The 65,781-nt window shown below is 32.3% G+C and overlaps 1 protein-coding gene across 1 annotated transcript; it reads left to right on the top strand.

Moving 5' to 3' along the window:
* Window positions 1–28,673: 28,673 nt before the first annotated feature.
* Window positions 28,674–64,715, top strand: LOC127861716 (glutamate receptor ionotropic, NMDA 3A-like). Its single transcript, XM_052400402.1, has 9 exons — window positions 28,674–29,000; window positions 48,675–48,924; window positions 49,637–50,643; window positions 55,012–55,145; window positions 56,256–56,406; window positions 59,764–60,054; window positions 61,434–61,553; window positions 61,982–62,058; window positions 63,700–64,715. Exons 1-9 carry the CDS (start codon window positions 28,674–28,676, stop codon window positions 64,637–64,639), a joined length of 3,297 nt encoding a protein of 1,098 aa, XP_052256362.1. The 3' UTR covers window positions 64,640–64,715.
* The last annotated feature ends 1,066 nt before the right edge of the window (window positions 64,716–65,781 follow it).

Raw genomic sequence — 65,781 nt, 5'->3', positions numbered from 1 at the left:
TTGGCTTTTGTAACAAATATTTTAATTAAAGAATATAGTTATGTTTATAAGATTGATAAATGACAAATGCTATTAAAAATGCGATAGAAACCAGAATATGCTTTACCGTATCATTAATTATTGATGTATTGTGATAAAATGCATATCAAGAAGGAAATTCAGAAAATGAAACAATGGCACAGAAATGATGAACAGCATGTGTCAATACTATTTGGCATAAAAAATACGTTTATATTGCGTACAACAACTGCTTTAAATTCATAGCCATCTGTGAATGAATTCCTAAATAGGTTATATACAAGACACCGTATTTTGCTTTTACTGACGGTAGCAAGCGCTAATTGGATTTACTATCATCATGCGTCTAACAGATAAACAACTCCACTCCATCACGAGTTTTTCGAATGTGTTTTTTATGATGGATTACGAGAGCCTTTACATGCGCACGTTATGTTTTGAGCTTACATTTCTAGGAATCTATGATTTGGCTCTCATGGCGAACTTTAATTTGTCCATCATTCCAACAGTATGGATGATGTTGCTCTTGCCTTCCATTATACAGTACTACACAACCTTGATAGATTTGTGTTAATGATAAAAAGCAATATTTAAAAAAATACAAATGTTAAGACGATTCATGTTCACTTAACTATTAAATCGGGTTCACTTTGAATCAAGTAAACTTTGTTTTCCTATAAATACCTTTGAGATCAGGAACACATGATGTTACTTACATAAGGATATGATATGTATACATCATAACATAAGTTTATACCTCCCATTTTACATGATATGATTTATAAAAAAAAGTTCACTTCAAAAAGAGATATTTGAAATAATTCAGCAATGACATACGGGTCAGACGTTTCTTACGGTATTGAAACTAAAATCCATTCGCTGTCAACAACATTATGCAGTACAATCAATATTCTATGTAGGCTTCATTTCTTTATGATGTGTCAAGCAATCAATGTATATTTGAAATAAAAACAAATATTGGTAAAAATTAATCGTTGTTAAACGTACATAACCGATAAGTGCGTTTGAAACTAAATGCAAATCGAATAAGGAACTGGTATTTTCTAACTTAACAAATAGAATAATATGAATTAACAGACGCACAAATCAAGGAAAATCACTGTATATGTAGATTGGGCATAAAAAATCTGTATTTATTACAGTACATTTCATATTAGTATTCTTGTATTATGATAACCTAGTTTTGTTTTCGCGGCTGAATAAGGAAAGCGTAACCAGATGCAATATCTAAAGATATCAATTATAACCACCGAGAACAGTGCCAATTTGTCGGTTCTCGCGACTTTTAATCGTGCGCCAATGTTGAAGGTGGCCGGATGTAATGTAGACATCCTAGAACAAGAAAACGCATACACATGATTTAGACATTCTTTATGTTTCACAATAAGACGGGTCAAATACACTCCCTTGCTATTTTTGCGTGTTTCAACAAATAAGGCGGTCTTTAAACAGTTGCAAAAAAACCCAACATTATTAACATCCTGATAAACCCAGACATAACTCAACCAATAATTAAATAACGGAATTCTTAACAGAAGTAGCCCAATTTGATTTTTCAATTTCACCCTGGCGTTTAACACATTATACCAGTTTGTAGGGTACTATGCACTTGCATTTGATTAAGTTTACACCAGCATATTTCACACTTCATTATTTAAAAATAATGTGATAATCAACTGAACTAGCTCCATTTTGTGCAATACTTCTTGTAAGGTATGTCCGAATGAATTATAAATTGTATCCTTATTATTTCTAGGCTGCTCAAAAATGTTGATATCACAGTCTACCTCTGAGTAAAAAAAAGTCATTGTTATCTGCGGGCATGTAATCAAGCGTAGTTTTAGTTCTAGCATTTAGATCACCTGAAAGATACAAGAGACAATCAGGGTACATTTTTTATTACAATATAATCTTTTCGTCGATAAAGGTAATTCAGTTTGTGTCATCTGTGTGTTCATATATCGGTGTTCCTTCTGGTCAGACATACGCAATATACAAATAATGTCAGGTGGACAATTCAAACAGGTTACTTTAAAATGAAATACAACACAATCAATACAATCCAAACACATTCGTATAACCAAGCAGCTTTTGTTAAGTGACTGTTTACAAAAACTGAAATGCATACGCTATTTCGTAAAGCACTTCTTTGCTGAACTCTTACGTTTATCCAAGCAACAATATTCTTCTAATAAATCACTAAACTGTCCGTTGACATCTCCCCACGTCTCTAGTAAACATAGAATATCAAAATTTTATAAAACATTTAAAAAGAAGAATTATTTACAAACTTCTTTAACCCGCACACAACCACGTGCGCATATTTATGTTTAATTTTGGATCTTGACCCACTTTCTTGTCAATATCAATTTCCGCCCCGCAATGCGAATGCTTGTCCGTCTCCGATTGGCTATCCTCCTCTGCTCCATAGTCACGTGATATATTGCTAGCATCACGCCCTAACGATTTTGACACAGGCAAGGCTTTCATAAAACTTAGCAAAACATTGCCTTAACTTTCCACATCAAATCAAAACAACGCACCGGTATATTTAAGCAAATTACATCTGGTGGCACAGGTTACAATGATATGGTCTCAATGTTCAGCAACTGTCTGTTTTTTTAAATACTGAAGAACAGTTGTAAAAGTTTTGTATTTTTCTTTGTGCATCCCTTTGTTATTTAGTTTATAAAATTAATTTATTATTATTATTATTATTATTATTATTATTATTATTATTATTATTATTATTATTATTATTATTATTATAATTATTATTATTATTATTATTATAGCAATATAATATTATGTATAACTGTCCCTGGGAAATGTAAATGTACAAGTTTTAGTTGTAATGCAATTTTAAGGAACAACAACAAAATATGCAACAAATATAGATACACAAACAAAGAAAAAACAAAAACAAAAATAGATAACAATACAAATGAAAAAGTGTAAATGTTGTGTACAGTGAATTATTATGGCTGTATTTTATGCTTATTGTCATCATAATTTTAATTTATAGCTATGTCTGGTCATAATACTGAATAGATTGCTTTTCCTCATATTTAATGTACATGTATTTAATGAGATTTTATATTTAAATTAGCACCTTGCCCTTTTTTAATCCTAGCTGCTGCGGAGTGTAGGATCAGATAAAAAGTTTAAAATAACCATTGATTCGAAATTACAGTGTTTGAAATAGTTCAATTGTAGTTGTACTAAATATCAATTTGCATTTCAGATTGTCAAAGGATTGGTGAGGAAGAATGCTGGTGGAGTCACATTTCTGATCGATGACGTAAAAAATGCAGTAACACAAGAAAAATTCTAAAGATAAGATAAGATAGTTTGTTAAAGTCTCATCATCATGTACCTAGTAAAACATATATAAAATAGCTTTAAAACATAGTACAAAAATGCCACTCACAATTGAGTTATAAGAGACTATACATATTATAAAAATACAGTTCAGCATCAATAGCCAATACTTTATGAACATATTTCACTTAAACAAATGAGAATGTTGATCAAGTTTTCAACTTCAAATATCGGTTTTAGTTAATACAAAATATATAAGAGTAAGATATATATTAGATCTAATTGCTATGGGTGTTATAAAGATCATTTTGCAAATCTAGTGCTAATATAACTTCTAATTGGAGCAGAAAATGGAATAAAATTTAAATTGTCAAGATACAAATTATTAAGAAGTGTAATGTCTACAAACAAAATTAAGATGATTAAAGGATGGTTTAGTAAGTATGGTAGTATTATGCAACAAGAAAGGAGACTATTATACCCCAGAAATGTCCTGTTATACTAGCGTGGAATGTATACCGTCTTGAAAATTGAAACCATTTAACACACTTATGATACAGCTGTTATAATACAATGTATTATATAATGATACCAGAAGCAGCTACTAGATACTCATATTTATATATCCAGGTCAAACACTCAAAATCATGCAAGAGAAGGGGAATCCCTTCAGTATTTATAAATAGGAGATGCTACAAAAAATTTACCTAAACATATAGTGTACTATCCTACAAAATTTTAAATACATATCCACCTTTTAGTGGCTGCCTCTTGTATGCTACTAGAATAACCATGAATACCTAAAAATACATAAAATATAAAAAACTTTTTTTAGTAAACATAATTTACACATTTATAAAATTTAAGCATTAACATTTAAAGATCAAACTCTACTATACAATTTTCGTTTTCTTTCTACTAAAATATGATGGAAGGCTTTGGCAGATAAATACACAAGGTTTTCGTCATTAAACATGCTAACCAATTTGTCGTCATTTAACATATTATCATTATTTGCAAACATATTATCGAGTGCAGAGACTAGGTCTTTTCTAATATCACAATATAACGGACAATCAAACAACACATGCTTTTCAACTTCAACATAATCAGGACAATTAAAACATTTTCTATTTGACACATCAACATTTTCATATCGCCCTGTTTCTATTCTTAGTGGCGCAACATCACACCTAAACTTTGTAAAAGCTGATCTATATTGAAATGGCATATTACACATAAGATAGTTTTCTGTGCAATACTGTGATTTAAACTTTCTGTAAGTTCTTAATTTATTACCACCGTTTCCTCTTATAGCATTGTGCCTCTCCAACAATAGCTTCCACTTATTCTTTTCGATATCTAACAATTTCTCTTCCAACATAGATATAGTAGGTTTAGCATTTCCAATATTATTATCTAATATATGAGCACTATTAATTTCTGGTAAAAGTTTCTAAAATCTATAAAAACCATTTTTAAAATTGCAAGCTTTGGGCCACATATGTATAGATTTCTATTATCATTCATACTCATTGCTCTAAAATTCTGTCTAAATACTGAAACCCATTGTCTAACAATTGGTGGTTTCCAACCCATCTCTCCACTTACAGCAACATTCGGAGTATACTTTCTAACACCCAAGAAATATCACATAGCTCTGTTATGCACTGCATTTATGCATGAATATGATCTATCACCCCATATTGGTGCACTGTAATTGATTATGGGCCATACCAATGAATCATATAGTTTTGTAAATGTAGAGTAGTGAAAACCACCAAATGCCTTGCTTTTGGATATAACAAAACCGAGGGCCCTTGAAGCAGACATTGCAACAGATTTAGCAATTTCATTATAATCTAAATATTCATTCAATACAACAACAAGATACTTGTAGCTATGAACAATATCCAGCTTCTCCGAATTAAATTTAAATATATGGTCAGTTTTAGAGATACTGCTGGTTCTGAAGTGAACAATATTAGATGTTTCACAATTGACAGTCATTTTATGACTTTATAGCTAAAGCATCTAACATGGTTTGAAGGTCCTGGGCGTTTTCCGCTATCAGAAATATATCGTCAGCATAAAGTAAAATGCATATTTTTCTTTCTCCAGAACAAGAACTAGATCATTAATGTACAAGTTAAACAGCATAGGAGATAATGGAATTGGTAGCCTTGTTTTGATCCGCATTTTACATCAAATCACGATGTATCAAACCCGTTCAAGCCAAAACCCTAACATCATTATATAATGATTTTATTGCCTGGAACATTCGGCCCCTTATCCCCACCTGCTGATGCAACTTATTCCACAGAGATTGACGGTCTATGAGATCATACGCTTTTCTCAAATCTATAAAAGCAGTAAATGTTTGCAACTTCCTAAGCTTTCGTGTTTGAATAATACTTGTAAGGGACTGTACTTGATCAATTGTACTTCTACCCTTCATAAAACCATTTTGTTCGTCACATAAGGTATTATTACTCTCGGTCCACTTTATCAATATATTATTTAAAACAGAGCAGTATATTTTATACATTGATGGGGCCAATGATATGCCTATGTAGGATAAAGGGTCTCGTGGATCCGATGTGGATGATTTTGGGACCGGAGTAATAATACTTTTGGACCATGCTGAATGTACAGTACCACTTAAGAAACATCGGTTAAAAAGACTATGTAGCAAAGCTAAAGCAGAATCATTTTTGAGTAGTTCACATGGTATGTCATCATATCCAGGTGCTTTACCAGATTTAGCATGTAAAATACATTTCAATATCTCATCAATAGATACCATACTATCAAGTTGTTCATTTTCTTGATAATCAATATTATAAGCACTAAAAAAGCCAGTATAACTATCAAAGCCATTTGTTGCAGTGTTCATAGGGTTAAGAAGACCTTCAAAATCAGCGCCCCACTTGTTAAGAACCGCCTCTGGATTAGAAATAATGGAACCATCAGGCATTTTTACTTCAAACGGAATGCGTTTTAACCGTTCGCTGCCAATACCAATATTTCCAATACTTTTCCAAAACATTCTTGAGTTAGAGGTTAATGCCGCCTCATGTTCAGACTGGGCTTGATAGACATATTGCCTCTTTGCTCTTTGAACTCTGGTATCAAATAACGTTCTTTTCTGTACATAAACATGTATAAGGGTTTGCCTATTACCATCTTTACATTTAAGTCATGCTTTTTCTGATGTACATAAGTCATTCCATAAACCTGTGAGGTGTTCAGACCACCATGGTTTGTTAACCATCTAGGCATATATTCCATCTTAGCAATGCATGGCCTGGCTTTGTAATACTACTAAGCTCAGTATACATATAAGTGGAGCGTAAAATATCAGACACCTTCAACACTTCAAAGTCAGTAAATTCTGATAAATGTTCATATGGAATTAAACAATAATCCACCACAGATGCAACTTGAGGTCATATAAATGTAAAATTGTTATTTTTGGTATTCCTGCCATTTAAAATACAAAAATTTACATTAATTAAAAACTCAATTAAAATGTCCCCACATTGGTTTGAAGAAAAATCTACTACATCTCTATCGGGTAACTGGTCGATTCCTGGACTGAAATCTGCATTATCCGAGCATCTACTGTTAAAGTCACCACATAAATACATGAAAGCATTTTCTTTCTGATAATTTTCAATTTGACAAAGAAGTGTATCATATAATTCATTTACATCAATTTGCCTACTTGAATTTTGTGGGGGCAAATCACAAACATAAGCATGTATATCCTCAAATGTGTCATTTTTACATGACAATGAAATCCACAAAATACCTTCAAATTCACAATCAATAATATTACAATTAAAATCTTTTAAAAGCTCATTTTTAATTAAAAATGCAACACTACCTGAACCTGCTTTTGCTCTTTTATGCAAATTACCCCTATTAAAACCATAAAATGTATAGCCATCAATATCTAAATCCTGATTATCGTGAATCTCTGCAATGCCTTATATGTCATAATTACAAAATTTTAAACAATGTTCTCTCAATTTATGATTATCAGTTAAAATGTTTGTGTTTCAGTTTTGAACGTTCCAAAACCCGCAGACTGCCTATCTGCGCCTGTGGAACTGTCCGTGATTTCCCCCTCTGTTGTAGCGCCTGTTATTGCCCTGACGACCATCTCCAGAACTCATAGATCTACTACTCGACCTGCGTTAAGACGTTGGCCCAGTGTTTTGTTGTTGAGAACGGTCTTGAACGACATTATATGTACCATTTGACGCATTTGGTCGAGTACTGTCTCGAACGTCATTTTGAGAACTTCCGGCATTGTGGTTTGCATTAACTTGATTGGCACGATCGTTTTTTGAGACTACATGAGTCCCACGCATTTCTAGATTTGAGACCTGACCAGATTTCAGGCTTTCGAGACTCTTCCTGAAGTTATTTGCCTGCACTCTATCCTCTCTCGATCTATCACTGGATATAAAAACATCACTATTTTGCGTATTTCGTTTTAAACAAGATTTTTTTAAGCACAGCACTTTTGTCATCCTGGCTCTTCACCCTCCGCACCCTTGCGTTCAGCGCGCACAGCTCGAACTGGCACCTGGATCACATCCTCAAGGAAATTGTTTACCTTTTCTAAAACGTTTTCATTATTCGTCTCCTTGATGTTTACTAACGCAATATTGTTCGAAATGTCTGACTTTTTGGAACTTTGAAGATCCAAACGTTGCATTAGTTCTTCAATGTTCCTTTGCGATTCTTCAATATTGGACCTGCATTCTTGCTGTACGTCCCTGATAATGTCATCGACCTTTCCATCTACATGCTTTTTCATTTTGTTAATTTCTGTTGTCATACGTTTGTCTAAAGAGTCTGACAGTTTCTTTGTAACAGTTTGTTCTATTGTTTGTTGGACACTATCAATGCGTTTGTGGACCCCGGCGATCATATAATGTACATCAATATTTAGTCTATGTATGCTATTCGACATAACTTTCATGTCACATGTCCTTGAATATATCGTTTTAGCCAAGTCTGACAGATTTAACTTATCAAAGTCAGGTTTCTCTATAATTGGCATATGAACATCTGTCACATGTAGTTCTCCAGACGGAACATCACCAAGAGATTCACTTACGGTAGTTTGCTTTCCATTATCAGCATCATACACTTGATCAAAATGCAATGTTTTTACCTTTTTGTTGAAACTTCCAATTATCTCCAATGACGGTGCAAAAAGCCCTCGTTGTCGTTTCCGGCTACTTCTTGGTGCAAGGAAATAATTGATAAAAATGTCTTGACAAAGAGTGAACTTGTTTATATTTTCCATGTGTGTAGGTTGTTTTATTATTTAAAAAAGTGCAAATCTATCAAAATAGAATAACTTGGTGTATATGTTATGATTATTTTCGTGATATATTTTTAAAAGCTTACATTAAATGTTTTTGTTTTTTTTTGTATATAAAAGCTTATCTTTAATGTTTATTATGTGTTTACAAGCTGATCCATCTTTTTTGAATTTATTATCTTAAAATAATTATAAAGATACTGTGTTAAATATATCTTGTCATAATTTTGATTACATTTTTGCTAAATTAATCAAAAAGTGCTCATGGTTAGCTTTTGTGATCGCCTTTTTTTCAAATGGCCTGTAATATGCCTGTAATTCGATTTACGCCCGTAATCTAAATAACACCCGTTATCTAAGTTACACCCGTAATTTTTAAATTCCGCCTGCAATCTGAATTCCTTCCGTAAACTGCTTTACGCCCGTAATTTAAAATTACGTCCTAACTCATTTATATATTTCGCCCCTGCTTTCCACCTGATAAGAACCGGAATCCGCCCCTCTACTTTAAATCATGTATAGAAAAATACGCCCGGAAATATTTTTTTACGCCCGGAATTTAGTTTGCGATTCCGTACCAATTCTGGGCCAGACATTGCGGTCAGGTTGTAAATTTCGTCAAGATATGTATTAACGAAAAGCAAATTATCCAGCCATCATTGCTAGTTATTCTAAAAACTGTTCTTTAATGTACGATGTAGTGCGATATAATTAAAAAAAAAGAACGGTAATAGGTTTCAATATTAGCACACAAACATAGTGGAGATTCAATGTGTTTTTTTTTGCGTAAAGGTGTTTGTTAAGCGCACTCGATTTTGTCGTTTACTGCGTTTGAAGTGTTTTTTGATAAACATTTTACTAGATATAAAAGAACAATGTGTTAATGAAGTTTGTTTTGAAATGTGATTTAAATATATTCAATGATTCAAAATACTTTAATTTTTCTGGTAATTTATTTTATTTTCGAATAACTGCACGTAGGAACAAGATGCGTTTGTGAAACACTATGTTCCCCCCCCCCATATATTTGACCTTTTACCTTGAAGGATGACCTTGACCTTTCATCAATCAAAATGTGCAGCTCCAAATATCAAGTTGCTATCTTCAATATTGGAAAAGTTATGGCCAATTTTAAAGTTTTACGCAAACAATCCAACAAACAGACAGGGCAAAAACAATACAACAACTCACCCAGTATAGACTGGGGGACATACAAAAAATTGTTGTAAATGGTTGATCTCGATTTCGATAAGCGGAAGTCATTCGCGTTAAGGATTTACATCTTATAGAGCTCCGACATCTTGGGGTACCAAGTTAGTCAAGTACTGAGGGGTGAGTACATTTAACATTTTGTAAAAAAATATTTGTTTGTGTAAGGCGCGTCGATCTTAAAGCTGTTCCCACTTAGTTTTTTTCTTTTGCAAATCGGTTATGATTACTTATTTGGGTTTTCCAGATGCTATGTGTGCTGGTTAGATTTTAATTGTATCAGTTTTATTTCCTCCTTGCGTCCAATTTTCCCATATTACATCTGGTTATTCTAAGAAAGTTAAGATCCTTTTTATATAAACTGTTTGCTTGAAAATTACACGGATGTGCACAATATTTGTTTAAAAAAGAACGGTTACCTGGACTTAATTTGCTCTGATATATGTTTATTTTATATTTAGTTAAATACATACTTTCAAGGAAGCGTAATTATGTATGCTTTCAGGGTTGAAGACTGAGGTTAATTTGTGTAACAATAATTATGAATTGAATCCTATCACATACGTACATATATATATGCCAAAATATGAAATAATGCTCAATATCGTGAGTTTGTTGCACTCATTGCAATTTGGAATGCGTACGAAGTATAAAGATGAGGAATAAACAATGATAATGTCAATGTGTATGTGAAATGTTGATACCATATGCATATTTACACCAAAACCCTCTTATATTTCGGACACTGCTACAGTGCAGTGATGTAAATGTTTCGGAAGACAACAGAAGAAGAATTGTCTTCTGATGGACATAGTATTTTCAATATCTGCCTGCTTTTTTATTCTGAAAAAGATGTCTTAAACATTTGTCTGCGTTTTAATACATGTTTTCTGGAAATAAACTCTGTTCTGGCAAGCATACAGAGAAGGATTCCTTTGGATCTTTTTAAGAACTTAATCATTTAATAAGTTTTATTTTTGTGTCGACTGATTATGCAATAAACAAATGTGTTAGTTTTGTCGTTCTCATCGTCCCTTTTCACTGATCAGGCGCATCGCTGTAAGGGCTAAAGCCATCAGCAAGACAGTAGGTGGATATATCTTATTAAGGAAAAGTAAGTGCGCAATAGCCGTTTGTATATCCTTATGCCTTTCAAGTTGTTATAATTTCATGTTTTCATGACAGCTATTTGTTATTTTCTTTGCTGAGATCATACTTAATTGTTGTCCCAAACACAAGTCAGAGATTTCTGAATGTGCACGGTATGCCTTACTATATAATCGCCCATATATTCAGTAAATTATTATGCGTAAGGGGATACATCTGGCGTGTGGTGTTATCGTTCAATTAAGTAGCGTTCATTCCAATAATTATATGTCATGTCTGAACTTTTCACCGCATAATTATTACTTGTTCTTATGGACAGGGGTTACCCTGGTCATTTTGATGAGAGTGGTAGTAATATTGGTATCAATAAAATGTACATGTTTGTTTTACATCAGATACGGGACATTTCGGATGACTTTCATAGGTTATTGTATTTTTACATTATTCAAACACATATATTGAGATGTTAACTGTGTGAAACAATATTTGGGAGTGATTTAATATTGATTGTTGGCTTGTTTATTTGAAGTTTACTTCTTAAAACAAGGTTGACAAATTAAAAATATGCTTACGCTATGTGTTTTTTGTGTGTTTCGTTAAAATGAAATTTTGTTGGCACTTTGAACATGTTTGGCACTTTTATTTGCAGTTTTCGTACAGGTGATTCTATTCTATTCCAAACATCATAATTTGATAATGAAGATTGCGCTTGGAAGTGTATAACGTCAGAACTCATTTCGCAAACATATAGCTACTGTGATACGTTGAAAAGTACAATTATGGCATCTTATAGATGTTCCTTTATTCTCGATATCTTTATCATAGAATACCATGCAGAGAGAACTTATTTCCTTTTTATATATTTTTTTTTCCAAACAGGATGTATGCAAACATAGCGTTTAATAAAATATGCATCATACGTTTCGATGTGTTGAGTTGGTATGAAAACATTAAAGATATGTCTTCATCTATTTCAATACTATATTCTAAAATATGTATACATTATAAACATAACCGCTATTTATTTATTTAGATGATACAAATGCTACGGTGACGTATTAGTTTTTGTTCATCATTGTGGAGGTGCCGGAATATTTACATCATTTAAATTTGTTATAAAGTTTACTTTGGGTTCATTGAGAGCGCTAACTCATTTCCTTCCTGACAACAATATCTCATCGTTCGCCAAACAAGCTGAAAACATCGCAGTTCATTTGCTCTTTTATTCTTCCCAATATGGAGCTCCTCGCGCATCATGCTTGGGTACATTTTTGTATTTCTATAGTTTCCTAAAAATTGTTTTGACAAAGCATTCGTCTTTAACTTTAACAAATATGTTCCGTTATCATCATTTTCCTTTTTATACCTCATAAAATGATAACTTCCATGTTAAACCTCTGGAAAGAATATTGCCAGTAACAAAAGCCTCCCGTGGGTAATTACCAACAAGAACAACACTGGCTATACATTAACCAATACATGTACGAAATCCTAAACCACTTGTAAGTATGTTTGCAACGTTAACATATGTTATTTGGTAACATTTATGTTTCTATCTTCAATTCAAGAATTCATTTGTTTTACAAAACATCTCAAATTGATTGTTAGATTTTCGTTTACGGCACACAATGACACAACATGTAACAATACAATTAAAATAGCTTTACAAATTAAATTAATCTTAATGTAAAAATGTACTTCATGCGTAATGCTTTATTCATGTATCGGTTAAATCATGTCTAAACCATTGATACATATTCATGATCATTGGATCATTGAGTATTATTTAAAAATGCAAAAATTACTAAATCGGTAACATGTATTCAAACAATCTTGTCATGCCTCCAAATATTCACTAAATTAATTATTCTTTACATCCGGATTTTCAGTTTCTGGTATATTTCGCAATTAAATTCATTACATCTTTAAACACAGGTGTAATATAAGAAAATTGCAGAAGCATATGTAAAACAATAATGGAACGGTTAACTTTATTAAGTTAGATTTCAATTCTATTTTATTCGACACAAAACAGTGTTTTAAATTGTTTTGGATTGTCAATCATAGAAAAACAGCATTGAAAGAAATGTCTCATCTTATCCTGTATTCGAATATCTGGTTCTGGAACACGATGTCATATATCTGGTGTTATATTTCTTCCGCACTCTCAGTTTCAACCTTTCATAGGTTTTGTAAACGTGGTTGTTTGTTATGTATATGGTTGTGAAAAGCGCTAAATTATTATTTATTGAAAGCACTCGTTAATTACTATTATTTGCCAATGTTTATTGTTGACTGTTAATGAACCGCTTCATGACAGTATTTCAGATCTGAATAGATGCAAGTGTCGGAAAGCGTCCGTGATTTATATAAAGGTTTTATTCGAATGATTCTCAATATAAATGTATATGTTGATTGCTCTTGATCATTAAAGAATGTCTAGTATATTGACAATGCGTCTGTTTGGCTACATGTTATACCAAAACCTGAACAAAAAAAAAGTCAAAATTATTGAAGACATTTGACCAAAAATGTAAAAATGTTGAACGTTTCAGAAGGTTGTTACATTGCAATTTTTTCTGACATGTAAAGACTAACGTTTGTTGTTTGAAATTATGCCGTTAACATATTACTTTACGTTATATCTACATGGGGGTAATATGTTGTTTACATGTAGATCCGTGTTATTTTAAGTTTTTAGGATTTGTTATAAGTTAAGTAGACGTTGGACGAATTATGTGTCGTATGTTATAAATTATTACTGTCTATTTTTTTAAACTATATAAATACGTTAAAAAGAACACGAAAATAATTAATTTGTAATTAAGCTTTTTTCTTATCAAATTAAGTTTACATAGTTTTCAAGAAATTTGTTATTTATAATATAAGTTTAAATTATTACAACTTTTTTCCTTACAATATAGTTTGCATAGTTTCTAATATTGCAAACTTAGATGTGTTTTTTTTTTCAATACTATACAATATTCTACTGCCCAACCAAACTCAGTTAACAAATTCGTTAAGGTTTTGCAAGATTTACAAAATAGGCTTTCATGTAGAATGCACGTTCCTTTCAAGTCATGTTTGTCACTTTGTACGAAAGATTCTACCAGTATTATGGTCACACATGTGGGTACGTTTTTGTATATGTTTTAATTCGAATATTTTCATACTTGTAGAACTTGGTCTATTCTATTCGTGTGCAATACAGCAAAACAACTTAGTTATGTAAAGTTTTATTCGTACACACCTGAATTACATCACAATACATGGGATCAGCTCTGAAATGAATACTTATGACTTATTTTACATACATAGTAGCTTCCACGATACAGATTTCTGCTGTATGCTTCTGTATGCTGTATTAATCATATCTGTATTCAGCTGTTTGTCATTTATGCTGTCGTAGCAATACTTTCGGTATTAGAAAATAAACCACCTGGTAATAGCATATGTTGACTCATAGTTGATTTTAACCTTATGATCATTTACCTACTTCTACACTTATCAATGATCAAATTTAAAATTAGCATATATATCTTATTTCATTGAAACTTCGGTGTAATTTTTAAAGACGGTTTGGTAAATCTTATATAATTTCTTCAGCCACAAATTGGTCTCTTTTACTAAGTGCATTCAATCGATATCCATATATAAATGGAAAACTATTTGAAAAAGTACTAAGTGTAGACAAGACAACATTCGAACGTTAATGGTAGCAATCGCTTAATGGATTCGCCATCATCATGGGTACATCAGATAAACAAATGGACGCTATCTCGAGTCATTCGTGAGATTCGTGAAAGTCTTGTTTGGTATCTCATGGTGTTTTATCATTGATCTTCTTACCATCGGTAATGGTGATTGGTTCATGTTTTTCTAATATACGATAAGACACTTATTTAAAATATTATTTGGAAAATGCTATAAAATATAAATTATTAAAAACATACATAATAAAAGATTCAAGACAACGCATGTATACTCAAAAACGCAAATAACATTTATATAATTTATATATATATATTTACAATAAATTATTGTTAATTTTGTCATCTTAAATGAATTCAAAATCAAGTGTAGTTAAAATTAAATAATGTTTTTAAATTTTCCAATTTAAATGTTCTATAGAATGTGTCAATCTGTATACTTATTCATAATTTATTATCATAAAAATATGAATATGAACATATGCACATGGCTTGCCTTAAAAAAGGTTTGAATTATTTAACCATGCATCGATTGCTTTTGACGAACACATTAAGAAATTAAACATCTCGATTGCTTTTCGCGAACAAATAAAGTAATCAAACAACTATATAAATGTCAAGATCTGTTATATAGTCGGATACATTAAATTGTGTGATCTTAATTCCGGAATGCCAAATTATTGATTTAAAGTGGCGTTTTGTATCGTTTCATTTGTTCATCATCATCATCAAGTCATCTCTAATTCGGGACTCTTTATTGTCGGAATTATGGGAAAACATGGGAACTGTTGAAGTATGTTCTTTGTTCTTCCGTGGAATGGAGAAGAACATTTAATGTGCTATGTTGTGTTGTCCGTAAAAGTGTTTGTTTTACTTATTATTTTGTGATGCTTTATGCATGGAAGTATTTTAATTGATATTTAAACTGGAAGTGACATTTTTGTTAATGAACCTTGTACCATTCTTTAACTTTTCAGAAATCATCACTTGTATGGGATACTACTGTATCTGTGTTTTTTAACAAATGAACAACGGTTAAATAATTGGTATGTACGCTATTTTTCTGTTCGCTGTCTTCATTTGTAATAAACACCCTTTAAAGGGATCTTTTCACGGTTTGGTAAATTGACAAAATTGAAAAAGTTGTTTCAGATTCGCAAATTTTCGGTTTAGTTATGATATTTGTGAGGAAACAGTATTACTGAACATTTGCCATGGTCTAATATAGCCATTATATGCATCTTTTGACAATATAAAAACCTAAACATTATAAAGCGTTGCAACGCGAAACGATTGAATAATTTGGAGAGTTCTGTTGCTGTCGTTTAAATTTGTGAAACTACGAAGATTGCTTATATAACGTATAAAATACGCATCTTCTGTATGCTTGGCAGGATAGCTCAGTTGGCTAATGCGTTTTTACTTCAGGATTCCGGGGGTCACTGGTTCGAGCCCTGATGCGGGCTACTTTTTTACCTTTTTTAAATTATATATATATTTTTTTAATGGAGCTTTTAAAATTTAATGTTCACATTTATCAATATAAAGCATTTAATGCCAAACTTCAAAACATGCCAAAATCTGTGAAAACGCCCCTTTAACATCGACATAATATATATTCAATCAATACGTGTTTTTATGACTTGATGTTTAAAAGCACTTGGTACGAAAGTAAATGCATTTAAAAACTAACGTTTATACATACATGTTGTTCGTTTTTTTTCCTGCATGTTGCACATCATATTCGTATTCATTTTCAACGCACACTTTATAGCTTTTTAGGACATAAACGTTTGTATTTTTTTGCGTAAAACAGTCGTATAACAAATATCCCATGCACTCCTTTTTATCCAATAAAGGATGTCTTAAGTTATGATTTAGTTTTCTCATTGAACAGAGTCATTATTTATTAGAGAAGACTTTCTTGCATTGAAGCTATTTAAGCAAATGATGTTCAACGTTTGTTCTCATGACATGACCTGAACAATAAAAAAGTCAACACGTCAAAAAATATGTCATAACACTATTCTATTGATATATTCGAACATTAAAATTACATATAAACTGCATCACACAACTTCATTCACATGTTTAATCCTAATGGTGTATTTTAAAAGCCTAAGCCTTCCACATGGTTTTAAGGTGATACCTGTTGTAATCTTTTGTAATTATTAGTTGGAACGGTATAAAGTAAATGATGTTTGATAAAAACAGTTGATAAATATTCAATTATTTATATTTTAATACTCGCTCACATAATTATTCAAATGAAAAATTCTTTCTGAGAAATGAAATTTACTTAAGTTTTAACGTGGCGTCAATGGAACATAACAATATAGCACATGCACATGGAAAAAAGTAAATATGATACGTTTTTTAGAAACGAGAGATGTATCAGTATCAAATCTATTTAAAATGTGCTCAAAATTACGAAATTATCCTTGTTTGCGATCGAAATGCACAGCTTACGAGAGAGACATATTGTTTTCACATAAATCAATCTCAATGTGACACCAAAGCACGTGCGTTTTGTAAAACTATATTTCTCTTGAGACTTCTGTATTGTTCTTTCCTATAAGAGGAGCTACAATCTATATAGTTGTATTTGCAGAATGGGTTGATCTTCAAATACGTGTGAATACATGCTTTATTTAAATATAACACGAATTTTTGCACGTATATTTATTTCAAGTAATGCTACATACGAAGTTTGTTTTTATATTTATAATTTTACCAACACAAATCAGACATTTGTATTTGCAGAAGTTTACCATTTCATCCCACACTTTTCTCGTAAATATTGGTAAATACCATAAAATAAATTATGTCCATTGATTCAAAATTCAGTTATCATCTGTTATGCGTCTATGCATTACATGTATTCGTAGAAAATCCGATATTGTAGTATATAACGTAATATTGAAATATTTTGTTCTTTATTAATTATTACATTTCTTCTGTTGGAAGACGGAGTCAAAAGATTGAAACCGCGTCAAAGATATTATAAAACTATGATACATGTTCACTCCTTGGTGATTAAAAAGGACATACTATACGCATCGTTATCCAAATGTAACCTGAAGGCTGACAGGCGTAGAAAATTACCACTAGAGAAAGATATGTGTCATTTTTTGCTGACGTGACGATCGATGTAATAGACAAAATATTGAGAAGCAAATTTGTACTTTTCACCTTAACATTAAAAAACGAATAATGCTCGTGTTAACAAGTACGTATGCAGTCACGATAGCATTTAGTCAGGTTGCGTTTGCGTATACTTTATAAATTAATTGGCAAATGTTAAAACTGTTGTAGAATATCATTGCATTAGTAATTATACATTCAAACGTTTTACAATCACAAGTCCGCTTTAAAAGACCAAACAGACAAGCGCTGTGCAGAAAATATTTCCTTTCAACAAATGTGTATAATTGTGTAATGTACATGTGCGAATCTTAAGTATAAAATTAGTCAGGAATTATTCCTGTTGTAAATTATTTTACTGTTGTGATGCTGCAATTGAATATGAAATGTGGTTATAGTTATTAAGAGTCTTAAATCTTGTAAATACCTTTTTTAAGTAAATAAAATGTTGATTGTTCAAGTTATCATCCATTGTTTGGCACATAACTTATATTTCCGACACTTTCAAAATGGTTGCCCCTATGTCACTGGTATCAAAATGCAGTGTCTTTGAGTTTTTATTGTAAAGTTGCTAACAATATAATGAGATATCTAAAATACTTTATAACTTTTAAACTACTTACTAGGAGACGCAATTGTTTTTTGTACGTAAACAACGTTCATGGAAAAATTCACTGAATGAATTAATAAGTGGAATGCTAACATACAATTCAACTTTTCAGTTTAACACATATCACTTGATTGTGACGGAGGCTGAAATGAATGTTTAACCAGCATAGTAATCGAGTTCATTATCTGCAATATTATTTGCACGTTGAATTCCATCTTTTATACTGGTAAATTGCCTTAAATGAACTATTTAAGTTGCACACTGGGAATAATTCAAATAGTAACGGTCAATACCGTTTGTAATATAGCAAACGCTTAATCTCCAGAAACTATATCAGGAGAGCAATATTTTTTACCCACTACCTTTAACACAAAGCAGTAATCACAAACATACAATTATCAAAAATGGGATAGCCGCATTGGAAAGGCCAATACAAAAGATTTGGGTTTTGGAATCGAAATCGGGTCTTAAATGGTCTTTCTCAAATGTACATATGCCGACAAACGCATAGGCAAAACTATGTCAAAATATGACGCTTACATTGAATACTACACACACAGTATTAGTGTACGTGTATGGCAAATAGCGGGCATCTATGTTAACGATTTGGGGATACGTTGCAAAAATAGAAGTATACATATAGTGCATACATAAAATAAATGTTTAACTTTTAAGTATGCGATGTATCGCGTGTTCGATCCAAAAAATAAAGAAACATATCACGCGTTAATTGTTCGGTGTTTCTACAATAATTGCAGATATGCGAATTCGTCATTTGTTTTTTATTTCAAATAATAGTCTATAAATGTGGTAGACATAAGTATTAGGCAAATACTTTTATGAGAGACCTTGTCGCTACAAACGCATTACAATTGGTAAAAATATACTTCTAGAGCGATCAACATATACATTTATCTTGATAATCATTCGAATAAAACCTTTAACTATATCAAAAATGCTAACCGACACCTGCATTCATTCAGATCAGAAATGCTACCATAACGTGTTATATTCAGCCAACAATAAACATTGGCAAATAATAGTAATTAACAGGTGCCTTGAATAAATAATACTTAAGTGCGTTTCACAACCATAAACATTAAAGACAACCACGTTTACAAAACCTATAAAAGGTTGAACATGAGAGTGCTTAAATAATCAAACAAAAGATATATGACATCATGTCCCAGACAGAGCCAGATAAACAGGATTAGATGAGAGATTCCTTTCAATACTGTTTTTATAGGATTGGCAATACAAAACAATTTACAAAATATGTTGTGTCGAATAAAATAGTATTGAAACCTAACTTTTCTAAGTTAAGCGTTCCATTTACGTTTTACATAATGCTTCTGCAATATTCTTATAATAAACGTTTGTTTAAAGATGTACTGAATTTATGCGCGTAATATAACATAAATTGATATTTCTGGATGTAAAAATTAATTTACTTAAAGAATATTTGTAGGCATGGCAAGATTGTTTGAATATATGTTACCACTTACGTAATTTTTCTTTTTAAAATAATATTCAATTATCCTCATGAATATGTGTCAATTTTTAATCATGATTAAATCGATATGTGCATAAAGCATTACGCGTAAATTACATTTTTACATTAAGATTAATGTAATTGGTAAAGCTTTTTTAATTGTATTGTTAACATTTTGTGTCATTGTGTGCCGTAAACGAAAATCTAACTCAGAATCGTGATGTTTGCAAGTAGATAACTAACCAATAAAACGTATAAAGCTAAGATGTTGTGTAAAAAAGTGTTCTCGATTTGAATATAGAAACATAAATGTTCTTGTTGGTATTTACCGACGGGAAGTTTATGTTACTGGCAATGTCCTACCAGAGGTTTAACATACAAGTTATCAACTTATGAGGTAAAAAAGGTATTTGATTATAACGGAACATAGTTGTTGAAGCTTAAGACGATTCCTTTGTCTGAACAATTTTGAGGAAACTAAAGAAATCAGACTATATAGCCAAGCATACTGTGCGAGGAGCTCCATATTGGGAAACATAAAAGAGCAAATGAACTGCGACGTTTTCAGTTGGTTTGGCAAACGATAAGGAAGGAAGGAAACGAATTAGCGTTCTCACTGAACCCAAAGTGAACTTAATAACAAATTAATATTATGTAAATATTCCAGTACATACATACTGATGAACAAAAAGTTATTAGATACCGTGGCATAATTATCAAGTACAACAAAAATATGTTATGTTTATAATGTACACATATTTTAGAACTAAATATTGAAATAGATGAAGACATATCTGTAAAGTGTTCACGCCAACTCAACACTTCGTATGTATGGAGTATATTTTATTATATACTATGTTTGCATGCATTCTATTTTATAAAAACTCATGTCACAAAGATATTAGCTTTCTCTGGTATCTCTGCTAAAGATATCAGGAGAAAGGAAAGTTTCAGTTATAAACGCTTAGATGTCAAAACCTTAAATATGTTCTTTTCAACCTATCAAAGAAACTAAATGTTCGCGAAATGAGTTTAATCGTTATACATCTCCTAGCGCGATCTCCATTACCAAAATATGATGTTTAGAATAAAAACATCAGCAACAAAAAACTCTTAATAAAAGTGTCAAACATGTTCAAAGTGCCACCAAAAATTAATTTTAGCGAAACACATAAATGTGTTAAGTACGTAACGCAAGCATATTTTTAATCTTTCATCCATTTTTTAAAGAAGTAAACTTCAACTAAACAAGTCAACAATCAATATTAAATCACTCTCAAATATTGTTTCACACAGTTAACATCTCAATATATGTGTTTAAATAATTTAAAAATGCAATAAGCCATGAAAGTCATCCGCAATGTCCAGTATCTTATGTAAAACAAAACTGTGCATTTTATTAAAACCAATATTACTACCACTCTCATGAAAATGACAAGGTTAAACCCTATTCGTAAGAACAAGTAATAATTATTCGGTGAAAAGTTCAGACAGACATATAATTATTGGAATGAACGCTACTTTATTGAAAAGAACACCACAAGACAGAGATATCCTCTGATGCATGATAACTTACTTAATATATGGGCGATTTTGTAGTAATTGATACCATGCACATTAAGAAATCTTTGACTTGTGATTGGGACAAAAATTAAGTATGAACTCAACAAAGAAAAAAACAAATAGTAGACTAAGAGTTAAGACGCCAACACAAGTTAAACATAAAAACATGAAATGATAACAACCTGAACGGCATAAGGATATATAAACGGCTCTTGCGCACTTACTTTTCCTTAATGATATATATCTACTTACTTTCTTGCTGATGGCTTTAATGTCCTTATTGTGATGCGCCAGATCAGAGAAAAGGGACGGTGATAGCAACAAAAGTAACACTTGTATATCGCATAATCAGTCGACACAAACATACAACTCACTAAAACTTCGACTCTTTAGTGTGAGTATAAGATGAGATCACAGTTTGGAAATATATCTTATTAAAACATTAAGTGTGTAAAAAGCTTTGGAAAGCCCAAAAGGAATACTTTATGCTTGCCAAAACCAGATTTATGTCCAGAAACCCTATATTAAAAAACGCAGAAAATGTTTTTCACATATTTTTCAGAATGAAAAAGTAGGCAAATCTTGAGAAAACACTATTTCAATCAGAAGACAATTCTTCTGAATTCTGATGAATATATGCATATGGTATCATCATTTCACATACAAATTGACATTATCATTGTGTATTCCTCATCTTTATACTTCGTACGCATTCCGCATTGCAATGAGTGCAATGAGCTAAAGATAGTGAGCATTATTTCATATTATGGCATGTATATATGTGAAAGGATTAAATTCATAATTATTGTTACACAAATTAACCTCAGTCTTAAACCCTGAAAGCATAAATAAGTACGCTTCCCTAACAGTATGAATTTAACTAAATATAACATAAACAAATATCATTGCAAAAAAAATCAAGGTTACCGTTGTTTAAACAAATATTGTGCATGTTATTTTCAAGCAAACTGTTATGGAACTAATTTGGTTAGAAAGGAAATGTAAACGCAACATGTGTGCTTTCAGTATATATTAAATTAACTTAACTGTCTTAGATTAACCAGATGACCTATGGGATAATTACACTCAAGGAGGAAAAAAATGAACTGACACAATTTAAATCTAAGCAGCACACATTGCTTCTGGAAAACCCAAATAAGTAGCTATAGACGAATTGCAAAAAAAAACTTACAGGGAAAGGCTTTAAGATGGACGCGCCTAACACCAACTAATGTTTTGTTTACAAAGTGTAAAAGTCACTCACCCCTCAGTACTTGACTGACCTTGTACCTCAAGAGGTTGGAGCTACATGTGTAATAAAGAATTGGTAAGCCAAGTGTGTTTCTTGTAACAATTCAACATACATTTTTGACATTAAGATATAAAGTTTTTCGTTATTTTTACGTTGCAAATTACTTTTCAAGTCAGTGAGTGAAGCCTTAGGGTAATGTCGTGGATGTTTTGCCCTGTCCAATATTGGTCACATGTCTTTAATAAAAGACACGCGACTAGAGAGTGTCTTTTGATACTGTTTATTGAGTTTCGTGGTTCTGACTATTGCATGACTGTCTAGGTGTGTCCCTTTCTCTGTAATATACATCGCTGCGAACGTATTTTAGACCGTGTTTATGGACATTCAGTTTTTGTATAAATACGCTATTTTTGTTAAATACATATTAAAATGCATACGTTTTATTTCATTCTTTTTTTCAAGAAAAGACGCAATGAGTATATCATTTGTATTGCACTTTGATAATATTCCTATTAACGGCATTAAGTACTTCCCAATCGCAAAGAATAATACCCAGACATTGATCCGCTCTGAACGGAAGCACCATATCGATCGTGTGAACTGGTTTTAGTCATTCGTGAAGGAAGCTTTATAACTTAATATCCGTATTTATGACTTGCGCGTTTACAGGAATTGTACAGCTTTAAAAATCGCCACTGGGTAAAATCACAATTTATGTTTGTCATTTATAAAAAGGCATTCATATTTGGGTATATAGCAAATAACTGGTAATCCCTCATGTTGGATATTTTTTATTTCAATTACAAATAAGAGTTACATGGTTTCACTCCATGTTGTTATGCACCATATTGTACTAAAGTGCCTTTATTATCATGGCGTTTCAACCTATGTTATCAGTGGCGTTTCCACTTCTTTTCTTTCACATCTGTTTAACTATGTAAACAAATATTTAAAGTATAGTTATAATTGTTTTATTAAAGACTCAATGTGTCGTCATTATATACCAATTTATCATCGTGGTGTAGTTATAAGTTTGTGTCTACACACATAAATATAGGATCTTGCATGAGTGGTCGTTTTGTATTGACTTTATTAAACAACTCATCTAAATAAAGATAAAAACGAGGCTTGCCGAGTTTTTGTCTTTATTTAGATTACGAGTTTAATAAATTAAATACAAAATGACCACGAATCTAAGATTCTATTTATAACATGACCAACACTTTTTTATTATATTTTATTCTCTTTTCACCGTTTATTCACATTGTAAAAGAGTTTAACTTAAGAAATTCGCTGGAATAATGACCTCATTTCGTAAAAAAGTTACGTTATTTCACAGTTATATAACTAGTGTAATAACGCCCGTGTAATGAACAAAATTGAGCATTACGTTATTTCACTCGTGGAGCGTAGGTCATGTTATAATTAACTGTAAATATTCCCGATCGAGTGATTGGCGCGATGATACTGATTTGATGTAGATGACAAAGTTCACAGGTTGGTTTTTAACTATGTTATGCACAAAATCCGTAAGCAGTGTTTTAACACTAAAATAATTCAGTGAAATGGTCTCATAAGCCAGGCACTACTGTGTAACGAGGGTAATTCCGCATGTCGGAGTAGTTATGGTAAATACAAATCAAAGCTGTCTACTACAACAAGAGTTCGCATTTTTATCAAAACGCCTTGATCAATAGCAAGACATTTATCTACCTAACATTTTCTGACATATTTCATATTTGACGGCCGAAGCATTGGTGTTATGATATGTAAGACCGTTGAAACACGACATCTGTCTTGCTCGGTAAATACACATATTGTAAAATAGTCGTCAAAGAAGTTGAATGCAATCTGGTTCTGACATTTATTATATACATATTGACATTTTGATTTTCTTCTGCCAAAATGTTTAGCAGACATATTTATCCTGCCACCAAGTCTTTAACGTCGGACTTAAGTTAAGTGCTGCAAGCGACATAATCATTTTGACATATGAACGTATGTTCAAAAACGAATAAAAGCGTATGTGTTCTATAGTATATAGAAATTATATTATGTCTATGTGATGGGCGAGCGTAGCGCATATTCAAAACAGTATTTGAATCAAATTACAATTATGCTACTATATATGTCAGAGCTAAATTGAGAAGCCCACATGCTGGGTATGTGTTCGTTTCAATTATAATGTTTATGTATTATTAAACTTAATGAGCAAAAAAAAACTCATTGCTCAGTCTTGACCATTTAAATCTTTCTTATTTTGTAGCGAGAGTGTTGAGTGTGTGGATATTACCTTATACGATACGCTAAGTCATTTGAATTTTGGGTGTTTTTGTGATTGTATACCATCTTCTTCATTTGATTCTGTTCTTTCAGTAAAATGTTAAAACATCAATACATAAGTTGGTCCCTTAATATTATGTTTATGAAATAGTATCTCATTTTAATTTTGACGCCAAATGTCTTGTTAAAGATATTTATTTTTAGATTACTTAAGGTGGTCCCCTATTATTATATTTATGAAATGGTATCTCATTTTAATTTTAACGCCAAATGTTTTGATAAAGATATTTCTTTTTAGATAACATGCTATGAATTATATTATTTTATTTTAACAAAAGTGTTTTGTTTACTTTTAATTGATCAATTTCATTTTAGGAATGCTACAATATAACCGGTTAATAAACTGATAGGATCATTTAACTATTTAATTTTGAAATAAAGCTGAGCCTGAAACCTTGTTATGCATTTTACATGGACTAAACCATACAAATTTCATCTCGTTCATGCTGTCAATTAATACTTACCTGTGACTGCGTAAAGCATCATGCTACACCGATGACCGGAAGCCAAATCCAAGTCCAGAATGTATTGTGTGAACATTATACGAAGCCAAAGTACCAACATGTCAATAACGGGTCAATAAACTTAGTAATAAAGCAACACACCAGTACCTTTGTTGTTGCAGAGGGTTTAAAGTTTTGATAATCGGGTTTAACCATATTTTTGTTGGGAGCTAAAAGAACAAAAGTAATTGACACGTTTATTTATCACGCACACGGCCAATCGATTGAGTATTTGGTCTCCTTAAAATTAAGTGATATTTTGATAACCATATAACTATACGGATTGCTCGTTAAAAAGTGCTTCGAAAAATCAATGTTACAGTATCAAGAATATCCATTTTTGTTTAAATCATAATCACTAAATTTTATTAAAGTGGTATTTGCTGTATCATAATTTACTATTATTAGTCTATGTAATTTGTGTCATCATCGATGCATCCTAAACGTTTTGAGGCAAGTTTTAATAGAAAAAAAAACGAAATATCAAACAAATTTAATTATAAAAAAAACACTCCTAAAGTTATAAACTCATTACTACAGTAATGGAATTATTTAGTTAATAATTTTCAAGTGGCGGACTACGGTTTGTTAAAACATAGTTAAAACATAGTTAGCAATACATGTATTTGAGATCGAAAATTGTTAACATCACTTAAAACGTATATGTGTATCAATGTGTTTTGCATATCTATATTTTTAACATGTGAAACTTCAAGAGATCGGCTGAATAGAAAAGTGCGCCAGGTTTATGCTCTTCAACTTACCATGACGCTACATTAAATCAGCTAAATTAGAAATTTGTGATTGTACTTAAATGAATTAACGGCAATGTTCTCATGAAAAAAGATTAAGTACATAACATACATTTGTACGTGTTTGTGTGAATGTATATTGTTTATTGAACAATTCTTTTATATATCCTTATTCAAATATTTTCGTGCGATAACTATTGTTTGTTGTGTTGTTGAGATGCATTTCATTATTCCTATCGAATTCCGTGCTGTGTTGTTTTCATTCTCGAATTGTGCATACATTGCTCTTCATTTTGTCCTTCAAGTAAAAGGATTGTTTTAAGTGATTCTCCCAAGACGCGGTAAAACAACAATTAATTAATTAACACTTTTATATGCTCGTTTCTTATCCATATGCATTTACGCAGGATAGGTAGATAAATAATCAAGCATTCATTTCCAAACAAAGATAAGAGGACTTAAGAAACTTTCGTTCTACACACATCGTACATGTGCACAAAATATGACACTAAAACATTTTGAAGTCTTTTCATTACACGTTAATAAACTGGTTACACTTATTGGTTAACTGGTTATTTTTGTAAAATTTTGCCTGCATAGTCTTTTTGTGACCTATTATCAATTTAACATTTTCCATGATAAGGTATGCTGAATAATCGAAGCCCGATACGTTTGCATTGTTACAAATGCGACACTTACCACATTTTAAGAAGGATATTCTGCGTTCAGTTGAAAACTTATTGACCTAAATAAAAACAACTAATAAATTAGAACTAGATGGGGGAAAGTGAATTCACATTGAATAATAACCACAATAATGCCTGGAACTACATGTTAAAATTTTGTTTTAATATTTAAAAACTGTCAATGAGTATCATAGATTGGTATTTCCCTTATGATTCATATTACGCAAACAGTATGAGTCTTCAAGAAATTAAGATAAGTACAATGAAAAACACAAAGGACAAAATCATAATCTAACAATTAAAATTTCTTCCTCTAGAAAATTTTCGTCAAATTTGGATTTCTCATTGTAATGTCAACTCTTATTCCAAACATTTGAACTGAATGTTCGACAGCACTCTTTTTGAACACGTTGTCAAAGAAAGGACTTACTACAAATCTTGTTATCGTTGTGAATTATTTATAGAAGTAGGCGCTTCATCAATCTATATATTCAATTTAAGTCTCGTTTTCAAAATGTACGTTATTGATTTTTGTATTAAAGTAAACTTTGAAATGTTTATTATATTTATAATATGTCTAATCCATTAATGTACCCACTCGCTAACTTACACTAAAATAACTAAACTTTAAATAACACCACGTAAGGCATTCCATTATCGGATGCCTAAAATACGCTTATAGAAGCAACTTCACAACTGTGTTGTTTATTTATATAAGCAAGCTTATACTCGTAATTGGTGTCAATAACTTATTTTTTTTAAATTATTGTTAAAGTCGTTTGTTAAACATATAATGTACATTGCATTGGACATCGAGTTTTGTCCAATAGTCCCTTCCGCCTCGAACGTCACGTACTGCGCTTTCTGTCATGTGCTTGTAGTCTAAATCCTCCAAAAGGAATAACACAATGTCATTCCATTTGTTCCACTGGAGAATAATTTGATTTTCAGATCGAGACAAAAAATGAAAGATATTATTCTGTTTTGGTCGATGCGGTGCTTATTCCGTTAAATACTCAGCAACTTCCACGATATTCATAGAGGGAGATTTTCGATTGTTCACACATACTCAGTGTTGAAAAGGAGTATTGTAGTGACAACAGCTAGCGGATGTGAGTGAGAATGGGAGGCATTAGATTTCCTTGCTTGGACACTTGCATTTGATCTCTTCTTGAAATGGAAGATGATGAAAAGGATACATAATTTGTTAGGATGTGTTTGTATGAACAAGTGATTTGTTATTGTTAGAGCGTCAGTGTACATGTGTAATGTATACTTAAGGTCATAAAAAAGTGTGTTAATTTCGCTGGTTCTCATTAAGCAGAAAACTTTTCTTAAAATGAATAGACAATGTTTAAAACAAATTAATTAACAAAACATTTGTAAAGCCTATATAGTGTTAATCAACGATATGGATTTAAATCATGTTAAAACCTATATTAATGTCTTGTCGAAGTGTTACGGTATTGTAATGCGGGATTGGTATTAGTCACGTGTCACACTATGCCCAGCGTGCTAGGCTGGATAACTTGGACATGATGCAAATCGGCATTTTGCTAATGGGCATGGTATTGTTCATGTCTGTAAATGTTCTTGCAATGTCCCAACGTATCGGTATAGGCGCAGTATTTGATGAGGAAGATTTCCGTCAATACAATACCATATTTCAAGAGGGTCTGGCAAACAGTAAGTTACCAATGCAGAATAAAGTGTATGTAAACGCTGTTTCAACTTTCTTAGACTCTTCCACCAGCATATACACCTCTTTTCTGGCACTGTGTCAGACCGTTGACAACCTGGACATCCGGGCGTTTCTCGTTGTAGGCCGTCAGGAAACAATTCAAAGGACAAGTCTTGTAGCCCGACATTTGGGAATACCAGTGCTGGCTTATACAACTGAATCATTAGTGGAGAGACATGTTCAGGTTTGTTTACATACGTTTTAGTTTGTATTCCTTTACACTAAAAGATAATACGTTTACATGCAATGTTATTTCTAGCATTAACATAAACTTTAAGGGAAACAAATTTGTTTCGTTTGTGTAAAGCGAGGGGCACATCAACAGAAAACATTTGTATTCTGCATACAATCGGTGTTTCCATGAGTAAACTGCATGGGCATGGCACCTGACTCACAATAAATGGTGTATGACCAATCAACGTTGGGACGCAGTTTGTCGTCAGCTTTTAATGACTCCCAAAAAGTGTTTCGTTATGTGCTATGCCGTTAAAAGGTTAAGCACATTTGTCCATGGTGTACACAAAGACATCACCATGTTACGTGTAACGATGAAAAACAATTAAATGTAAACTACAAAAATTCATGACATAACACGACTGGTTAGGGAAAAAAATGTATATGTTGAGTGAGTGGATTATTTGTATTTCATTTCGCACGTTTTATCAAAACGTTCCTTTGAAACAATATGTTTCACTATATTTGATTTGTACTATGTATATGCCGATGTAAATATGAATTGTATAATCAGTGTAACTGTACTAATATGCTAAATATGCTAAAAATGTACAGCAGCAATCATTAACAGATATCTACATTGCTAGCGCAATATAAGCACAATATATAAATATTCATTATATTTAATAATATTTGTTTTAATAATTAACTTAATTTTTACTTCGTTCACTGCTGCAAGATATTCAAACAGCATATGGCATAGCGATTTCTACAACTATTTAGCCGTATGAGAATACAGAACAGTGCAACACGACAGATTTTCCATTTATGAGGTTGTCGTAGTCCTCGCACATGAGGACCGAGATTTGGTAGAATATATAGCAAATACATTGATCGTCATTCCCAATTTATCGTTAAGTGACACAATATGTCGTCATATACTAATAAGTGAAGTCAGTGGCCAAATTTAAAACTCAATGTATTTAATTGTGATTTAACAATAGGAACGTCACTTTTCAAAGAATGATAGTATAGATTAGGAATATATAACGAATAATACGTTACTGCCCTATCGGTTTACTGATCGGATATAAAAACCACGTCGATATCAACGTATAGGCATGAGTGAAACAAATACGGTTTTAGTTTTGTTCAAACAATTATATTCCGAAAACACACAAACATATACAAAACACATTACCATATAAGTTTGATAAGTAGGCATTACCTTTCGCCAACGTAACGAATGCTATTAAGAAAACAACTTTATTTCTTTTTACATGTAATTTTTTGGTCTTAAAGCAAACATACGAACGTCATCTTCCGTAACTGACGTCACATTTGCATTACGTGAGCACAGTTTGTAATTAACTAGCAAACAGTAGCTGAATTCAGTCTTTCTTGAGATTTCCTTATTTTATTTGGAGCTGATGAGCCAAATACCAAAAGTCAAATTGATTTGATAAATATATTAATATTTGCAAATTTACACAAACATCGTTAACTACATCAAACAAACGAAAATGATGGTAATACCGTGTAGGAATGATACACTTGAGAACAAACAGGCGTAATCGTTGATTTATTTTGTTGATTTTATAATACAACACCACGAATTAAATAATTTTTACACGCTTGATCTTTATAATAAATTTCTTATTGACGATGCAACAGAGCAACCACGTTCCGATTGTAAGTGCGTTCTTTACCGCTTTATAATAGATTATGTTAATTTGTTGTCACATTTTTTTTCAAATTTTTTCTTTATCACTAGTCCATTGCTAGGATCAAGTCATATTCAATGAAAACCCTCTATACCAAATACCGGTCTTACCGGGCTAAATGACCGGTTATCAGGTAGTATTCGGTTTACTTGTGAATGTCTCAGTCAAATCAGTCAAACGAGGCAACTTTAATTTTTCATAAATGTAGCGACATGTGTTTAAAGTAGATTTATTCAGACAGTACATTAAACGATCATATAGATTCAATCAGGTTCAATCAGGACATTAAACTATTGAATAATTATTAACACAACACATTTGGCAATTGACAACATTATACATTTATTTCCATAAAACGTAAAATAGTAGCACAAAAAGTCTTAACATTGAGGGATATGTTGTTCACACTAATTTAATATAAAATGCACATTCAATTAACTGTAGACTATATATTCTTATATAGCGTTGGAATTTTGCGAAAAATAGTGTCCCTATCTATTGGATTAAATGTGTAAACGCCTTGCGGCGCGAGCTGATGAAAGTCGATAACTTTTAATTGGCATAATTACCAAGCCGTATAAACGATGTAAATTTGTACACTGAAGCAAAAAATTACAGCTCTTTTCTGTATCCTTAATGAGAGTTGTTAGGTAAACCGAGGGAAAAGGAGTGCTTTGTTAAACATTGAAATTTCAGGATGAATTTTGATACGAAACAGGCTTCCTGGGTGTATTTTCTGATTTATATGACGGACATCGAGACTCGAATATATGGAAAATACTATGTTATTGTTCAATACACATAAGTTAATTCAGCCAGGCTAAAAAATCCGAACCACGAGCATTGACGGGTGGTTGATTCTTTCGCGTCGAGTAAGAAATTTGAATAATTGTATTAAAAACTTATCTAATATTAATTACCAGACAAATCACTATTAAAATTAAAAGACGTCATGCAAGTAAAAACAGTGACGTAATTGTTCTGCGCATGACAGTTTTAGCCCGGAATTTCAAAAAAATAAAGCTAAGTAAACTCACAAGGGGCTTATTTTGTCAATGAACGCTTAATGAAAAGATGAAATACACCATTGGTTATGTTTTTATAAAGTTCATGACACAATATCGAAATGATCATCAGACTATAGTCAAACGGCTTCGATTTAAGCAGTTGAACAAAGCGAGCATGACATGTTCATTGTATTAAAACTTAGCTGCACTCCATCTTATAACTACGTAAATATATTTCGTTCTTAAATAAATACAATACCATATATTTACCTAGTTTCAAAACAATCTTATGAGATAACTGTTCAAGGTTTTAGTATGAACATTGCGGGTTATTGAGTCGAAAACCAAAGCAGACGTAAGAAATATATCAGGAAGTAAATGCCAATCATAAGAAATGTGTTTTCCCGTATAAAATATATAACAGTTTAGATGTTGTCTTAATTATCTGTGTTTTAGTGAAAAGAAAAGTCGCACACACTCACGTATTGTTGAGAACCTTTAGACAAGAATCCGCGTTCAATTATGTTTTCTCGTACATGACTTGATTAACGTTACACGTGATATTGTGATTAACTGAACTGAATTACCTTTACCAAAATCTAGTCAAGCCATTGCTAGTACAAATGTAAAAAGATAAAGCGGTACTGTTATCATCTATATATCTTTAAATCGTGTTATAGTCACAGAGAAAATAACCATGAAATACAGCATTTTGATGTACTATTTTTGTACTATTTTTGACTAGGTTTTGTATGGTAGTGAGCATCCCGTTTGTGCAAAAACAATCTAAATTGTCTACTGATTTTTTAATCGTTTAGATTAAAATAGATATAGAGAATACTAGGTTAGCGTTGAATACAGAGAAGTTTATGTTGCGAGGCTTAGAACGCCGGAAGCGCGAGCCTTGGCGAGCGCTTTCGGTGTTCGAGCCGAGCAACATAAACTTCTCTGTATTCAACGCTAATCTTAGTATTCTATTTATCCCATTTGATTTTTTTCAACGTGACTTTTAACATAAATAGATCTAACCTTAACAATAATTTTAATTCAGTCATAAAAACGCTTAAAATCTAACAAATGTAACCATGCGTAGTGATATGCATGTATTTGTTCTGGTACGCAAAATAGTCTTTAAAAAATTCACACACAAACTGTAAAACAAGTAAAAATATCACCATATGCCTACATTTAATTTTACGCAGTATGCGAATTTTAACACATTACGACCGCGAAAAGAAGATTTTACTTTACTATAATTTATTTTATTTTCGAAAGAAAATGATCACAATCCAATATGGCGGCGATTGCTCCTGACAAAATGCTGTCGATGTCAACATACACCATCGACGACCTAGTTCTAGCTACCATAACTTTAAATGTCGCTTTTTATGATTTTTGACTGGCGCGACTTTGTACAGGTCTGTCAATACTTAATAAACTGTACACTGAAGTTTCTTTAGCTATCGACGACCTTGACAATTTTGACGAGTAAACAGACAATTGCAGCGACTGACACTTTATTTGACAAAATATACAGGGCAATACGTTTTCCGACTTCGGACGACGAATTTAAGGACGCGCAGAACGTGTTTTATATATAATGTTATGGGAGCCGTATGTGATCCGATACATCAATGGCGACCATGTTAAAATCATTTCCCCGAGAACAGGGAACGACATAAGTACAAACAAAAATCAAAACACGTAAGAACTAGTATCTTACCTTTAATTATCCTTTTAAATCCATCTAATAATCCATTTAACTCAATAATTGACGATTTTGCATCTAGGGTCTTTAATAATTATTTCAGCATATTTAAATAAAGACTCTTATGCCATTCTATCACTTTATTCAAATGAGTTTATGAACGCGATAAACTTTCTTCTTCGTCACACGCTACGTCATGTACTCTACATTACTGCTGTTCAAATGAACCGGAGCAGTTTATCTAATAATAGCCGTTGGTAAACTCGGTTGCACTTGCAGATTTCTGCATACAAACATAATTATGTTTAAACTTGCACAATGTTGTATTTATCTATGGTAAATGCCCTTATTGTACGAGAAAATAATTTAATATATAAATACACAAAGAATGGAAAACATTCCAGTACACAACAGATAAATGAGTAGAAAATACCCGTGTACAAAATGGGACGTTCCAATTCCAGTGTGGTGCTATTTTTACCATCTTATACTTTACACACCTCTATGCCTAACGTGAATTAAATAGGACAGCAAACATAGCAGATTATTCATCAACTGTGCGATATGTGTATGGCTTGTTGTACATTCTTAATATTTAAGTTAAATGTCAAAAGTATATGGTTTGGTTATAAACAATGCACATTACACGAAATAAGGAAAATGTGATCAATTGACAATTCAGATATGTCGGCATACAGTACATGTAGAAAACATGTGAAATAAGTCGCGTTTATAATAAATCGTCAAAAAATGGGGAAAATGATGCAATAAGTATGTCATTTTATGAAGCCATCAATCAGCTGATTCATTATACGGATGGCGAAAAATTATGTCATATGACTAGATTTAAAGGTTGAAGCAGGGACCTATACAATTTGTTTGTATAGGTCCCTGGTTGAAGGTCGTATAATTTTGAAGCTTAAGTTTTGTCGACTTTGTTTCTTATGAAAAATCATTTAGTGGTAAATATAAATAAAAAAATAACAAAACAAAAATCGTGTAATTTTATATTTTATTTCAACATTTCTTTTGGTGAATGTGTCATATATATATTTTTCTGCAAAATATGCACATTTTCTTCTAATGGGTGACCTTAAAATTCGATCAATGAACCAAACAATATCGACCTAATTTTAGCGCATATCGCATGACGTCATTTAAAAAGTAGTCCGTGCACGCGACAGGTATATTCCACAGTGTTGAATACAAGCAAGTATATTCCACAACGTGTTATACCGTCAATGTCGCGGTGAAAATGGGATAAATACATATTTAAGGAATCACGAGCCTGGATTAATATATATCATGAATATTGGTTATTAAGTTCATGCAAGTTTCATTTCATCGTTTGTTTATGTTCGTGCCATATAACAGAATAAACACACGAAAACACAATTGGTAAAACCCATTTTGCATACAATAGGTACGAAGTTTGTCAAAATCAGTGTCACGGTCATTATTCATAAAATTGTATGAGCTTAAAAATTAAGATTAGTCAAAACAGTATAGATTACTCAGACTAGTCATCTGTGTTTCGCTTGTGATGTCAGTGAGGAGACATAATAGGACCATCGCTGTATTTTTTCTGAAGGATTGACAATTAATTGGTTCAAAGTTATGGAGAAACGATCAAAAATTAAATATATAAATAGGTACTGTATGGAAAGTAACTTCTTTTTGTAAAATACCATTAAACACAAATACAGAATAATATAATTCCATATAATTGTTGCAAAAACATATTCATCTTATGTACTTTCAGTTAGTAAACACGATTCAATGTGAAATTTGCTTAAATTCATAACCATTATATTTACGCACAGCCGTTATAAAACAGTGTAAATAACCATGCGAGTAATCTTTGACAAGAGTAGCTAATGTTTTATATCACCAGGCGGCCAATTAAAGTCCTGATAAACTGCATGCTTTTAGTAACGAGTAAAATAAAAAGAAATCATTCAAGCGTCGTTGCTTAAAGTTTATTGTAGTTCGAGGTCAATACGCTATATGCCCAAAGTCAATATAATTAAACGTATACATTAACATTAGCCAAATCAATAAACGTAAGTATATTTACTTTGAATCTTTATGTTGCTAGTGTCAACAACCATGAAAGAGTACATGAATATGATATCGAAACTTTTGAATACATAAGGAAATTCATAGGTTTCAATGAAAAACCAACAACATGTCATTTACAGATGCATTAATACATTGTTGCAGTACTACACACACTGCAAATCTTCATTTAGATTTCGAACACTTATTGAACACATGAGGTGGTCTAGAGAGATCGGCGGGAAGACTGCAAATGTGATGCTACGAATATTGAACTTTTTTACGTGTTCAAATCATAATATGTAAATATCATTGTGTGCACATTCAAACAAACATAGAACAGCACTGTCGACTTTTATTGTAAACACAATTGTAAACATGCCTTAATATGTGCAACAAAATTGAAGATGATGTTATACTAAATGTTGTAAAATGTAATAATGCTATATAAATCATACTTTACACAACACGTTTTGTTCAGCAGACCGAAATAAGTGCCCTTAGATGTTTTATTTAGCTCTCAAGCCATTGGATAATGAAATTTGTATTAAGAGTAAAAAGGCCAAAAGTTTAAAAATGTAGGAAAAAACAGACCTACACAACAACAATCAAAATAAGTATTTTTTTAGCATTTATAGCAATATCTGTAGGTTTGTTTAATATGTGCGTTACCTACGTTTAAACCATTAATTACAAGAAAATGCCCCCAAAATTAAATTTCCAACAATTTGGACATTTGCATATATATAACATATAGCCACGAGTCACATATATCCTTTATAAATATGTGTTAACTAGTTAACCAAAAATGACTTTTACTGTCGGCAACTATAGGTTATTCATGGCATAAGTATATCAGTGCCAACAGGGGCAGCACATTACTTTTGATCTAAAAATTGATGCCCAAATTTGCTCGATTCAAACAAGCGCAATTGTTTCCATAAGACGGAGAAATACCTTTAAAGAAGATATTTATATCGCGGGCGTTAAGAGCGTTTAGGCCGTTCAAATTTGAACCGGCGTTGCGTGGTTGGATTCAGGTCTTATACAAAAACAAAGTTATTCGATAAACCGGTTTTAAATTGAAATACTTCCATTTCTTACATTAGACCAGCCACCATAATTTATTGGACTTACAAAAAAAGCTTACTAAAATAAAATACATGTTTTGAACAGGGGCGTTAATATTCAGAACATGTTACACTTTTCTGTGTGTAAACCGAACCAGCTTACCTTATTGTACGCATTGTGTGTTTAAGAAACGCCAAATTGAACACCTGCATATTACGCCAGGCTTCTACTCCCTTTACAGCGATATACAGTGCACACATACATCAACTAAATAATATAAAGTCAAATTAAATATGATCTTCAATAACCTTATATAACAAACAACCGAATAATTTTTAATATAGTTATTTTAGTTTAAATATAAATCCAACGGATTTTTTTATAATATGAAATGATAGTGACATAATTGTCTTAGATCAGAGTTGGCTTGCTAACCCCACGCCAATATATAATGAACATATCGGTTATTGAAAATTTCCGTTTGAAATTCAAATGTTTCATTTTTTATTGGCATAAAGAAATTCACGATATTATGTATACAATTAATAAGTGACATTGCTTCACTATCTTAAAAATAGGTTGACAATATATGTCTTGGTACAACCCTTGGTTAGTCTGTTAATGGCATAATAAAAAATATCCGCAAGTTTTACATGGCAAAGTGCTGTCGATTGTCTGCATATATCGGTATCGTTAAAATGTGAAAGACCATTGTGAATACATTCAATTTGTGATTTAAATGCTTGCTATTTGATCTGTGTTACCGCTTTGTTAATGTGAATATTCGTATTGTTCTTTGAGATCTTTATGATTTAGAATAAGGTTATATAAGCAAATGATGGATGGGTTAAGAAATAATTGATTAGGGAATGTGAATATGTTAGCAAACAGCGAAACAGCATTTCATTTCAACTCTGAATGACAAATTTAACGTGATACAAATTGTGCCACAACGACCATACTTTTGCAACAACGCCCATAATGTCAACGTGTTTGTTCTAACAAATACATAAATAACTTCATTTAGAAAATTAAGCTCTAGAGTAAGGACGCCATTGATGTTTTCCAGATATTAATGTTGTTTCTAGATTTTTTTACAACATTTACGCTCCACGTTTATTGAAATATGTCAGGCATAATAAAACAATTTTGCGATTACGAGTTGTTTTATACCTTTCTGTCGCACGAATACAGAATCAACACAATAAAAGTGCTTTGCCTCATTTCCGTTTTCAGCGATAATATATGGATTTGGGCAAGGGAATTTATGAATACAAATGATACAATGTCTGCAAACCATGATGTGTTTTCTCTTCTCATATCTTTTGTTGACGATTTTTTCTTCTGGTTAATTATTGTCTTTAACCTTATAAACTTGTATTCACATCTAATATTGAATAATTGCATATTAACGCTCATAACAAACAAATCACAGAACATTATATAAAAGTTGTATAAGGACAACCGCTGAACAACGCATAACTGCAAAACAAATCAATACAAACATCGTATATAAACACGTAGACATTTCGTGATTCCTACTTATGGAATAACCTATAATGGATGATGTCCATTATGTTTAGTGAATACCGGAAATGTACTGGTTGGCATATTATTTACGTACTCCTTAATATATTCTGTTTTTGTAATATTGCATAGGTTAATGTAGTGATATATCGCAGACATCTCTGTAGAAAATCGCTCACCTACTGTCCTAGAAAATCCTTAAATTTGATTGCAAGCTGGTATTGAAGTAAACCGAATATAATAAAAAAATAACATTCCTGTATGCGATTGTGCACCGTTACTATAGGGTCAAAGGGTCACCTTTATTTCAAAGATTTCATCTACCTGTTAATTTTGATTAAGATACTTAGCTAAAGTTTGGATTGGTTGTCCTTACAAATTACTTATTTTGTCTTCAGTGTTTTTTTAAATAAATATAATAGATAGTGTATGGACAATGTCAATTTTAATATTAATTACATGTGTTGGCTTCAGTATTTTGTTTAATATCATAGATAAGGAATAGACAAACGCCAAAGTCAATGGGTGACATTGTTGCAGAGGTAGTTTAAGTGGTGTTAAAGGTTATCATTTTACATATGAATATTAAACATCCAAAATAATCAGTTTCAGTGTAACAGGAAATTTTTAATTTAAAGCCCCAAATATTGGTTTCACTTCACTTGCCGGTGAACTGAAAACATGTTCATTTTTTAAAGCGTATTTAATCTTTGGAAAATTAATAAAAACGCAAAATGTACATCCACAAACGACTATTTTAATTTTGTTAATTATGTTTCTTTATTGAAATGTCATGTCAGAAAGTGTATGTATGCCCTATTTGTACTTATTCATTTGGTGATTATAATCTATTATGTTCTAAATTGTACTAATCGTTAATGTTTCGTTTTCCAGCCGTCAATTGGGACACCGGTAATACTAATCACTTGCACACTACCTCTACCCGTTTTCATTATATCTCACGCCCTTCGTACCTATCTCAACTTAAACTTTGTAGTTAGTCCATATATGTGCTTTGCATGTTGCAGTTAACGTTTCGTTCGCTTAAAAACTCCATTACAAAATACCATGCATTTCAATTAGGCAAATAATATCCGTTTATCCAAGAAGATCAGTTAGTTCCTTATAAACCCCTTGCAACAGTATGTATCCTTGCACTGTAATGTGAAATGTGTGTGTGCATGTGGCTTCATTTTATATTTGCTTATTGCATTCAGTCATCATTCTTTTTTTTTCAGCGATAAACTAGTGAACGTATAGAGACCATAAACTAGAATAGGTGAAAACAAATTAAATCACTTTCACATTTGTATTCAATAATGATCCGCACTTCTAACTTCCATATACATAAACGTAGAGTTGCCTGTCATCGTATTGATAAATGTGGCAAAACTAGTATGCTATACTTGCCAAGGCATAAACTCTGCATTTGTTTTCTGTTATTTAAATTTGAATTATGGTATGCCTTATGATAAAAAGCACTCAAACGAGATCATAATTAGCCATATTCAATGTAGATCATAATAAACTTGCCATTTCCACGGCTTGGTAATTTCTCAAATTTTATTTATTCAAATAATCAAAAGCTTACCTTTGAAAATATGGAAAAATGTAAGAATTGGGATAAGCAAGTATAAGCTATATAGTAGCCGTTGTGATGTAGTTTGCTTATGCAGCCTTGGGGAGATCATTGATAGGCCGTACACATTTTGCTCATGTAATTGTAATTGAGCCTTCCAATAACGCACAAACTTTGAAAACACAGATCACTTAGACCACTTCAAATTGCCTGATGAGGATGAGGACAATAACAATAGTTGCCAGGAGTTTTCGGCAAACATGACTATGGCCTCTTTTACACATAGATATATATAGGTGTAAAAGAGGCCATAGTCATGTTTGCCGAAAACTCCTGGCAACTATATATATATATGCATATTATATTTATATCGTATTTATATTTATATTATGACCGTAACGTACAATACATGCATAATGTAAATAACGTATGTATTGGCAAAAGTCTATGTCATCCCGTCTCAACAGATTCCGTTGTATATTACTCTGAAGATAGTGCTATGCATTATGCGGGTAAGTCGATGTGGCAATGCTCATTTAGAGTTGTTAATGTTTCTAATTTGAAAATCAGAACAGGCGGGCCCCATGAGCGTATATACAACACGGCTCGATGTCGGCCTTACACTAGGCAGTCAAAACACATATATTTTCTCAATACTAAAACACCTTCTTTCATTTTTACTAAACCGGTTTTCTTTATTAGTAAAATAATAATTTGTAAATAAACGCCTATTGCTACAATACATGTACCTGATTATACCATCGGTTATTATATTTGCACTTTTGCAACCGTTCTTTTCTTTCATCAACTAAAGCAGATGTGCGCTTTTTTTGTATTTTTAAATAGATGACAAGATGTTGCTCCTAAGGTACTTCATATTGATGACAAGTGTTGGGCCTGACAGTCTGGCTCATCTGTCTTATGTTTCAATATCAATAGGAATTATAAAATAAAAAATCATTAACAATGTAGTGTCGGACCGTAATCATGAACGTTGCATGTCTTGTTTGATATCGAGCCGATGTAGGATCACTATCTTTTGTGTAAATTCTTCGATATTTAACCATATGGCTTGTTTGAACTGGAACCCCCAATCCTCACACACTCACACTCAAACATAAGCTGATGTTGAACACTTAATACAACTTCCAAGTTGGCTAGATATTTGCTATTTCTCTCTAAAAAATATTGATCAGGTAAAGCTTTTATCCAGCTGCCATCGGGTTTATATGAACATTTATTGGGGACGGACTGAAGCACTGGACAATTCTATTCGAAAAGTGGGAGCATAAAAACAATTATATAGTGCACTTATTTTTCTACGCCATTTCGACACAATCTAAAAACACATTATATAAGGAATTATATAGATGATTCGAACACTACAAATACAAATCATATGTCATAAATTTACAAACTTCAGAAAAATGAAATTTAATTAAGCTAAGACTAAAATAATTTAAAGATTGCATTAAATATAAATACCTTTACACGTAATTAAAACTTAATTTACATCATAAACGTCATATCCAACTTAAAAAAATCGTCGTAAAAGATGTGATTTTATCGAGTTTGATTTATGTTTTCGCAAGAGTTAATTAGAAGTCTTGTTGGACAAGAGCGTATACAACAGTTTGAATGGTATGGCCATTGCTTATGAAACGTTTTCCAAACTGGAACATGTGACTTTAAATGTGCCATTTCTGAAAACAGTGACCATTAGCGAACGTAGTGCAGGGACTTTGCCTTGGAGGATGAGTCAATAAGTGTCATTCCAAAGTCCATTATCTTTCCCTCGGTGCGGCATGTTTTATCTACGAATACATTTGATGCAATTAGCCCCCTCGCCACTTGGGTGACAAATGCACCACTTTCGCACTTCAGGGCGTTATTGGTGATTGGGTTCTATTCGTCCAAACAATAATATGTCACATCATACCTACTGTTTAAATTGATCATGATAGCATTGTTTCCTAAAAATTTGTATCACTTACAAATAAAAGTGTGTATAACTGATGATATTAATTGCAACTTTATATATGACAAAGGAATAGCTTTTAGCTCACTTGCAACCGTAATAATGAAAGTGGAACAAAACAAGTGCTAAGTTAATGTATATAACCAGATGTAGTTTATATGACATATTAATGATATTAAGAGTGCATAATGTTGTAAAAAGCACAAAAATATCACTTAAAGTCCCCGGTCATGGCTTTATATATATGGGCAGAAGCGTAAGAAAACGTGTTTTTATTGAGAATATCACTAGAAATCCGGTTTAAATTGGTTGAAAACAAACAATGAAGCGATTTTTATTTTGGGGCTGAGTACGGTAATGTACGAAAACGACCTAATCAATATTCATGATTCGACACGTTAATTCAAACCTAAACAAACCAAAATTGCGGATACGGGCGAATTTAGCGGAGAGAAGGTAAGAACAAATGCAAATACATCTGTTACAGACGGGAAACTGAGTTGCAACGCTACGTTTTTGCTTAATCTATGTATTTATCTTCCATATGCAAATAATGTTTAGCGAAAGCTAAATAAAGATATAATTTGCATAACTCGCGACGCTGCAATGCTTTTCGCATATTGCATGTATTTATTATCATTTATATATTATTTTATCGATTCAAAATCGATTTTACCAGGTTTCCGATGTCAACCTCGATACAAATATATTTCAATGAATTTATCTAGAGTTCATTTCTCGCTAAACAATTTATATGAAAAACAACGATCTATTCCGCCAACTGGGACTTAAAGCTTACCATAGCGAATTAGTACTACATGTGAGGATTTTGTATTATTTTATTATATTCATCGATGAATAAAAACACTGATAATATTTTGAATTCACTTATTTTTTAGGACATATTACGTGTTTGGACATAACTTGACCCATATATCTGCTTATGTTAAGTTGTTTTAAAAATGGTTTGAGCTTAATTTATATACCCAAGAACTAATATCGTGAATATCTTTCACAAGCTTTATTACACTCGTCATCCTTTGATAAAATATTGTAAACGATGAAAGCAAAGGTCATGTATAAAAATTTCGGATTGGTTATGAGACCAACGTTATTGTTATTTTCTGAAATATATCCATGCCAATTATTCAATACTTCAGACTGGACGTGTGTTTTTCTTAATTGCATTTAATTAATAAGCTCAGTGTTTATATCTCAAATGTCCTTGGTTATATTATTATTTATACATGTAAGTGTATACGCGATGTTTTACAGTGTTTCTCTGACAGCTATATATAACCTTGACCAAGTTATTATGTCTTGAAGGAAGATGCAATAACCATTTGACGTTCCCAATCTATTTTGATATATATATACATCTACATCTCCACAAATTATAGAATACCTTTGGGAATACTTGATATCGCCGGGATTCTCGTTTTGTTGACTCGATTTAAGTACAGCACATGCTTAAGTATGCAGAGAGCAAAGTATTTTCCGTATTTCTTAACGATGTTTACATTCGTTGGGGCAGAACTTTGAGAAGGAATTTAAGGTAGCTGTTTTTTTTGCCCTTGAGTTTTACAATTGTAAACCAAAACTTAATCACTAAACCAGTTTATATAAGCAATTTAATTTAAAAATAAGTGTGTATTTAATGTAAAATAACTACATTTGCTCTAGGAAGACGACCAATACCACCTTGAGCATTTTGTGTATGTTTTATTGCATGCTATTTTTCTTTTTGCTTTATTTGTAGTCATTATCACTAGAGAACATGTTTCCGCGCAACTGACGTACTTACATTATTAACCCGCGTGTTTTCTGTTCGATACAAGGAAGTGATGGTAGTCGAACTCTGTGTATATCTTTTAAGTTCTGTTAGCAACACAGTTTACGTTACCGATGGGTCTTCTGGCAAATTATCGGGATTAATTACAGTCTTTATTTTAATGTCACCCTATTGACACAACATGGTAACTTAACAAATTAACTGTCAGAAAGCTGGGAAGGATGTGAACACAATTATGTCTGCCTTGAACAAAACTCTTCGAAGGGTGAATCGGAAAAAAGAGTGAATCATGCGTGTATATTATATAATTCACATTCATGCTCAGCCTCTTTTTCAATAGCGTCCAACTATGATATATATAAATATATAAATATACATACACGTGTTATTGAAAAGAAAACTCGATTATATCGTTAAATACCAGTTTGTTTAGTATGGACCAGTTGCACCAACAAAACAATGCCAAGTAGCAACTGATCGGTCACACGCATATACCATGAAGACATTTTCTTATTACACGTAAATATGTTTAATATTGCTACTAATTTTAACACTTTCATCTTACTTATTTCTACAGTCGTGTCGACAATCTTCATGTTATTTCATATTAGTTTGAATGTCTATTACTTGCCACTTACTTTAAATAAGAGAGTCCGTGTCATGAATACACACTCCTTATCACTCCTTATCACAAAACTTGCTACTTTAAGAGCATCATTTATGCCACATTATACAAATATAAAGCTTTAACATAATAGGCATGCATTTACAAAGAAGTATTTTTCAAAAGTCAAAAATAGTAACTTAGATGTTATTAAACGATTTATTCGTTTTAAGAAATCACTTTAAGACTCATGTTCACAACCTTCGTAAAACTTACACAACTATCATGAATGTGTCTATAATGTGACCTCGATAGAAGCATGGATAGAAAACCTAAGCCGGATAAGCCCACATATTCAGACAATCCCCGTTAATAGCATTTGAAAATGTCACTCGCTATACTTCCGAACATTTAACAAGATTTTTTGTGTCAGGAAACATCCTCACGAAATATCCCTAAGGATACAAATTATACTCCTTCTTGAGTATTAATGGCTTCGGTATTTAAAAGCTCATTCTCTCGAGAAAGAAGTCTTTAACATAAATCCGTTCTTCAAACAAGATATTATTTTCATTTGTAAATAAATGAAAACACTATTTAATTAAGACACTGCGATGCTTTTTAACAAAACATAAAAGCGCATTCATATTAATTTTACTCAGATTGTACTTTTCACGTTTGCAACGAATGAAATAATGAAATATTGTACCCAGCTTTACTCTTCGACGATATATTTTGTGGTTTGTAAAACAATAATCATGGACAGGTCAGTTTATGAATATCTGATTTTGGCATGTTCATATGTATGTGAAATATGTGTCCGCTGTAAACTACAGTGAGGCATCTATAAGTAGTGGGCCCTATTTATCACATGTCAAATATCTAGACCATTGTAAAAAGAAGATAGTAACCGGTCTCTTTTATTGTATGCCAATTAAAACGATCACATGTCCTCATCTTTTACTCGCATTTTTTGTCTTTGGTACCACATCCCGGAATAACACAATACACATGAGCATAAATGATGTTGAAAACAAACACTTATCCTTACTATTCTGCCTAAACGAAGTTAATGGTATTTATAGAGCTTTTCTGCATAAACGATTTACAGAAAATGTCGGTTGACCGTCTGCATAAGCGATTTGCAGAAAGTGTCTGGTGACAATTATGTACACTTTGTAATGTTCCCCCTGGTACAGTATTATCTGGATTCATCTTGAATGCGAAACTATCAAAGGGTATGTACATGAAATACGTCTGATATTAATGTATTTAATACTTACGGTATTTCGGTCTTACAAAATACAAATTCGGAATATCAAAGCGTTGGTATCCTAAATTGTTGGGTCACTCGTTCAACGAAATGAATGTCCCATGAATAATTATCTATTTAAGTTGATGTATCTTTAAAAATCTGTATGTTTAATATTTGATTCAAAACCATTTTATTATTGTATATGTGTGAATGTCGAGTGTCGAATGTCGATGAGCCGTTTATACATAAGTCAAACCAAACTTTTATGTTGAATATAACACTTTATATGATGTTGTTGGTTTTAATTTACACAGATTTGATTTAATCATATTGGTCTGTTAGCGACATCATGTCATCTTTAAGCATCAGCGAAATATTTAATGAAAAAATCACATGTTTTGTCCCACCAATGCATTTCTTTTGAGAGTAAATATGAATGATGAAACTGAAAAGTGTGTGCGCTTTTCCTTGTAACATATAAACAGCTCGCATAGAGAGCTTAACGGATCTGAAGGGATCTAGAATATATTATCAATATAGTTATTATTTCGACCAAACAATATATATTTTTAGTAATTGTTTCATAAAAAGATTTTCCGCCTTATTTTTGAAAAGAAGCTACATTGATTGTTAAGAAGTGTATGTGTTCATCTTAAACAGACTGATCGATTCGAAGCGGCCATTTAAGTCGCATCTTATGGAAGATAACACCGTGCAATAATCGAAACAATTATGAATAAAAGCATCGTGTCTGCATGTTTAATTTGCACCTGTACAAGACGTTCACAGCATATAGAAGTAAAGAAGGAAAATTTAGACCCGAATGTATTGAAATAAGTACTAAAAGGATGTACAGTATAACAAAACAACATTTTGGAAGAGTTGTGGAACATACAATCATTACAACAACATTTAGGTTGCGAGAAAAACAAGAGCGCATCTATATATTTGTACAAACGTATACGTCGTCATTTTTTATCATTACGTATTATGATCACTGTATTTCATGAAAATAGATTCATTTAATATAACTCTACAATTTTAACGAAATAGACTGTGTTCAAACGTGCGCTTGGCATGACATTAAAACCTTTATTTATTTAACTTTTAGCATCCAAAACTATTTATTGGCAGCGTTTTGTTTGAACAAAAAAAAAACAACAACAAATTATGTCTCTAAACCATATTACATTTTACGCAACCATTTTATCATGCAAACACCAGCTCCTACTTTGTGTGAAGTCAATTACATTTGGAAATTATATGTTCATATTACTAATACAAAACTGTCAAAAGGCGGTGCCTTAATAATTGAATGTCATAACGCTCGAGAAAAATTGTTTGACGGGTATTGTTGTCCTATTTGTGGATCCCATACACGAAGATCATTTATCTATTTTTAATGTTCGTGCAACTCTGTTTTTACAGAAATTGGAAATCTAACTCAAGATCAAATAGTGTTTCCCTATCAAGAATAGTTCTGTGATCTTCTTGCCAGATTAATATCGTCTACAGTTACACAACGTGAGTTCCATTTAATTAAAAAATCAAATATTTATTCCCTGATAATTTTCGAAAATCTACTTTAGATGGTCTTACATTTTACTGTTTATAGAGCTCTGTAGGATGTTAATGAATTATATCTTTTAATATTAAGAATCGTTATTTCTTATAACAAAAAGCTCTTTTATATATGAATATAAATCACTAATAACTTATTTGTTACATGAAACACACAACGGCTGAAATGTATTTTTCACTGTTGAATTGAGCTGAACAGAATTAACAGGTCCAAATAGTTAGTTAAAATGTGGTTACTGACCAATTATTTGCAACTCATTTTGCTAAAAGTTGTTGATTTAAAATCAAATCTATTTTATATTCGATATTTTACAGGACTCACCCAGTCATCTAAGCCGAAATGATCCGTAAAACAAAATTGTGTCTTTGTGTCGTATGAACGAATCTTCACTAAAACTAAATTTAGGTTCACATCGTACATGCATGATCAGTTGTCAAACGAAAGTAAGGTTGATATTCAAATGCATTATTTTTCTCTTTTCGGGATATTGTTTTAGTACGTTGATGCTGCATTAACAAATATAAGTGTATATGAAGTGGAAACTCCAAAAATAAACAACGGTTGCGATAGACACATATGAACATTTAGATGCCCATAATATCACTTTAAACGGTTAAAATATGTTTTCTTAAATGACTGTAACAGAGGCATTAACAACTAAAATGGTATAAGTTATCTAAATCTACTTCATAAAAACATAAACAATACCGGTTGTTTAAAGAATGCAAGAATAAATTTCAAGTTTTCATGTACTATTTCTGATGGGCAATTTCAGCAGCATTCACTCGGCTATTATGAAACTCAAAATCCGGATTGTATAGCTGAAAACTATATGATAGATGTTCGAAATGGGCATATTCGAAGATTTAATTACAAGTGTGTGTTCCTATCCTTACTCTAAATCTGTTGATATGTTACAATATTCAAACAAACATTGCAGCGATCTATCCATTAATGAAATTTCAGTGAAATATTCGTTACGGTCTTAAGGTTAAGGTGATGAAGAACAAGTAAGAGAGAAAACTAGAACCCACGATGATCAAAAGTGAACCTGACACAATTTGGTGGATATTTGTATTAAATCTTTCGGTCACATATCTTACAATATACGTTTACACCGGTATATGTTTTGGAATATTAACTAGTACAACTTTTATACTTTTGCATTTTGAGATTAACGAAAATAACAAACAGAATTAATTGTGACAAGCATTAAGATAAAACAAGGTCTTAGACATGAGACCAGTGCTTGTGGTTAAAATTTGTCACTTATTAGTATTGCTTCACTATATACTAGCAAAAGTGATAATATGTGTGTGAAAACATTCTAGCTTTTGGTTTGATCGCATTTACTTTGACTTTGGAATACATTTCAACTATTGTTTGTATTTACTTTTGTATTAAGATCATTTATGGGGAAACACAGAGCGATTCCGTAAGGGTAGTCTTTTGGCGAAATTCAATACAACAGGGGGAGGGAACAGCTTCAGAATTAAAAACCTCTCATTCAAAGTTCTATTTAACCGACACACAGATAAAATTTGTCCAGCTTTCGACCAAACTTGTTATTATTAGTATCGCTCGCAGGCTAACAGCTTAGTTGAAACAATATCAGTTTACCAATCTTATACAGGTCGTTTCCTTACTTTACATGTTTAACACTTTCTTCTCTGTAACATGCTAATAATCTCACTGGTATAATATACGCTATGATAATAAAACATGTCTAATGAAGTTTGCAACTTCACTTTAAAACATCCCAGTATTATTATTATAATTATGTTGAATATATCTTGCAGGCTCACAGCTCGCAGCTCCTGATGCTTAAGCCCTCACAGACGGACCAGGCTGACGCTTACCTGAAGCTCTTCCAAGCCAATTTCTGGTTCAACGTCATTATCATAGTCCAAGACGCTTTGGCGGCCGACGGTTTCTATGAACAAATGAAATCTAAGACCCAGGCCGATGCAAAATGGAACGTTGCATTTAAGATCATGCCTGAAACAATATCAGACGTATCACTGTTTTCCATATTTACCTCACTGCTAGGTAATGAACCAAAGATCGTTGTTATTCATGCGGATTTGGTGCTAGTGATGCGGATATTTAAATATATTGCTGTTGGGAATTTCACATCCGTCAATCATGCTTGGTTTATAACTGATTCTAGTTTTACAAGAGATCACAATTATCTGGGAGTTTTTCCGTCGGGGACATTTTCTGTCATCCATAACTATGTCTCAAACACGGACGATGTAGTTCTAGATGGTACGAACTTCTTAATTAAGTCAGTGATACAGAGTTCGGATAGAGCTTACATCCCTCGCAGCTGCTGGTCTAACGATACAAGAAGTTCAACAACTCCTATAAGTGATTATATGTATCGGTAAGTTACAAAAATTATATCTAAATGCTTGATGAACATTTAAATAACGAACATCAACATAATAAAAGGAAGCAAACTAAAAGAAACAAGATATACCTTTAATAAATATATTTCGCCATCTTGTTTAAAACACGTTGATCCAAATAATGCAATTATGTTAATAGAAACAATATTTATAGACACACAATTTTCAGTTCGAACGAATATTTCGGCTTTTTTTATTCACTTACATCTTCAGAGCGAAAAAAAACACCACTATCGCCATAGACATAAGCTACGTATATTATAATTATATCAAAATGTGTATCGTGTTGGATTTATAATCTATACATTATTTTAGAATTTTAAAGTCAACAATACTCACCGGACGGTCAGGTGACATAAAGTTTGACAATCAAGGAAAACTGGACGCTTCCAATTTCATTGTACAACACCTCGTTAGAGAAGATGGCCAATCATCATTTTGGCGTCGTATAGGATATATTCACGGTGACGACGTTAGTCCATTTGGCATTGTTTGGCCTGGCGAATCCCTTACAAATCCCATTTCCTTTGGGAGGAAAAAATACAGAGTTGTGACAAATCCTGTGAAACCGTTTGTAATGGATATATTCCCACATCCGGATTATGGTTATTGTGCCACAGAAACCCCGTGTGTTTATATAAACAACACTGGGCGAGACAATGTGATACGTGCTCTCAAAGACTATGAAAACGGAACAGTGAATTCAAGCAATCCGTATGTGTTAAAATGCTGTAGGGGATTATCGGTAGATTTGCTCAATAGATTAGCTAGAGACTTAGACTTTGATTACGATCTTTATATCGTTGCTGACACCACGTACGGAAAAGAAGTGAATGGGACTTGGAATGGCATGATCAGAGAACTAATGACCGGCACTGCACATATGGCTGTTGCAGCGTTCAGCATAACTAGGGACAGAGTGAGGGTTATAGACTTTTCAAGTATATATTTCTTCTCAGGGTTTTCAATTCTATATACTGAAAAGCAGAGAGCATCAAATATGCAAGCGTTTCTTGATCCATTTGCGCCGTCTGTCTGGTTTGCGATTTTGATCGGGGCCACATTAACTGCCATTGCCATGGGAATATTTGAATGGAACAGTCCATTTGGTTTGAATCCTTGGGGGAAAAAAAGAAAACAAAACTATACTTTGGGGTCCGGCATGACAATGGTGTATTCGGTCCTTTTCGGCCATACTGTTAAAACAAAGTCACCAAAGGCGTGGCCAAGTAAAGTTATGCAAAATCTGTGGGCATCCTCGTGTATATTTGTTATAGCAAGCTACACGGCAAACCTTGCCGCATTTATTGCTGGGAAACATGCAGGGATCATATACAGAAGTGTCCACGACTCGTGGGTAAGTATCATTATATTTAATTTTCTTACGATTTCCGAAGGAAAGGTTCCTCTCTAAAATGGATTTGTTCCTATACAATACACGGGTATATAGGTCAACACGTGTCATAGAATTGTGGTCTACGAATTATTTGTATCTCATATTATATCGCTGTGCAGTTCAAAACATCGACCACTACCAATCACTTCAGTCGTAATATTTTCTTATGTTAAATTTAATCTGATTCGGACGTGAGTGATTTATTTAGCTGCGATTTTATTATATCGTATTTTTCTCTCTCTCAGAAATTCATGTCTTAACGCTTACTAAAATAGACAGTTGAACCTATGGAATCATTCTTTATCATGTATGCCATCTATTAGCAATCTCTCATTTAAATCAATAAGACAAATAAAGTCAAACTCTAAATAGAATGCTTTATTTATGTTTTACATGCTACCATAATTCGTAGATTAAAAAATTTCCTTGCATAATGTAGCTTGACACTAATGAGATAAATTACCTGAATTATACATGTTGAGTATATTTATGTTACTGTCACTGCGTCTCAAAAAAGTCGCAGATGATATACCAGTCATCTTTGCGGATATAAGTCTCAGAGGAAATAAATCAATATCTCAATATCTCAATTCTTGCAAACACTGTATTTAAGAAAATAACATGGTGCGTGGAATTGAATTTCATTTCGTCTGACAACTGTATAATAGACCGGGCGGCCAATGCCTTATGATCAACATCGCATAAATAACGCCTTTTCATTCATCATTTGCCATCGGCGAAAGTCAGTATAATGTGATTGATTATAATAACGATCAGTAAACTAAGAATATTAGTTTCTTCGTAATGGTTTGTACGTATATTGAGTATTGTGTTTGCTGACCATTTAAAGCATCAACAAAATAACATTACTATAATGAACATTTATTTGTTTAAAGGGGCCTTTTCACAGATTTTGGCATTTTTTAACTTATTCATTTAATGCTTTATATCGATAAATGTAAACATTGGATCGTAAAAGCTCCAGTAAAAAATCAAGAATAAAATAAAAAAAAGGAAAAGAACATTGCCCGAACCAGGTTTCGAACCAGTGACCCCTGGAGTCCTGCCAGAGTCCTGAAGTAAAAACGCTTTAGCCTACTGAGCTATTCCGCCGAGTACACATGCTGAATGTATTTTATACCTTATATAAGCAATCTTCGTAGTTTCACAAAATTTAACGACAAAAACAGAACTCTCCAAATTATTCATTCGTTTCGCGTTGCAACGCTTTATAATTTTTAGGTTTGAAAATCGTCAAAAGATGCATATAATGGCTCTATTAGACCATGGTAAATGTTCAGAATTACAGTTTCCTTACAAATATCATAACTAAAACGAAAATTTGCGAATCCGAAACAACTTTTTTCAATTTTGTCAATTTACCAAAGCGTGAAAAGATCCCTTTAAAGGGATCTTTTCACGGTTCGGTAAATTGACAAAATTGAAAAAAGCTGTTTCAGATTCGCAAATTTTCGTATTAGTTATGCTTATTGTGAGGAAACAGTATTACTGAACATTAACCATAGTACAATTTGGCCATTATATGTATCTTTTGACGATTTGAAAACCTAAAAAATATAAAGCGTTGCAACGCGAAACGATTGAATAATTTGGAGAGTTCTGTTGTTGTCGTTTAAATTTACGAAACTATGAACTTTGCTTATATAAGGTATACAGTACTCAAACTGTGTATACCTGGCGGAATAGCCGAGAGGTCAAATGCATTTTTACTTCAGACTATCTCCAGGACTCCAGGGGTCACTGGTTCGAGCCCTGGTACCGGCTACTTTTTTTTCCTTTTTTAATTTTATTCTTGATTTTTTACTGGAGCTTTTAAGATCCAATGTTTACATTTATCAATATAAAGCATTTAATGACAAACTTCAAATCTGTGAAAAGGCCCCTTTAAGCGTCTGTGTCAACATATTATAGAAATCTTAATGCATTAACATTGATAAACATGCAATTTGAATAGAGGTTTGAATAAGTAAACAATAAAAGTATTATTAAACAGCAATAAACAAAATGAGCAGGAAGTCAACATATATCATTTCTGCTCTCTTGAATCTTCCTCCAAACCATAGTATACATTGATTTTTATATCAGAATGCGTGTACACTTTCATCATTGTGTTCTCTATCTTTACCGTAATAAACTCTCTGAACAAATATTTTTATTTTAAATGTTTGAAACAAATAAACCTGATAAGGAAATGCTTGGTATTTCCAACCAATCAAAGTAAATTTTCATACGCACACATAAAACTATGACTTCAAACGTCTTCTTTTGTATAGTTTTCACTTGTTTGTTTAACCCTTGTCGTTTACATTTACGACCATGCTGAACAAAATGCCAATTTACACACAAACGACAGTTTGTGGTTAGGCGGTAATGCTCTTAGACGTAATATGCGTAAGGCAATTTGAGCATGCTTTCTATGTTTACATGATTAGATTTGTTGACAATAAACAACTGTTTTATAGATATCAACATTGTATATAATCTGAAAGCAACAAAATCAAAAAACACTCCGCACGTGTCCAGAAACTTTTATAAGTGCATACGATAGCTATTAATATACCATTTAATTAATGTCATGGTGTTGTCTACTGAATATCAGTAAATGTAAATAATCATCGCATGCAGAGAAAACGTTAATGGACTGTTAAATATGTGCAATAAATAGTCACTTTCGGTAATTATGAGATCGTATGATTGCTCTGTATTGCCTACTTCTGGAGGAAAGATGTCAACAGGCTATGTAATTTATTTCTACTTAAGAATAGGGATTGGCTAAGGCGTAGCGAGAAAAGTGTTGATTAACTGCGATTACAAGAAGAGTAAATATATCGAAATAAATGTCATTTAATGTATGTAATGCACTGTTAATAACATATATGCGCAATATCACGTACGCGGTAATTTTAGACGTTTTTAGTGTTATATCGACATTTTCTTTCTGAACGTAGTTTGTGTTGTTGATGACCGTTCTCTGTAGATGATTTACAAAGATTAAAAGAAAACTGTGCTTCTTTTTCCATCGTTATTTCGTTTGCAAACACCATTTTATCTTCGCCATCAATCCTTGCATGCAATCGTACAAAACTGTGTCAAAGACACAATGACACAATGACGTGACTAGTAGAAATAAATCGATGTTGATGTATTCGACTGCCCTGTGGAAAGAAGCGCTATTTAGAGAAAACACTTTGTTCAAGGATTTCGTATCAAAAACTGTTCAAGATAGGTTATGGTTTCTCTTCTGTACTGCAGAATTGAATATCTTACTATTAGCGATAAATGTTTGTATTTTGATTCTTTAGTATACACCAAAGATTGTTCGGGAGTGTTCTGTCGGCTAAAAAAGCGTGATTTAATACCCGAAATATATCTTAAATCTCCACATCTTTCCATATTAATGTTACCTCGCTGGCGCTCTACTCTAATTTATCTCAAACTTTGACTAGTCACTAACATTATAGGATATCCTTATTGTTATGCTATATTTCATTACATGTTAATCCATTTCATAACAACATATTGCTATTAGACTCGTTGAACGACGTAACGTTTTTATATTTTAGTTAATGTAATACACATTCTTCATCAAATGAATTTTGCCATGTCTTCGATTTTCTTTCTGTGTACATGGTATATAATCTTGTGGTACAAAATATAGATAAAATAGTACGTAACTTCTTTTGATCATTCATATATCTATAATTACAATATAGCTTTCCACGATTACAGTTATATTCTGTAATAGTCGCATATTTCTGTGTATATTTATTTTTAAAAGCTGCTCGAATGCTGGTATGCAATGATATTTTATTTGCAACACATACATGAACCATATATAATGAGTCTTTGTCTGGGTTTAGATTGGTAGTGGGAGGTCATGTGTTCATATAAATTGCGGCCATACTATTAATTAATAATTTATTTATTTTACATATTGGTTAAAATGATATAAACATAAATTAGAACAACAATATGAAATGATTAAAAAAGGGTGTTGAGTATACCGACAGATCTAAAGTTACATGTGAATAGGTTTAAGTAACGTCTCTTTGTCTTTGAATGCGCTCCATAACCAACCTTGTCATATATTATAAAATCGTTTTACGGAAATGTTTTTTATGGTTTTTGTTAAGCCAAATGAGACATACACTGTTTTGAAAACAGAACACTTAATTTGTAGGAAATAAAACATGCGTGTTAACTATAAATGCTTTAAATTTATGAGTACAAATAATACCATTTGTAATTACTTTAAAAAAGAAAAAATGCGAATGCTGCATGTGTATTTGTAAGTTGTGCTCTCCTCAGCTCCTAGATATCAACGTGGGGGTTCTACCTGGCAGTGCTGTAGAGGGAATCGTTAAGAAGCTCAGCCCTAAATTGTATACAAAATCTCAGAAGTGTCTTGTCGACACCACTGATAACGCCATAAACAAACTCATGTAAGTATACCTAATTCGCGGCTACATCGCAATCAACAAACTTTTAATGGAAATCAACTGCATTCACGTGTACATCACCAGCAAAAAACTATTTAATTTACTGATTGTATGTTAACAATTCCATCAAGACACTTATGTAAGTATGCGAAGTTCATATCTACAATTTATCATCAATTTTATGTAAAATCACAATTACTGTCTAAACCGCCATTACCAAACTCCTGCAAATATATCGTCCTCATGACTACAAGGCCATCAAATTCATGCAAATATACCAAATTCATGTCTACAACACCATCACTACAGTCATCAAGATGAACTGAATTTATATATACAGCGCCATCAACAATTAAACATTGATGTACTGAATTCTTGACTACGTTCCTTGCAACTAATGCATAAAAAGCTAACTCGTGGCTTTACTGCAATAAACAACTACTGTTAAAATACTGAACCATGTCACCGTCGCCATCAACAAACTAATATCAATTTAAGAATTAATTTAAAATACGTCATCGACAAAATTATGTTTGTAGATTGAAACCATATCTGAAAATAAACCTCAAAACAAATATTGAATATTAATTGAAGATTAATTAATGAGCACTGTATTAATTAACAAATGCTCGATGTCGCTGTCAATAAAATCGTTTTCAAAACACTGTAAAATTGTCAAACGCGTAATGATTGTTAATACTCGAACAACATCTTCATAAAAACACCAAACGCTCATAAATAGCTATCGTTCCGAAATCCTTAATCGACATTACAGTGAACGCGCTGCAACACGACGTATATACCCATGATAATGGTAAACAAAAGGCTATACACATTCAGCAACGTGTGAATTTGTTTACAATGTATACGTTATTGTCAGACAGAGAATAATATCAATGATTTTTCTTATATACTCTCTGAAGACAAAGGTTGAACTATTTAAGTAATTATATAAATAAATACTATATCGTTTAATATATATTAATTATTCATATGTTTATTTGTCCAAAAAAAGGAAACTATCATTCTGAAATGTGTTGTAGTTTTCCACTAATAGATTGTAATACATGCATGATTTTTAATTAAAATATATGTTTCATATGATTTTTTCAGAGGAGCAGATTTAGACGCATACCTTGGCGACTACCCCATACTCGATTATGCAAGGGCGAAGCTTGATCCAGACTGCAAGCTTCGATTATTGACACAGACGTTTGGCGAAGACGGCTATGGAATCGGCCTGCCGAAAGGTTCACCGCTGAAGGTAAATGCTGAAGGTTGGTTTTATCTGACGCAGTCGAGGGTAAAGTTAACTTATTTTGTAGCGTTACCTGCATTTGCACTGTAGAACTAAGTGTGTGATTGTTTATTACTACAGACAAAGTACACGTCCCGCTCAATCAGAATGCATACCTTTGTAAAATATGTTTCTAAAAAGTGTGTCCAACTCCTTTTTCTGCTTGGAACGTTTTGCTTAAGCTGTTTTTGAAACAATTTTGATTGCGACCAGTTTTAGACCTTCGTTTTTTGTCCGATGTATACAATATTGTAGATTCGTTGTTCGCGATTCGGTATTTGTGAGACATTTCTTTTTTCTTTCGTATTGATTTTAAAATAAGTAATGCTACATTTATTCATTTGGTTAATTATGTTTTTCTGTATGAGTTCGATATAGTATTGGTAATATGTTAAGACCTGTGTCGTTGTTTTATGTACTATGTTAACCTTTTGTATATTCAGTGTTCACTTCTCTCAGAAATAGTTTAATCATTTGCATATCATAAATTATCTTCCCTGTAAACTGCAATACAGAAATTCCTTCGTTAGAACAAGGATACTCAATAAAATATGGAAATATATCATCATAATAAAAACATATTCCGTTCGTTTTAACGACGATGTTATCATATTGTATATTCTGATGATTCTAAATTTCGGCGTCGTGTTATGTCGACTTATATGCATTTCAATTGAATAACTGGAAAACGTAATAATTAAGACACTGTGTCGACAATTCAGATTTTGGGAAGAAACTTATTTCATTTTAAATTAGTTTATGATGGAGTTACAAATGCTAGACATACAATAACTGATTTGGCAATGTAGTCAAAAGAAACTTCAGTTTCCCAAACTAATCAACACCACACGCATGAAAATTATAGATATCTATTTAATTAAACTTAAATTAAATTGAAAAATAATTTTGAATTAAAATCATAGTGAAACATCAAAGAGAAGTAATGATAAATGAATTCATATGTTAACATCGTTATAAGAAACCGTTACTTACTAACACTCAATATTGAATTTGAAAATAGTAAAATCATAAAATGCTTTACATGTTAGTAACGATTGGATTAAGACTGCCTTAAATACGTTTTTGATCAAGACGACTATTAGACATTGTCTATGATGTATTTAATTGGGATTATCATCATAGCACCAAACTAATCCACACTACTTGTATTCCTAATCTGTTCTCAGCGTCTAATTATCATTGGTTGTGTTTTCCAGTCAACCATTATACTCAAGGTTTGCATTGGCTAATTGATATCTGTTTTTGCTCGGGTGAAATGGTCATATTTGTTTTGTTGCTTGGAAGGGCAACCAACATCCCCAACAATGTTTTAAATAAACGGAAACTATTCATTGAAATCATCATGGTGTCGGAATATTGATTTCATAGCAGAATTTTCTACATTCCATGAGCACATAGTCGTAATATGTAATATGAATAAGACAATGCAATGAATCTTTTGTTTGATTCCAGGATATAACAGTGATATGATTTCCTCAGTAAAGTTATTATTACAATTTTTAGCGTTATCGAACAAAAATCTAACTAACATAAGGAATTTCATTCACGTAAATATTCCGAGAGCAAACACATATCCTCTATACATATACATATACTGACCGTTGTGTTGGTGTGTGTTTAATTTAACTCGTGGCCGGGTTACCGAATAAGATCATTTCGCAATATTACGTTCTCCTTGCGCATGAAACGCACGTGTAATTTTGGCGTTAGTTACTAAATCGTCGTCACACGGTTTATCTCATGGCCAAGAGGTATTTAGTCATTACCAAGAAGTATATCGTCGTAAGCGATATACAAACACACACACACACACACACACACACACACACATATGCCATGTATATTCCACCTTACGTTATTTAACCCTTAGTCAATTATTTGGGAATAAAAATTCATGGACTTGATCCTTCTGGAATTCGCTGACCCGGCATTCAAGGAAGCGAATCACTGGCAGAATATTTAAGATAAATGTTTTTCATAATATTCAGACCTGATCCGTCATAAAATATGCGTCATCCATCAAACGGTCGCATTGAATAAAGCTTCACATCGCCTTTATCAAGATATGACGAATGTAAATCTCGTGTCCGAACTAATATCGCTCAAGATTAGCCTCTGACCGTTTGAACCAATCGATACTTGGGAAACTCTATCAGGCGTTTTAACAATTGAATTACATACGAAATGAAAATGTTGTCTAAGTTGGATTGAATTGAATTGAGGATAATGTTGTTTGCACAGAAAGCGAAGCTTTGATCGAAACACGCACACTGAATGTATTCAACTCACTAACTTTTGAGAAGTTAAAAAATGATAAAAAAACATATTTCATTTAATCGCAAATCAATTTAAACAAATTAATTTGAATTTTAAAGTCATCAATGTAAACTAGTTTCATACTTGTCCATGGAGCGTTGCCTCAATTTGATTCTGTAATGTCAATACCACCAGTTTAGTCAAGTTCTAACATTCAAAAGTAATCGACAGCCTAAAAAGCGGTGACAGAAAGCAAACTGTATCAACCTGCAGGCATACTGGACAGATGCGCGATTTAATAAATGCTAACGTAAATTACAATAAAATAAATACAATGTTTTGAAATCATGGAAGTTAATACAGTCACTCAAACTTATTATCGGTACAGTAAAGTTGTTGAAACTTTTTTACAGGTTGAAATCAAAGCATTCAAAAACTTAAGCCCGTTGTTTATTTTTGTTTACCGAACTCATTGCTGGAAATATTACCAACACTAAGAGTGGTTTGTTTATTTATTTAAGCGATATTTAATTAACACAAACGATGTTTTGTTCCTCATTAACATTTTATTTTCCGTCTTACTGTTTGTATTGTGACACATACTGTCGACCATAACAAGGTCATTATTTCGGTTATGTTTACCGCTGCCTTCCGTTAGAGAAATGGCATTAATGAATTTACTGTTTACAAGTACAATCTCTCTGGCTTACATTCTCTTGAGTATAAAAAATATGTAGGATTTCCGTATTTAGTCTTATACAGATATCTCATATATTTGCGTTTCACATAAGTAGCCCTGTTTGACGAAGGAATAGTTGTACGATTAATTGTTCATATGTCGTTAATGTTTTAGGTATTATTAAATAAAGTCGATATACTTTAATTTGATAACAAGGGGATACATCATTTACTGAAAATAATTTTTAAAAACATTTAAATGTATGTAGGCTTTTACTAGTAATAAGAATACCTTTAGTAGCCATTTTTTCCTTCATAGAGTCTTCCTTTAGTTTTCACTGAACATCATCAAAAAATAACCGATTGCAGACACCACTTTCTGAGAAGATAAACGGGTACCACGAAAGCGGTTACATCGATGATCTAATTGACGTCCATTTTGCCGACTCAAGGTGCTACAAACAGCGCATCAAGTCGGAGGATTCCCGGCTCGAAAAGCAGCACCATGCGGGCAGCTTTGTCATGCTATGTGTGGGTATGGTGGCCGGCTTGATTGTCCTCTTTCTGGAACACGCGATATTCAAGTGGCTCGTGCCGAAACTACGAAAGAGGCCGGGACACAGTTTTTGGAAAAGCGTGCATGTTATGTTCTTTAGTCAGGTAAATCTTATATAAGCCTCACACTATCAAAATAAATTTTAATTCAAAGAAAGTTGAAACGCAAACTTTTAAGCATATGAAATGCTGAATATGTGTAATTCAAAAAGAACGTCAAAATGCTCCCTAATATTTTTTTCAAGTGGTTTTACTTGCCGAAATATTGATGTCCACATATTTGTCTAGATGTAGATATTTGGCATATTCTGATATTAAGCCTACGATATTATATATTATATTGACAAACTTATCTCGATGCAACTGGCCGTGCGTGATTGATTTTAGAGCACATTTAGACATCTCAATACGAATCGACAATTGTGAATAGAAAAGCGTATTAGCCATCGAAATTGACGAAATACAATCACATGGCCAAACAATTTATCCTCTTAAGATCAATATGTAACACGGTTTGTCCGAAGTAATCTCGTTTGCATGAACGTCTTCAATCAATGGAGAATCTCGAGAAAAATTGTTTTACAAATTCAGCCGAAAATAATTCGTCTAACAAAATCTCTAAGCTGGCGCATATTTTCCGCCCTTAAGGCCGATTATCAATCTTACAGCCCATTATAATGTGTGGGGTTGTTTCAACACCTCAACATAATTAAATTCCGTGTTATTTAATCGTGTGTTTGCATGTGCCATCAACACTCACTCAAAAATAAAATTAATTAAAGGGATTCACGTTTTGATAAATTAACAAAATAAAGTAAAAGTTTCACATTCGCACATTTTCGTTGTAGTTATATTTGTGAGGAAAAAGTAATACTGAACATTCATCATGCTCTAAAATAGCCATGATATGCATCTTTTGATGATTTAAAAACCTGAAAATTAAAAAGCGTTTAGACGCGAAACGATTGAATAATTTGGAGAGTTCTGTTGTTGTCATTATATGTTGTGACACTACGAAGATTGCTTATATAAAGTATAAAATACGCCACTTATTGTATGAGCACGGATGGACTAGTGGTCTTGGCGTAAGTCTTCTACTCCAGGGGTCAGTGTTTCGAGCCCGGTTGAGGGTTACTTTTTTATTTTTTTATTTTTAGTCTTGTTTTTTTTACTGGACGTTTTTAGAAACAAAGTTTATATTTATCAATATAAAGCATGTAATATGTGAAAAGGTCCCTTTAAAACAATTAGAATTTATATTAACATTTATATTAATTGTCAATTTAATTTAAGATGTTTTTTTATCTACACTGAATGATTTAATTATATAAATGTTGGAAATATATTCTTATTAAAATTGTGGATGAATATTCCAAGCTTGATTTTGTGCAGCAAAACAACCATGGCATATGCCTTGAATCCTTTATGCTCTGTGTATGAGAACGTTTTAATCATAAGATATTCATCCCATTGACTTGTTTCAGCGTTTGCATAGGGCGATCACCAGCGCCGAACTTGTGCCTATTCATGAGACATACAGAGAGATGTTGGGCATAATGAAAAGTCGGGATTTCATCAAGTTCTTCCAGAAAAACACAATCAAGGTAATTTGGTTCTGATTTTTTAGATGGCGCCTTTCAATGTTGTTTTATTTCTGTCCCGAAATTAATGGTTTCGTTATCTGAGACATCGGATCATTGGACGCATCCGCATTATTCTTTTAGCCTAGTAAAATTTTTATTGAATGTTTACAGTCACAAAATTTCGCTGCTGTCTGTGTGAAAACAGCACGTACCTAAACGGTTTGCTTATTAAAAGATTAAACAGGTTTCGTCGTTCTGAACAAAATGAAAAAAAGAAACATTAATGTATTGATCTGGTTACAATATATTTATTATACTGATTTTATTCTACCTACGTGAAATAAGTTATGGCTTTTCCTACTAAATAATATATAATTGTGATTGTGAATGATTATTTCATCTTATGCTTTTCTACTATGTTTTATATCGATTTTATTCCACATGTTCAGACGAATAAAATGGCGGATGCAGCCAAGAGAAAGCGACTGAATCGCAACTTTTTCGACATTATTGAAAAGGCTAAATGGTATGTTTAAGTGAAAATATGCTCGTTACACATGTTTAATCACATTTGGTCGGCTGCGTCTGTGTGTTTGTATTAAATGTTTTACAAAGCACATTGTGTAGTGTATCTCACAAATTCGTCGTTTAGAATACTAGTTCCACACGTCATATTTGTATTTCAACCCACCCTCAACCACCTATTAAAAACAAACATTTTTTTCATATTTAGTTGAAACTTTTGCTCCCAGGATATCCATTAGTAATGAATTAATTTTTGCTTTTCGTTGTGAATAAGATTTATAAATAGTTTAACTGTTTTAATTTTAAATAATTATTATCGCGCTGGGTATTTTCGACGATGTAAGACGCCTATTAATGTCCACAAAAATAGTCGTTTTTTGCCCTATACACTTATCGTATGTCATCTGTTGGAACTGTCTTTTTGCGAATTAAATAGACGTGTCTTACACAGAGCATGCGCAAAACGTGTATTTATATAAATAAGCGTGATCGTCAAAAATAATCCTACGTCGATAAAACCCATTCTAAAGATATGTAAATATATAAAGATTGCTATACAAATGCAATACATTAAATATATATATATATATATATATATATATATATATATATATATATATATATATATATATATATATATATATATATATATATATATATATATATATATTTGTGTTCATGAATCATAAAAATTAATAGCAAAAATTTAACTGTTGATATTTCGTGATATGTCATCTTACACATTGTTATTAGCAGTCCATCGTCATCTCATACTGTGTAAGTACCTGTGTTTGAGTAGTTTTATTATATGCAAATTATGAACCGTTTCATTATATGTTGTCTATTTAACATTAAAACTTTGGTTGCATTTACTCGTATTATGGTTGCAACATATCGATGAATGTTTTATTATAGTTTTTAAAAACATACTTTTATCATACACCGTTTGCATATTGCGTCATGACAGTGTTTTCCGGTAGTCTTGTCTTGTTCTATATATCTTTCTGTATTTAATATAATGCTTAACTACAGTTGCTTTAATAGTCTGGTATGTATAAATATTTAACTGCATGTATATCCTGTCATGACATACTAATATTTCACTTTCTTATTATTAGTAGTAGTTGTTTAACGTTCATATGCATTACGATATAACACAGACAACTATGCATTAAGATATAACACGGACAACTATGCATTGAGATATAACATAGACAACTATGCATTAAGATATAATTCAGACAAGAAATAATGCATCGATTCAGTATAATGTTTCTTATAAACGCTAAGTAATAAATGGTGTTCACTCAATAAAACGTAAATACAGGTATACTACTTTATTTAACCGCGACACCGTTTCCAGCAAAATCAATTATGTACTTATTTAAAAATAAACGTGATTGAATATTGTCAAAACATGTATATTTTTAAAGGTGCAAAGTGAAAATAATTTACAGCTATCAAAACATATGAAAAATAAAAGAACTTTAAAAAAACTATTGATAGAGAGTCTATGAAGAAACTATGAGAAATAATGTGTCATTTGTCGTGAATATGTAAAAAGCTACATCTTCTGTGATTGTTACTTGGTCTGTCATATGTTGGTAATGCTGTTCATGTAATGGGTTTCTAAACATTTCAGGATGAAACAAATGCAGGACAATCATTTGTTTGGGGATGACACGTCACAGATGTCACTTACACCGGACATCAGAGAAGTATCCTTACGGAATATTTCACAAGCCGTTGATCTAGAGGAGTTCCGGAAACAAAATCAGTTGGAAAATCTATGCCACTTAGATGACATTGTTATACCGCGACGCCAGGCCAAAACAGATGAAACAGAGTTCAAATGTTCGTTCACTAATTTAAACGATGGCTTCAATTGGTCTTTTCCTAATTCGGATTCCCACGAGATCAATGCTCGGCCTTCGTCATCTGATACATTGTATGACACAAATAAGAAAAGGTGTAATGGTATGGAATCTGCTTTAAACGACAGTGATGAATTCGGCCCATTTATAACCGGTACCCTGGATACCAATTCCTTTAATTGCCCCGTTTTTGAGGTAGGTTCATACCCATCGCCTGTCGTGCATTCGGATAAAAGGTATTCGAGAAGCGAAGAACATGTGTATGAGGTTCCCGCAGGGTCGCTTTCCGATTGCAACCATAAACCAAAAATTACCTCCAACGGAGATGCTTTTTCAAATATCATTAAACCTAAGACAAAAATGCTAAGTTTTGCCCAGGAACCGTTTTTGACAACGGACAATTCATCCGAAGCAAGTTCGGTCGCGACATGCGATGTAGTCCAACAGAGACGTTTATCCATACCAGAGACAAAGCAGAAAGATTCACGTACGTTTCATCCACGCAAACGTCAAACCATCCATGGTAATCGAAGGGGGAGAAGCCAGACTGCTTTTAAAGTTGACAAGTTTAGTAAAGAGGAGTTATTGCTCATGTGGAAGCCATCTGAGTTAGAACTTAACGATAAACTGCATGCAGATGTGAAAGACAAACAGCGACATGACACAAAATTAAACTCACCTAAAATTCAAATGAGTACTGAAGTTTAAGAAAGATATTGTGTTTTTAAAGTGCTTACAAAACATTAAATACCGGTATATAAGTGCTGTCATGACTTAAATAGAAGTCGCTATTGTTGTGTGTTTTTATGACATAGCAAAAGTATCATATATTTACTGTATATTTACTTCTTTATGATGGTGTCTTCTGGTGTAGAGGAAATTCAAGATAAATTGGTTATGAAACTTTTTGATAATGTGTTAAGTAAAATCTGCCATGTTTAATTTATACATGTTTCCATTCTATACGATTGACCATTTAATTCACCAAATAAGCGATCGCTCCGCCCACTTCGTTTTCTTGCATTAGACAATTTTTCCGTTACGCAATCACTTTTTACTTGTAAAACCTTGTCGTGGCGGAAAACGCTATATGATTGTTTAATTCGTTAGACTGAATGATATGTGTGGAGTTATTAATCGGGTAGCGTGGCTCATTTGTAATTATAATTTCAAAAGTGCAACATATGTCATCTACCTACCAAATTTAAATGTTTATGTTTATCATGATTTTATGTTCATGGTGATAAATTTAATAGACGATTTAATTATTTTCAAAATAATGACATTGCCAGTGTATTGTGATTGTATCTTCTTAGAAAAAAATAACTTAACACTAAAATTCATATGTAAATTCATTCCGTTGTGCGGAAGACATATGTTTTCGTTCTAGATTCGAGCTTAAATAGATTTATCCCATAAAATCCCATAGAAATCTTGATATGTTTTCATTTATCATGTAAAACATGTGCAAGAACAAAAAGCTGAATATGAATATCTGGCACGACTCAAGTATGTAATGTTTAAAGGGACCTTTTCACAGATTTGGCAGTTATTGAATTTTGTCATTTAATGCTTTTTATTGATAAATGTAAACACTGGATCTAAAAAGCTCCTGTAAAAAAACAAGAACAAAATTAAAGAAAGAAAACAAAGTAACCCTAAACTGGACTCGAAACACTGATCCCTCGAGTAAAAGTCGAACGCTTAGACCACTCGGCCATCCGTGCTCATATAATGAGTGATGTATTTGATATTTTATATAAGTGTCGTAGTGTCACAAAATATAACAAAAACAGCAGAACTCTCCCAATTATTCAATCGTTTCACTCTGCAACGCTTGATAATTTTCA

Source organism: Dreissena polymorpha, chromosome 16 (assembly GCF_020536995.1).
Source record: "Dreissena polymorpha isolate Duluth1 chromosome 16, UMN_Dpol_1.0, whole genome shotgun sequence".
Classification (NCBI taxonomy): Eukaryota; Metazoa; Mollusca; class Bivalvia; order Myida; family Dreissenidae; genus Dreissena; species Dreissena polymorpha.
The sequence above is the reverse complement of the archived record's forward strand: the minus strand, read 5'-3'. Positions and strand labels throughout refer to the sequence as shown.

Coding starts and splice junctions, on each gene's coding strand:
- LOC127861716 (XM_052400402.1), top strand. CDS start 28,674: ATGTCCCAACGTATCGGTATAGGCGCAGTATTTGATGAGGAAGATTTC. Junction 48,925..49,636: donor CATATTTACCTCACTGCTAG/GTAATGAACCAA, acceptor CCGGACGGTCAG/GTGACATAAAGTTTGACAAT. Junction 60,055..61,433: donor ATGTTATGTTCTTTAGTCAG/GTAAATCTTATA, acceptor GACTTGTTTCAG/CGTTTGCATAGGGCGATCAC.